Source organism: Mangifera indica, chromosome 16, assembly GCF_011075055.1.
Source record: "Mangifera indica cultivar Alphonso chromosome 16, CATAS_Mindica_2.1, whole genome shotgun sequence".
NCBI classification, from domain to species: Eukaryota; Viridiplantae; Streptophyta; class Magnoliopsida; order Sapindales; family Anacardiaceae; genus Mangifera; species Mangifera indica.
Window position 1 is genome coordinate 358573 of NC_058152.1, and position 56003 is coordinate 414575.

At 33.6% G+C, this 56003-nt stretch overlaps 8 protein-coding genes, 1 non-coding gene and 2 pseudogenes across 10 annotated transcripts; 7 read left to right on the forward strand and 4 right to left on the reverse strand.

Moving 5' to 3' along the window:
- Nucleotides 1-2870: 2870 nt before the first annotated feature.
- On the forward strand, nt 2871-4966 carry LOC123198739 (annotated as a pseudogene).
- Nucleotides 4967-12769: 7803 nt separating this feature from the next.
- On the forward strand, nt 12770-16826 carry LOC123198742 (probable methyltransferase PMT27). Its single transcript, XM_044613499.1, has 8 exons — nt 12770-13848; nt 13926-14075; nt 14154-14424; nt 14504-14614; nt 14982-15156; nt 15251-15523; nt 15604-15798; nt 16422-16826. The coding sequence occupies exons 1-8, from the start codon at nt 12781-12783 to the stop codon at nt 16642-16644; spliced, it is 2466 nt and encodes an 821-aa protein (XP_044469434.1). The 5' UTR covers nt 12770-12780; the 3' UTR covers nt 16645-16826.
- On the reverse strand, nt 16170-19078 carry LOC123198741 (glutaredoxin-C3). Its single transcript, XM_044613497.1, has 4 exons — nt 18758-19078; nt 17785-17858; nt 17587-17685; nt 16170-17461 (listed from the first exon to the last, which is right to left on the reverse strand). The coding sequence occupies exons 1-4, from the start codon at nt 18931-18933 to the stop codon at nt 17406-17408; spliced, it is 405 nt and encodes a 134-aa protein (XP_044469432.1). The 5' UTR covers nt 18934-19078; the 3' UTR covers nt 16170-17405.
- A 2671-nt stretch (nt 19079-21749) lies between these two features.
- On the forward strand, nt 21750-24908 carry LOC123198740 (agamous-like MADS-box protein TM6). Its single transcript, XM_044613496.1, has 7 exons — nt 21750-22106; nt 22205-22271; nt 23221-23282; nt 23375-23474; nt 24037-24078; nt 24187-24231; nt 24491-24908. The coding sequence occupies exons 1-7, from the start codon at nt 21919-21921 to the stop codon at nt 24671-24673; spliced, it is 687 nt and encodes a 228-aa protein (XP_044469431.1). The 5' UTR covers nt 21750-21918; the 3' UTR covers nt 24674-24908.
- Nucleotides 24909-26233: 1325 nt separating this feature from the next.
- LOC123199091 lies at nt 26234-33090 on the forward strand. Of its 2 annotated transcripts, XM_044613927.1 has the most exons (8): nt 26234-26620; nt 27466-29229; nt 29312-29366; nt 29664-29812; nt 30377-30463; nt 30757-30885; nt 31020-31178; nt 32993-33090. In XM_044613927.1, exons 1-7 carry the CDS (start codon nt 26549-26551, stop codon nt 31143-31145), a joined length of 2382 nt encoding a protein of 793 aa, XP_044469862.1. In that variant the 5' UTR covers nt 26234-26548; the 3' UTR covers nt 31146-31178; nt 32993-33090. The 2 variants fall into 2 exon arrangements, with proteins under 2 accessions (XP_044469862.1, XP_044469861.1); XM_044613926.1 differs by lacking the exon at nt 32993-33090 and having other exon boundaries at nt 31020-31398.
- Nucleotides 33004-34880, forward strand: LOC123199093 (MDIS1-interacting receptor like kinase 1). Its single transcript, XM_044613928.1, has 2 exons — nt 33004-33101; nt 33492-34880. Exons 1-2 carry the CDS (start codon nt 33089-33091, stop codon nt 34712-34714), a joined length of 1236 nt encoding a protein of 411 aa, XP_044469863.1. The 5' UTR covers nt 33004-33088; the 3' UTR covers nt 34715-34880.
- Nucleotides 34881-35947: 1067 nt separating this feature from the next.
- LOC123199094 (probable leucine-rich repeat receptor-like protein kinase At1g68400) lies at nt 35948-37028 on the forward strand. Its single transcript, XM_044613929.1, has 2 exons — nt 35948-36247; nt 36320-37028. Exons 1-2 carry the CDS (start codon nt 36245-36247, stop codon nt 36794-36796), a joined length of 480 nt encoding a protein of 159 aa, XP_044469864.1. The 5' UTR covers nt 35948-36244; the 3' UTR covers nt 36797-37028.
- A 1595-nt stretch (nt 37029-38623) lies between these two features.
- On the reverse strand, nt 38624-40888 carry LOC123198876 (annotated as a pseudogene).
- A 694-nt stretch (nt 40889-41582) lies between these two features.
- Nucleotides 41583-41654, reverse strand: TRNAP-CGG. Its single transcript has one exon. It is a non-coding gene; the product is annotated as a tRNA-Pro (tRNA).
- A 7182-nt stretch (nt 41655-48836) lies between these two features.
- On the forward strand, nt 48837-50341 carry LOC123199520 (GATA transcription factor 5-like). Its single transcript, XM_044614558.1, has 3 exons — nt 48837-49002; nt 49094-49399; nt 49491-50341. Exons 1-3 carry the CDS (start codon nt 48856-48858, stop codon nt 50145-50147), a joined length of 1110 nt encoding a protein of 369 aa, XP_044470493.1. The 5' UTR covers nt 48837-48855; the 3' UTR covers nt 50148-50341.
- Nucleotides 50342-54730: 4389 nt separating this feature from the next.
- LOC123199519 (ctenidin-3-like) lies at nt 54731-55414 on the reverse strand. The gene is made up of 2 exons (XM_044614557.1): nt 55150-55414; nt 54731-55089 (listed from the first exon to the last, which is right to left on the reverse strand). Exons 1-2 carry the CDS (start codon nt 55412-55414, stop codon nt 54731-54733), a joined length of 624 nt encoding a protein of 207 aa, XP_044470492.1.
- Between the last annotated feature and the right edge of the window lie 589 nt (nt 55415-56003).

Sequence of the window (56003 nt, forward strand, 5' to 3'; positions counted from 1 at the left end):
CCATGACATATTAGACACAGTCCATATTACTAAATTCACTCTTCATTTTAGTTTTTTTAACCCTTTCCCTTAAATGTCGTCCACTTCCAGGTGAGAAGATTGGAGGTTCTACTTTAAACTTGATTTAGATAGTACTGCATGTATATATTAATTTGAAATTCATTATCTAACGTAACAATAAACCACATATGCACCTATTCGATTTAGGGTAGCTATCAGAGGATTGCTGACTTTGAATCTCGATTGATGAATCCTGCTTTATTGAGATTTATGACTGTAGTTTGTGTAAAGAGGAAGCACCTTGTTTAATAAGCTACTCTTTGTGACCCTCTACTCTCTACATTTTCCCCACTCGGGAAATGGATGTCTAGCATCGAGCCATTAATTTATTACAAAAATTTGAATGTTGCGAAGAAATGGACAAATCATGGGCACTTCACCCCTTCAACTTTAACTCTGATGATGTGAAAGAAATCAATCAGAACTGCACAGCTTGGTTCAGTTAATAAATCATTGAATATAGGGTTTCATGTAAATTGTTCAACATAATCAGGGTATCGATCAATGAGACTGATTAAAAGACTAGAAAGGTTCAAAAGTGATCTCTCTTCCTTCTCCTGATAGCAAAATCTTGGACAGAATCGAAGTGATCTCTCTTTCTTCTCCCGACGAGACTACCTAAAACACCCCTACCTTCGCCTTCTTGGCTATGCTTGCAGTCTCCTCCGTGCATATTAAATAGCTTCACTTCCCGACTGCTGCTGCCTATCAATTGTTTCCTCAGGGGGAAAATAGATTCTCGAAGCGACCTAAAAGCCTGTGCTGTGACAATTATTTTGAAGAGAATATATACAAATATATTGCTTTGGTATGATGATTATTGACGCCAGAACAAAAATTATCCGATCGTTTCGTTTGCCAAAAACGTCTAATCGTGGTGTTTATGATAGTTTCTTGTTACATTAATTTATGATACCTCGAGTAAAGAAGGCAAGATTCAAGCTTTTGGTTATTCGTGCGTTAAAAAAAAAAAAGATATAATAAAAAAAAGGAGTGATCAATCTTTTTTAAAGTGGCTCAGTTGGTTTATTATCTGATCACACAATCAAAATTTTAATATTTTATTAGTTTTTTTTTACTTTCTTTTTTTATCATCATTTTTTTACTGCATATAATTTATAGTAATTAAAGTTACATAAATAATTCCTTAGATTAATGTAATAGTTAATTATTTGATAGATGTTGTCATGGTCAATAGTATGTAGGAGAGTAGTTAAACGTTGATTGTGATTATCTAAATTGAAGATAATTTTCTGATTATAAGAAATAATTATTTAATATTTGATAAATTGTGATACAGTGATAGTTATAAAAAAATTGGCATATGGTCTTTATTTCGTGACTTCTAAAAAAAAAATGCTTTGTTTGAGATTTATCCTACAAACTTGTGAGTGAAACAATGTTTGTTCGTTAGTTTTTAATCATTGTTAGAAGTCACATTTTTAAGTTAGATTGAGAAAGAACTTCGAAGTATAATTTAAGCCAAAATCTATCTGTTTGACATGTCATTTTTATGTCAAATGAGATAATCAAAACGTTCTATATCATCAAATGTAACCAATATTATCTGCACAATTTTCATTGTAAATTTGGTCAAAAACAAAAGATTCATTATATATAGCAAATAATAGTACTGCTTGTTCATGACATAAAGAAGTGGGACCTCAAGTACCCTTTGGGAATATTGCCGCATCGCTGCCATCGAACCCACAAATTGGAGACAAGGCTTAGGGTCATTGTCCTCCACTCCCATTGAACCCTATTTACATTCTATAGTTATTGTGACCTCTGTATTTATTTTCTGATTCAAAACCTAGAAATATTGATTTTCTCTTTATACATTTGAAAATAATAAGAAACTGAAAGTTTAAAAGAGAGCTCCTTCAATTCGTTTTAAACATGGTGAGTTAAATTATGAAAATTATGGAAGGGTACTAAAGAACAAAAGGTACAAGGAGGTGGCGCCGTGTTCCTCCATACAGCCACAATATATACACGAGACATAATTATTTTTTTATGAATTCGATAAATAATAAGCCTCTTTTTCACTGCCCAAATCTCTCTAATTATTAATTAATTAACGAAATTGCAAGATGACAAAAGCCACACCATCGTCAATCAAATGCAGTCTAAAAAGAATCAACACATTTTGATTAGACACTTTCGTCATTGTCAATGCGTATTCCTATCAAAATGTTCTAATATATCAAATAATCAGAGATGTAATTCTATAAAGTAAAAAAGGAAAGGATAACATTTTTGAAGTGGTTAAGTTAGTAATATTTCTAGAGAGAACTTGGTAGAATATCGATGTGAGATGTCATTTCTTTATTTTTGCATAATCACGTATTTATAGGATAATAAAAAGGGTAATTATGTAATTATTTAATGAAATATGTGATTACAAAGATAATTGCTATCCAGAAAGGAGAGGAGAGAAATGAGATTGGATAGAATAAATCTTGGAATTGCTAAGATTCATCATTTAATCATTTCTGTAGATGACATATTCAATTACTACATGTTGCTTATATGGTATGTCATTTCTTTTGATATAACTTAAAATACTTTTTTTCTAAAAAGAAATCCGACCGCACAACACTTATCTAATAGAATTTCAATAGATCTTACATATCACATGGCAATATATAGCTCTAAATTGGGTTTATATGTAGGTGGGAGTGATAGAATATGCTTTACAGCTAGAAGTTGGAGTAGTAAATAAGTCATGTTTGATGAATTATAGAAATAATATAATCCAAAGGTGAGGAAATATAATTAGTAAATAAAGGGAAAGGTCACAAAATAAAAGTAGCGGTTTTTCCGGTGCAAAGGGACATAATAGGAAAAAAGCATATGGTGAAGACGTGGCAAGACATTGACCGTTTGATGAGGATGATGATGGCATGGTATTTGAGATGAGAGGTGACATAGTCACATACTGAGATGGAGGAGAGACAGTTAACTAGTTGAACGAAAGAGTTTACAGGTTGAAGGAAAAAAATAAAAGAGAAAAGAAAAAATCAGAACCTGCAATAAGCCAGAGAGAGAGAGATGGAGATGGGGTGATTGAAGAAAGAGAGAAAGAGCATGGCGGCTGTTGCAGATATTGAGCTGTAATCCTAAGCCATGAGTAGGTACAAACGCCAATACATACATACGCATACACCAAAACCAGCACTTTGATGAGAAAGAAGATCCAAGCTGAAGAAAAGGAGGTGAAGACTGTCTAAATTTTCAACTATGGAGGTTTTGATTGAACTAGTGAGAGGTTCTGAGATAGATTGAATGTTAGAATTGGGGTGTGTTTCAGTCATAAAGCAAAAACAATGGCCGGGTTTTTCTCATTAGGAGGTGGCGGTGGAGGAGGCGGAGGTGGAGGAAGAGTAGGCAGCAACATTTATCAAGACATTCACCAAAATATGAACCCACCAAACGCAATTCCAATTGATGCTTGGTACTGGTACAGAAACAACGATAATCCTTACCAGGGTTTAGAGCTATTTCAACATCAAGCTCAACAACAGCAAGATCTTTACTCAAGAGCAGCTGGTTTAGGCGTGGTTAACGGTTCACCGTCAAGATCGACGACGATGAGAGGCGGTAGAGTAGAGAGCTCTAGCTGTCAAGACTGTGGCAACCAAGCGAAGAAAGATTGTCCTCACATGCGATGCAGAACTTGCTGTAAAGCCCGAGGTTTCGATTGTTTGACCCATGTTAAAAGCACTTGGGTTCCTGCTACAAAACGCAGGGAGAGGCAGCAACAAGTTGCTGAAATGCAAAAACAAAGGCTAGAAGAACGGCTGCAGCAAGAAGACCAAGCTTGTGGAGGCAATTCAAAGAGACAGAGAGAGAATCCGAGCTCTTCTTCTTTTGCCTCAGGTATTGTTTTGTTTGGTTTCTGTAATATATATATTTTTTGTTTTGTTGAAACACTCACAGTTTTAAAGATTGACTCTTTCTAGGAATTTAGAGACGCATCTACAGAAAAAATTAAAAAGATGGGCCATTTGTAGCTATTCTCAATGGAAAGAAATGGACTCCCATAATGAACACCATCAGCTTTTCTTTCTCTTTTCCGTAGGAATACTGTTTTTTAGTAGTTCTTACGAGTGAATTGACAGGGAAGGAACTATTTTTGCTTTGTGTCTAGCTCGATCCGTTGTTCATATATGTGTGTAGAAAGGCCTTTATTTTTTTTCTACATAGAAAGACCTTTAAGTTTATCTTGAAGCTTAAATTTTTTATTAGCATATTCCTCTGGTTTTGGGTTTTTAGGGTTAGAAGATGGAGATTTTCCTGAAGAAGTAAGCCTTCAAGTGGTATTCAGGTGCGTCCGAGTGACAAGCCTTGACGATGACGACGACCAATATGCTTATAAAACGTCAGTGAACATAGGAGGTCATCTCTTCAAGGGTATTCTCTACGATCAAGGCCCTGATAATAACTACACCACTGGTGAGAGCTCTACTGGTTGTGGTGGTGGTGTTGGATTTCTGGCCCCCGGGCACTGAATTTCATTCCTGCTGACCCCATCTCCACCACTTCAGCCACCGTCTCCGCCACTGTAACTGGTGGTCCTGTTACAGTTCCTTCTTCTTCCGCATTTCTTGACCCTTCTACTTTATACCCGACTCCACTCAACTCTTTCATGGCTGGTACGCAATTCTTCCCCAGCCCAAAGTCCCCTTAAAGCTCCCTAGTCATCTTTTGGTTACTATATGTCTCCCACGCTTGTATGTCACCTTTAGATTAATATATATGTGCTTATTTCTATGTTAAGTTTTAAGTATATATGGTATGATAAAATTTTATCAAGTATATTAAGTCTCAATTAAGGGCACAAACTTGGGAAGGATGTGAGAAAATCACTGATAATGTTCAGTTCTGAAGTCCAAATTTCAAAGTCCTAGTTCCCCCCCACCCCATATATCTTGTTATATATATATTGAAATCTATTGTGCCATTGTGTGGAATTGGCAGGCATCAACATGCAGTCTACAAATATGTCTTTGTGGGTTGGCCTTTTCTTTTTTTTAAAGGAGGAATCCTTCTCTAACAGAATCGTTTATTTGAAGTTGAACTAATTGCACCAAGTTTTGAATCCAAACCTTTCATTTTAAAGATTCCACTTGCTTAAATTGGGCTTATACTGGGTTGAATTTTGCTTCTCATTCTTGTTAGTTTTGAGATTGGATGGTTGCCTTTTTCCGGTTAACCCATATCTTTGCCGGATCCATCTAGCCATGGAAGAGCTAATAGCGTTTTTCAACTTAGAAATCTGAAAAAAAAAATATAATATTAATAATAATTCTCTTTTCTCTAGATTATAAATTCTGGTGTGATCATTATTCTGAGTTTGATAAAGAGAATAGACTTGCATTGCTTAGATGTGACTTTGATGATAAAATGGGAAACATTACCTATCATCTGCAGCTCTTAGTTTCATGCACTGCACTGCACTGCCTGCAAAAATTTGAAAAACTGTTGTACGTCTAATTACATAAAGATGGCTGCATACGTTACAGAATCACCATTACAACAAGACTGGCGTTTACTATTAAGAGAAATTTTAGAATGTGCTAACTAAACACAAACATTCACAACATTCCCTTAATCTGCTAACTTCTGCCTCTGCGCCATTTTTTTCTGTTCTCTTTGCCACAGTAGAGAAATTAATCTGTTTCTATCCTCACGTAGATAAAAGGGTTTGTTTGTCACAGAATAATAAAATGAAATGATCTGATTCTTTATTGTTTTTCATTTATACTTTTTTGCATGTTTATTAATACTTTCATATGATCACTAATCATTATTTAGTATGAGATTGACTTGCTTATTAGTAGCGCTTTATTTCTCTAACGACATTGTTTATCACATCAACAAATCTCTACTAATAATGAGCACTAAGTTGAATTAACATAAATTAGATATTATGATATAAATTCGACCTCAAACGTAGTTCGGCTCAAATCAAATCTAACTTATAGGTTCGTGCCTTTTTCTATTTATTATTACAACTAAAATTGAAAATAAACAAGCTTGTTCTCTTTTGGGACAGGGTGAGGTTTTGAGTCTGCGCAGGTTGTATAAAAGGTTCAACATTATCCCAGATGATTTTCAAAGGGTTCTCTAAAGTTTTATTTTTCAGTATTTCCTTGTTAAATTTGTGAATTTTACAAATACTTCCTGAATAGATTAGACAGCGAAGTAGTACTGATCCAATTTATTCACACTTTATTTGACTTTGACTTCACTAAATCTAATAGAAACAACTTGGGAAATGATTTTTGGGACTTACAGAGGCTATTTTTGAGCAAGCCAGAATCAAGAAGAATTCATATATACTTTATACACTCAAGCTAGTAGTAGAGCTTTTATCCATTTTGTACATCTTTCCATAAAATGACTAAATAATTTTAAATATATCTGATATAAGTATGCATAGATGAATGCCTATGCTTTGTCTTTTTTCTTTTTAAAACATACCCATAAAAAGAATAGTATTTCATACACGAACAAAATGAATACTAACATGTCATCATTTAATGAGATAATTTAAATTAAAAAATAAAGTAAACAATTAACTTATCTAATCATAAGATGACACATCAGTGTTAATACATGTTAATACCTATTTTCTTATTATGGTTCAAACTATTATATATACTTAATTACATAATCAATCACAAGTATTGTACACTGAACACAAGAAAAAAAGAAAATAGTGTTGTAATGGCTCAAAAATAACTTTAATTGCAATAATAATTAGTGTGGTGTGGCTGGAAAAACAATACTGCTTGTGATTTCGGTGACCCTTAATATTAGGAGCCTAAAGTGTGCTTGGTTTTCCCCCTCTCACAGTTTTTGAAAAAGCTATTCAAACATCTATATAACCAATTCTTCTGGAAACAATTCTGAAATTTTTTTTGGTAGATGACAAAACATCAAATGGCAATTATAATTTAAATTTCTATTTACTATTAAAGGACAATCCATCACGATTATTATAATCTTTATAACCGAGGAAGAATGGGCAATTGAAGTGAATAGAGCATATAAAAGACCAATGAAGAGTTAGTTCTGGACTGTATATGTGTGTGCTTTCTTTTGGGGGAAGGGATGCATGTGGGTGGAGGTTTCCCAAGAGAGCATATTGTCCAAAACCAGAATTCAGAGACAACAATGGTTTACATAATCCATCACTATAAGCAATTAAGTTTAATGGCTATGTCTTAAGTGTCTTGAGAATTAATTTGTGTCCTAAGATATAAGAGTGGATTTGATTTGAGTCGAAGATTGGTTAGAGCTGGTTCAAATTGGTATACAATATTACTAAACAGTTATTAACCAGATGAATAATATCATCAAATAGGTGAACAATATTAACAAATAAATAAACAAGTCAATCTTGAAATAAGTTGTTGAGACGCTAAATTAAAGCTCTACTTCAACATTGATTCATTTGAATCAAATTATAAATTAGAGTTCAGCTAACTTAGATTGGATCCATTTCTACCTAAATGGACAGAGACACTAATATCATATATTTATCAATAAATATGAATTTTATTTATTGAGCAATATCTCTCTCTCTTTCTCTCTCTCTCTCTATATATATATATATAGGGTAATTAATGAGAAAAATAATAATCCTAAAAATTGACAAACATAAGGTTTTTGGTTTCAGAATCACCTATCCGTTCGAAAAAAAAGACTTTATCTTAGTGGTTCTAGAAAAAAATATAAGTAAAAGTAGATTTAAATAAAATTGAATCAGAATAAGAAAACTCCAGCTTACTTGAGTTCACAATAAGGGCATTAGAGAAACTGTCAAAAAACATGGAAAAAGAAGAAGAAGGGTTGTTAAAGAACTAGAAGAATAATCATCAGAGAAAGTTGCCGAAAAAGATAAAATCGCCAAAAAAGATTAATTGGCTGATCCAACAACTTGCTAGTTTAGTTCACTTAAGCCGAACACTAAACTAATTAATTAGCTCGAATCTAACCCTAAATATGAGGTGGTTAATTATGCCATTGATTTTCTTAGCAAAGAAGGCATACAGCTCCTAATTAATCTAGCATGTTCATATTAGGACTGCAATATTATTGGTTTCACTGTTTCTGTAATGCCTCAACCTTTTAGGCAACTCATGAAACTCTACCATTCCATAATTAAAACATGGATATTGCAGTACATACGATCAATCAATCCCTTAAAATCTAACTTATTGGAACACTACTGACAGAAAGTTTAACATCACTCCACGCACTTTAAACATTTAACTCACCAATTCATATAAAGGTAAAGATCATTTCCAAATAAGCAAGGCTTACACTTAATCTATGTCTGTCTATCTTTCTAAATGGAAGGCCTCTAATTCTTTAAGGTTCTGAATGCATGGAACACGATTAAGGTTTTTCAGTAATTCAAATTAACACAAGTTAATTAGCAATATATATAATCTGATGTAATGTTTGCCAGAAAAGGATGCTCGAATGAAATTAGAATTATGGGGGGCCATATAATTTTCCCAAATGGAAAAAAGTATTGACATGACTTCACTACAGATGATTTTGAGATCATGGATCGTCCCCATATTTCCTTGTCCAAAAACTTTCACTTTTTACGGAACCTCATGTATCAACACAAGAAGGAAAAATTTCCTTAAAACAAAAGAACAAGAAGCACACTTTGGTTTCAGATTCCACTCACTCTTTTATTTATTTTTTGTCTCTTTTCTTCTTAGACCTTTACACTCCATTATATCATGGTAATTACATCTAGCCAGATTCATCATGCAGGTAGTTCTAATTAGGGTTGGATGCAATTCAATCAAACTTGGATTGAATAAACCGAATTCAAATTAAGGATTAAGTTCATTTATAAAAACAGGTCGAGTTCGAATATTAATTCGATAGAATCCAACCCTAGTTCTAACTAGCTAAACTTTATATCCAGTGTAAGTAGTGTTAAAAAAAGAAAAGAAAAGGTTAAAAAAACAAAGTTAAAGATTCAATAGAAGAAAATGTTTATTCTTCTTTCAAAAGAACTAATAGGATAGAAGAAAGTTACCCACATCGATCAACATTTATTCAGCTCAAGTGTATGCATCCTCAATCAATATTATGCTTCCAAGTTCCAACAAGACTTTAGCCATGTCCCTTATCCTCAGAAGTAAAAAGACGCCACAAACAAATATTGGATAGTGATATATGGTAGCCCTGGCAGTTACTACTTGGAACTATGCATCTTTTAAAGAACTAAATGAATATAATGGTGAATTAAATTCAATAATACACACCTATAGAGAGAGACAGAAGAGAAAATTTTAATAGATTTATTGCAATGATTAAGCATCAACATCAACTAAAATTCCTTGCTTGCCATGAAAAGGCCAAAGACAAATTCAAAACAATGGGTAGGGTTTGTAATTGTAATGGAATTAGGGCAGTATTATAGGGTGAGTAGTAGTAATGCTGTGGTCCCATTAAGCCTTTAGATTAATTAGTCTCGGCTCTGCTCCCAAAGGATTCATTGTTCAACTTATGTGAAGATGGAGCTCTATAGACTTTGCTTGCCAATAGCTGGAGACAGCCCGTGTAAAATTGTACTCCATAGCTTAGAAAAACTAGAGAAGGAAAATATAGGAAGAAAGACTGTATGAGAATGAAGAAAGAAGGCTCCATGTATTGTTTACGCAGGTGCTGAAGCAAAAAGCTTGCTATATATCTTGACCCTTCTGTGCAATATATATAGTTGTTTTTGTTGAGAGTAGTACTATATATATATATATATATAACTTTTGTGTATAACTTTATGCACAAACAACGATATTTCATCATATGATTAGATAATTAAAAATTAAAAATAAAATAATATTTAATTACATAGTGATACATGATTTATGCATAAAAATTGTACATATAGTTTTATTGTTTTATTGAAGGGAACTCTTCTGTTTGACCTAAATTATGTACAAACATGATACATGATTGATGAAAAATTCCTCAAGGAAAAATCCAAGTCTAGCAGTGACAAGCTACTTGACTGACAGTGGGGATAAAATCTTTTATAAATCAATACTTGTTTCAGAAAACATGGAAGATATCATCTGTTACTTTCTGCTTACAGGGAATTGTGCTATGTCTTTACTGAAATTAAGTTGCTCCGTTTTTAGCTCTACCTACCACTTATCATTTTGTTACACAATGGTGTGGAGGGAGACATGAGAGCTCTAATACCAATCGATACGAAATTTTTGAAATAATTACACTTCAAAGTTAAATTTAAAAAATGGTGAATCTAAAACTATACAAACCTCACATCAAATGTTTGTTTTTGTGGAATTCAAGTTTCATAACTTGCACATGAATAGTGAAAATCAATAACATTATTAGCACATTTATCATATGTTTGAATAAATTTTAAAATTAATACTACTTGACTATATGAAACACAAATTTTTGGTGTTAGAAAAATTATTGTTACTTTCCTTAATTCGGTGTTTAAGAATGATTTAGAGCAGAGTTGCACCCGATTAAGGGTTTGTTTAAGCTTGACTTGAATTTAAAACAGTTAATGAGTTCGAGCTTCTTAAATTAATAAATAATAATTGGAGGAGAAAAAGAGAATCTAGAAAAGATAAACAATCATCATTGATAAGATGAGTTCTGATACAACAACATTAATAAGGCATCAATTTCAAGCCGAAGTCAATCTCAACTAGTTGATCTTTCTTCAGCCTGAGTTTCGCAGCTCTAGCTCAAATCCATCCTTATTTGTGTCAACAGGCTGTACCCCAACTAAAATTCCATGCATTATTGTCTTTCTTTACAATTTAAACTGACATTTATTGGAGAAACCATTTGAAATTTGCCCTTTCAAATCGCCAACTTGGCATCGATTAATTCAATTATATGAACAGCTTGTTTTGCATAGCGACAGACACATCAATAGAAATTGAATCCAAGAAAAAGAAAGAAAAAGGGATTTGTACATAAGAAATGTCCCATCGATGTCAATGGCTATCACATTTACATGCCATCATATAAATTTGGAGCCATGGATCTTCCTAGAGCTGCATAAATTTTTATAATCTAAATACAGAAATACTTTATGTGTTTTGAGTCCATGTACATCAAAAATATGTCGGATAGGTTCTGCGCATGCTAACGTATCATGTTCCTCTTTTATTTTCTTGTCGAAATCATTGTCTTTGAAATTACACGAGTCTTACCATGTCACGCCTTTACCCTTTTTCATCTCTTTAATCTTTATGCTATAAAGGAATTAAAGTAATATCATCATTTGTCATAATAACAAGAAAAAAAATATTAAATTTTGGTAATATCAATTCTTAATCATCAAGTTAAGCTTGAGACCAAATCAAAAACTTGAATTGAATCCATAATGTTTATCTCAAACTATAGTTTATTTTGAACTAGTGTATGATATTACTAAAATGCTACAATCAGGGTAAATAATATCATCGGATAAGTAAAATTAAATGAAACTTTGATTGAATTTATAATTTTTAACTCAAATTGTAGTTCTTTCAAGTTAATGTACAGTATCACTAAAAAAAAATTATCAAGGTGAATAATATTATCAAATAAGTGAACAATATTATTGATAAGGTGAACATTGTGATGAAATAAATTAAACTAATTTAGTATATATAAAATATCATATTTTACCAATATGTCTCTTGATTTTATTATTATTCTACCTTTACCTCCTTTACATTTAGTTTTCATTCTAATCTTTCCCTACATTTCTTTCCTAGCTAGTTAAGCTTATGGAGAATGGTAATAAAAATAGGAGTTAGACATATTATTACTGTATGTGAAATCCTTTTTCTTTTAGGTTGTTATGTGTGGGGTAAGGATGAATTCGAAACTGGTTAAGTACCAAAAAATGATAGTTCAAACTCAACTAAAATCTAGAATAGTCAATTTGAGTTAGTGACTAGTAACTTTAGAGAGGGTAAAGAGTCACTAAAGAAAAAAAAAAGAGTTGTTAATAAGTTAAACTCTAAGATCGATGTCAAACTCGAGTCAAGTTTGATGAGTTCAATTTGTTTGAGCAAAAAACCAAACCGAGTTCAAGTTGGCTTGACTTAACCCTTAGGCATGGGATGAATTAGGCCCAACTTGAGATCAACTAAAATTCAAAAGAGCCAACTCAAGATAGACTCGAGAATAATATGTTAAGACTTGACTAAAATTTTTTAATTTTGAATTTGTTTAAACTTAAATGCTCGAACTCAATTCAAACTCGGTTCATCTATAAAAATAAGTCCAACAATTAACTTTGACTCAATTTATTTTGAATTCAAACTCAAATAACTCAGATTAATTTTAACGTCAGGGGATGAATTAGGACTTACGACAGCCTATTTCAATCTTGACGACTGGGCTAACCTGAGGCCTATTAGGATTAAATAGGACATGTAAAGGCTTATGTATATGGCCCAATTCCAAACGAGTTTGTCGCAAATTCCCGTCTCCGAGTCTCTTGGATCCTTTCGCATTCAAACTTGTTTCCATCTTTTCCCACAAACAAAGCTTACACCATTCCTTCTCCTTCCTTCCTTCTACTCTCTGAACGTGGTAAATCTTCCTTAGAATTTCCTCCACAAAAAACAAAACTCAAAAATACTCTTTTCCTTCTCATCTTATCTCCTCTTCTTCTCTCTCTCTTTTTCAAATGCAAAAATGGTTCTGGGCAATAAGCGTGGTCCTAGGCGTTCATCTTCTTCAACAGCTTCAACTGTATCAACCATTGTGTTCATAGTATTATGTGTTTTAGGCGTATGGCTGCTGTCCTCCAAATCCTTTGCACCGCCGCAAAAAACCACCAGCACTGCCACTGACGACACCAATGCCAAAACTTTCTCAAACGATGATAGAAAAGACCAAACTGTTTTCGAGGATAATCCTGGTCTTCTACCCAACGACGCCATTCAGTCAGATGATCAAAATGGTCGTGAAAGAGATGAAGAAGCCAAGCCTGATGAAGACCAGAGGAAGAAGATTATTAAAAATATTGCAAAAGGCGAGGAAGATAAGCAGGAACAAGGGCAGACTCAGATATCTGAAGAGAGTGCTTTGACACTGAACCAACAACAAGAACAATCAATGGCAAACCATGGTGACGAGAAAGAAACACAGTCAACTGAAGAAATGATGAAGCAACAGCAGCAAGAAGATGCTGGAAATGGAAACCAGACTGTAAATTCACAGGATTTGCATAATCAGTTATCGGATGAAGATAATAAGAGGAGAATGAAAAAGCATCAAGATCAACATGAACAGAAGAAACAAGAAACTCCTAAAAATTTCACCACCTTCAACGATACAACAAACCCAGTAAAAGAAAAACCAAATGATAACTTACAGACGCGTCAACAAACAACGGAGGAGTCTCAAAGAACGAAGGAACAGAAGCCGACTAACTCCAACTCGGGCGATGCCCACCACGGGATTCCCCAAGAATCATCCGAGTCAAAGAAGTCATGGTCAACTCAGGCGGTTCAGTCTGAAACTCAAAAAGAAAGACGTACAGACGAGCACAACAGTAATCACACATGGCTACTTTGTAACGAAACTGCGGGTCCTGATTTTATACCTTGTTTGGATAATGAAAAGGCCATCAAACAGTTACGTTCGACTATACATTACGAGCATCGTGAGAGGCATTGCCCTGAGAAAGGGCCGACTTGTTTGGTCCCAATTCCACAGGGATATAAAAGATCAATCGATTGGCCAGCAAGCAGAGATAAGGTGAGATTGAATAAGAGTTTACGGTCTGCTTAACATAATTTGAGAAGGGTTTTAAAATTTTTACTGCGGTGTTGTAGATATGGTATCAAAATGTACCCTACACAAAGCTGGTAGAGGTGAAGGGACACCAAAATTGGGTTAAGGTAACGGGTGAATTTTTGACATTTCCAGGAGGAGGCACACAGTTCATACATGGCGCTCTTCACTATATTGATCTTATTCAAAAGGTAATTTATACGGTTTCACCTCTTTGGTCCACTGTTAACTCGATACATAACTTTTCAATTGGGTTCTTGGTGTTACAGGCGGTACCAGAAATAGCCTGGGGGAAGCACAGTCGAGTGATATTGGATGTTGGCTGTGGAGTGGCCAGCTTCGGAGGGTACCTATTCGACAGAGACGCTCTAACCATGTCTTTTGCTCCAAAAGACGAGCATGAAGCTCAAGTTCAGTTTGCACTTGAAAGAGGGATTCCTGCAATATCTGCTGTCATGGGTTCTCAAAGGCTTCCATTTCCAAGCAATGTCTTTGATGTTGTTCATTGTGCACGTTGTCGGGTGCCTTGGCACGTAGATGGTCCGAACCTTGTTGATCTCCATTTATTTTCATTTCCTCGCCACCACGAGTTGCTATTAATTTCTAGATTTTTGTCCAGGCGGTAAGCTTCTTTTAGAATTGAACCGAGTTTTGAGATCCGGTGGTTACTTCGTCTGGTCAGCAACGCCCGTGTACCGGAAGGATGAAGAAAATGTGAAAATCTGGAAGGGTAAAAAAATTTAACAAAAGACTGTAAAACCTAGTTCAAGGATTAGACTTTTCTTTATACTTGAATATTAACAACATAATGGGATATGAAAGAACCCAACCACCTCGTCACAAATCAAACCATAGATTCAACGTTCTTCACAACCAATCATTTGAGAGAGTAACAGATTATTGGTTAAACCTTTCTATCACACGGACTTTTGGATAAAGTTGTTGTCTAATACCACTAATCTCTTTCATCCCAAAAACTAGCTTTGATAAGACTTTTATCACAGGCTAACCTTTTTCCCAACCGATATCAAACAGCCCGACCTATAGATTAGTCTTAATTTTATCAAGAAGCTGATATTCTATATATTTTTTGGCAGCAATGTCATCATTGACTCTATCGATGTGCTGGGATCTTGTAACCATCAGGATGGACAAATTAAACTCTGCTGGCTTTGCCATCTACCGAAAACCCACCACCAACGAATGCTACGATAAAAGAAGACATAACAATCCTCCAATGTGTAAAAATGAGGACGACCCAAATGCTGCCTGGTAGGTGTTTAATTTTTTAACATGGACAAACAAACTTTACCACTTTCCGGAAATTCAGAGCTGGTAATTATACATAATCGTGTTCCATTTTCAGGTATGTGCCTCTGCAGGCATGCTTGCACCGGCTGAATCCTGATAAAGCAGTGAGAGGATCCCAGTGGCCGGCGGTCTGGCCAAACCGACTGTACACAGCCCCTTACTGGTTAAACAGCTCCCAGATGGGGATTTATGGAGCACCATCTCCTCAGGATTTCATAAAAGATCAAGAACATTGGAAAAATGTGGTGAGCTCGTCATATTTGAACGGGCTGGGTTTCAGTTGGGCCAATGTGAGAAATGTCATGGACATGAAAGCTGTTTATGGGGGGTAAGTAAGATAGATATGCGTTAATGCTATTGATGGAAACACTTCCAAATTAAGTTTACTGATGGAATGCATCTGTCCAGGTTTGCAACAGCTTTGAAGGATCTTCCAGTGTGGGTTATGAATGTTGTGAACACAAATGCTCCTGATACACTTCCCATAATCTATGAGCGTGGTCTTTTTGGAATTTACCATGACTGGTGTGAATCATTCAGCACATATCCACGTTCCTATGATCTCCTACATGCTGATCATCTATTCTCAATGCTCAAACAGAGGTACAAATTATCGATCACATATTGTTTCCCTTTTATATTTCCACGAGAATAGGTGGATTCGATTTCAGTTAGACATGATTTGGAACTCAAATTCAATTTAAATTTGTTTAATTTGTCTTTTTAATGATATTATTTACCCATGAATATCATTCACTCCACCAACAATATTATTCATTCAGTTGATGATCCTTTAATAATATTGTATATCAATTCGAATGAACTCGAACTAGATATAATAAATTTAAACTAATCTCAAGTTGGCCCTTCGACTTCGCTCAATTCAACTCAAACAAACCTCCATTATCAAACCTTTTTAGTTTATTACTTCTATAAATCTTGAAAGCTTGATAGTATATCTCCTTAAGAATGAGTGGATTCAATCTAAATCGATTTAATTCAACTTTATTATTCAACTCAAACAAATCAAACTGAGTAGGAGCTTTAGCTCTATAGTTCAACTTATTTGTGTTTTCAATAATACTGTTCACTCCCTTGGTAGCACTGCTCATACTCATTTTCAGCTTTGCTCAGATCGTACCCGCCTCTTATCTTCTAGTCTTTTGAGTTTGATTTCTTTCTCCTTCCTAAGAAACTTGATGACTGTTTTTGTTGGTTTTTAACAGGTGCAGTATTCTTCCCGTGATGGCAGAGGTGGATAGAATAGTCAGACCTGGAGGTAAATTGATCGTCCGTGATACAACAAAGGTAATTGCTGAAGTTGAGAACTTGCTGAAATCCCTTCATTGGGAAATTACTTTCACCAACCACAAAGACCAGGATGGGGTACTCAGTGCTCAGAAAGGCCAATGGCGGCCTCAGACATACATGCAGGCTGCTTCTTCGTAATGTGAGGAAAAAAAAAAAAACTGTCAATGCATATTAATTCTCCCACTAGAATGCACATGTAGAACCAAATAATTGCAGCTATCAGTCATTTCATACCTTAAGGTCAAATGTATCAGAGCTTAAAACACAATGGGTGATCTGATTTTACGAACTAAAGTGCAGAGAACATGTACTCTTGAATAGTTCTAATAGCAGAATCCAGGTAAAACAAACAATGAAAGAGATCTTCTAACACCAGTTTGAGGTCAGATATCCCTTGAAATAAAGTGAAACATTCTATTTTACCTCGGACTAAAAATGATAAGTGCTCCAAATCCCTTTTAACTGAGATTGCACAACAAGGACATACTAAGACCTCTGTACATGATAAAAAGTATCATTGCAATATTGAATCAGAAGTCAGAATAGTAATTCTACTTGGGCAATTCAAATGAAATAATGAACTTTTTAAGAGTCCCACTATACAGTTTCACTCTGCCCACACAGCTGAAACTAGCATACTTGAGAAGCATCAAAATTTTCTTATTGTTTCAGCAAATGATTTCCACATCCAAACTTACCAGATAACAAATCCATGTTTTGTCAAACATCATGTATTCAATGTGCGAAGGGTGCTACATTAACTCTTTTGGCTAACAAAATTAACCTATAAAAAGATCCCGCCATATGTTTTATGTATCTCAGACTCCAGGAATTATTTGTTAATCCCGATATCAAATATAGCTTTAGATCAGATGTTTTTTGTTTCGCATCATATCTCATTAACTGGAACCAAGTAGTTTCTGCAAGTGACCACTCTCGGCAGCAGCTTTAAGCTCTGAATCACAGAAGTAATAGTAAAATAGAACAATGAGAATCCACAAGATGGTAACTTATAAAAGCGACTTGCATTCAAAGGTTAAGGAAGACAGGAAACTTTAAATGAGAGAGCTGAGAGTAAACCATCAGAGCCACCAACGTGCTTTCCATTCACAAATACTTGTGGAACAGTGCGTCGACCAACCAGATCTAGAAGTACATACTGAATTTGAGCTCCGTCATCTACAAATGTTCACAAGCACATAGCACCTTTATAATTAAACCTTTTCAGAATTTACAAAAAGGTAATAGCCAGCAAAAATTACAACAGCTGATAGGCACCTCGAAGATCAAGCTCCACGACAAAAGGTTGCTCATGCAAATCAGCAAATATGCGCTTGGCACGCAAGCAGTATCTAATAAAATGAACAAAAGAAAGCACATTTTATGAAATTCATTATTCATATATGATATGAGACAGAGAAACACAGAGCAATGATCACACCATATGCATTTTTGGTTCCAACGGATGGTTTGATAATTTAACACTAGCCGATAAATTAAAAAGAAAAACCTTGTTTTTCATCCCCAACAATTTTGATGTAATTAAAACATGAACACCACGATCTCATTTCATACTGAAAAAACATCACACAAAAAAACTAATATTAAAATAGATATCTCTCTAAGTTCACTCTTCTGAGTTTTAAACGAAAAAGGCATAATTCTTGCAGTAGCAGTCACCAATTTGTGATGTAGAAAGAAATAATTTACCCATCCTGCCAAACACACAGTTTTTGTATGTTATAAAAACTCAATAAAAAGCACTACTCATAAACAGTTGATCAGTTCAATTAATTCCCAGACTAAAACATAAAGAGTAATACTATATGTAGATGGGAGCTAATGGGTACAAGCAATCATACTTATCTTCATGTTATTGAGTGATCTAATAGCTTATTTTATCTTTATTTCAAAATCATCTACAACACACTAAAGTTTGTTTATACCAGTTTGTATCCACAGTTTATATTAGGCCAGCTAAAAACCGATAAACCAAACCAAAACTGATAAAACTGAACCCAGAAAACCGGTTAACCGGTCCATCACTATCACAGAAATCTTCGTGTACATGAAGTATTATTGAAGATTTTAATGATATCACTATCACAGTTAGGCTTCATTAGGCTATGCAATTCAACATCGGATTCGTACATAACAAAGCGTCCAATTTACTATCAGAATTTATATGCTTAAGTTGCTCAATTAGCAGATGAAAATCAAAAGCATAAATATACAGAGAATTAAAACGTACGGGCAGTAGGATTTGGAGAAAATCACAATCTTGTTGGAGTAGATAGAGTTTTGAACAAAAGCGGCAGCTGAATTTTCGGCTTCTGTTCTCTTCGGTACATCCCCTACCAGCAGCAACAAGAGCAATACAGCAACCACGTTAAGAAGAAATTGCAAAAGCAACCCGGGCTTCTTCATCTTGCCACAGTGAAAACGAATAACAATTTCTCCCTATGATGTGTTTCCCTCTTCTTTTGCTGACCTGTAGTCGTGAACCACACGATCACAAATATGTTGAATTAATTGGATTCGATCCGTGGAACGACCTAAATCGGTTGCCCGCAGATAGAGCACGGCTCCTTGTTTTAGAATTCGTATTCCTCTGACGGCCTGCTATGGGGTGGGCTACGAAAATGAAAATGGGCCTTACCCAATCTGTCCGACCTACATGTTTAAACATGAAAGGTACGGTAATTATTCTATTAAGCTAACTAAGGAGAAATTAAAGGGTAGATTTAATTTAAGCTGACACAAATCCACATTTAGCTCAAATTTGATGAATTTAAGCTAAATTCAAGTTTAAGGGTTTGCTAGCAAATTTTCAGAGGAGTTCTTTTTTTTCTGACTGTTCTTCTCCTTTGATTTCTTGTTTGATAATTTTTCTTTGTTGAAGGATTTTTTTTTAATCTTTCTTTAGCAATTTATTATTTATATCAATATTACTGTTTATTATTTGAATTGAATTTTGTTTGAACTCAACTCACCTTATAATAGTAAATTTGATTAGAGTTGATATCTAATCGGATTATTTAATCTCAAATTTATGTTTAAATCGAATAAATTAAGTTAGAGTTAATGAGGGAACTTATTTTTATAAAACAAATTAAATTCAAATTAATCCAAACATTTAAATTTGAACTGATTTAGATTGAATTTAAAATAAAATTATTTTAAATTAAATTTAAGTCATAACTTGTTAATTTCTAGTTAATCTCAATTAACTCCTTTATATTTTAAAAAAAAATCTTAAATAAATCTAGTTCATAATTGTACCTGATTAAATCCAACGCTTCATTCCATCGTCGTTGGATGGGTTTGCCCATAAGGCAAAGGTAAACTTGCAGAAATGAAGTGGGGGGGACATTGGTTTACAACAATTATGTTTTCAACATATCTAAATTCTGATCCCTTCTCATTATTCAATCAATTAAGAATAAAATTCCTCAAATGGGAAATCAACCCATCATCAACAAATTGCAGCAAGACATTACAGATATATCGGCCAATCTAATCAACAAAAACAAATACAAAAGGCAGGCTTAATTGGATTTGGTGTTTGTGGTGGAATCAGTTTTATAAAGCATATCATAAGCCTCGAGCTCCTCGTAATACACATCCCACACACATCTCACGCATCCGCTTCCACAACAATCCCCAGGCTCTGGCTTTTCAGGCGGCGGGGGCGGCGGTGGTGGCGGCAATTCCTTTGATTGCTCCTCTTTCTCTTTGTTGATAGATTCTTGATCTGAGTTGGTTGCCATATGTTTTAAGCAAAAGACTCGTGAATTTTGAATTCTCTTAGAGACGCGTTTTAATGTCAGATCTGATCGTAATCTCATGAAAAAGGGCGCATGGGTTTGGATTGGCTTTGGGATATTGGCTGTGGTGTTTGGAGGATGAATTTCAGAGTCTAACAGCAGCGCTGACGCATTCTGGCAAAAATGGACGACCGCCGTTCCCATACACCACACAACACAACGGGCAACGCAAACTAATCTTTTATAACTGGTCACCAGAGCGCGTGGATGTTACGAAGAATGACGATTTGTTGACTTTTATACACTCCCGTGTAAAAGTAGGAATCGCCAAAATAGATTTGGGTTGTACTCGTGGCAATATCTTATTTGTTAAGGTTGGAAACCTGTTCATGCATTGGTGGCCTTAGAAAAACTCATACACCGAATTGAATTGGTATGTCCATCCTAATTAGCAAGTATACATATTATTCGGGTCTTGGATTATTTCAATATTAAATATGTTTAAAAAAAATTTTAAATCTAAAATATATTAAATATGTATTTTATGCCTTTTTATATTAAACACAAATTATATATTGTATTTTATGTTTATTATATTTTTAATTTTTTAGTTAAATTTAAAGTACAAAATTATCTTCTCTATTTTCAATTATTTATAAAAATATTATAGTTATTTAAAAAAAATTCAACAACATCTCTTTCTTAATTTTCAACCCATATTTCATGTTTTTCTCACTTGTGACCTGTGTAAAGATTCACTTTAATTTGAAATCTGAAATCTAAATTGATTAATTTGTTTATTTTTTTAACTGACTGGTACGTTATTTATTGTACAAAAAATTTTAATTATGTATTATGTTATATTATAGTTAATAGTTAATTAAATTATTTATATTTGAATTGTTATATTGATTTTTAATAAGAAATTTATGTAAAGTATTAAAATTATTATAATATTGTCATATATCATTTAAACTCGTATATATATGTTTTATATTTTTCTTGTATGCAAATTTTAAAAGTATTTTTTTACAAATGGACCTTTCATTATTCGTTGTATTATATCCATATAATTCATATGCTATTTTTTTCGTTTTTGTATTTACTAACTAAGATGTGAATTAACAATCCAACTGAAACAAAGGATAATAAAAAATTTGGTTCGGGTATTAACTAGTGTTTCAAAATTGTATTGAATGAATAGACAAGATGTTAATGCAATTGCACCCACTTAGAGTACTAAAGCCTTTCCAATTTAATACATAATTTGATCCTCTTCTTCTCTAGATTCCACATAATTGTTTACAATGCCAGTAAAGAGGATGGGTGAAAAGGGCTCATCGAATTGATGCTGATCGTGTAGTCACAATTGAAGCACTTCCCCACATCACATGCTTTGAGTATATGCATGACACTTGCCTACCAATAATAAAGTTCCTTCATCAATTTACCTCGTATTCCTGGTTAAACAGCCTTCCAACTTTCTATCGCCATTTCCAGATATGGAAACCCCCACTTCCCTCTCCTTCTTTTCCCCTTCTCTTTCCCTTCATCAGCCTATCCAAGTCCACACCCCCTTAGCTCTTTCATTCTGTTTGGCAATCCTTCTGAAATAACCACGGGTATCAGTTGTGTTTTCATACAAATGGGTCGTGGGAAGATTGAGATTAAGAGGATTGAAAACCCTACCAACAGACAGGTTACTTACTCTAAACGAAGAAATGGGATTTTTAAGAAAGCACAAGAAATCACAGTTCTCTGTGATGCTAAGGTTTCTCTCATCATGTTCTCTAATACTGGAAAATTTCATGAGTTCGTAAGCCCCACCACAACGTATGCTATCAGATCCATCACTTTCTCTCTCTTTCTCTGCATGTCGAAACCCTAACAAGCTGCTAACGAAAATCTTTATTTTTCTTCTTGTTGATTAGGACCAAGGATATCATTGATCAATACCAGAGGACTCTTGGAATTGACCTGTGGAGCACGCACTACGAGGTTAGTACTACAGTCTTACATAATTTTGCATTTAATTTATATGCACATAGGTGAGTTATTATTATTATTATTATTATTATTTGAAGTGACATCCACTTCATTTACAAAACATTACACATACTGTTATCTCATAATACATAAGAGTTTTAACCCATAAAAATGGAAGAAAGACTTTACCTATAAAATGTGATATACACATGTCACTACTAAGAAAGTTAAGGAGGGACGAGATAATACCTTTGAACCCTTGAACAGTTTGAGTTAATTCTTGAAGAAAATTTTCTCTTAGGAATAAGAATCTTAATCCTTGAATAGTTTGAGTTAACTTAGGAAAAAAAATTTCTTTTAAGAATAAGAATTTTAATTGATAAGCTACAGTCTTACATAATTTTGTGTTTAATTTATATGCATATCAGTGAGGTTTCTTTTTTTGGAATTAACATCCACTTCGTTTATAAAACATTACACTTATTGTTATCTCGAGATGCATAAAGGTTTTAACCCATAAAAATGGATTTCTCATAGAAATAAAAATATTCATAAAGAAGGACTTCTTCTACAGAATGTGACAGGTGTTTCTACTAAGAAAGTTGAGGAGAGATGAGATAATACCTTTGAACCTTTGAACAGTTTGGGTTAATTTATAAAGAAAAATTTCTCTTAAAAATAAGAATCTATAGAAAGTGATGCGCACGGGTCTCCTTGTCTGATGAATGGGCAGGGAACGAGGTAGCATCCTAATAAACGGTTTGGACTTAACTCACAAAAAAAAAATTAATTTAGTAGTAGTCTTAGTAGAAAATTCTAGTATATCATATTGTTCTCTTGTTTGGGTAAATTAGGATAAATTTTTTATGCTTATATTAGTTTGAGTGTGATTGTTTGATTTATTAATTTTAGACACAAAGTTTTATGTGTGTGTGTGTGTTGTGTTTTTTCTTTTTTAAAGAGAATGCAAGAGAACTACAAGAAACTGAAAGAAGTGAATGATAAGCTACGGCGAGAGATCAGGTGACTCCTAAATTATCTTGATTTTGTCTTGTGTCATGGAATTTGACTATGATTTTTGAGTTGATAGGGTATATATATGTATGTATTTAAAGGCAAAGAATTGGTGAAGATTTGGACGATCTAAGCATGGATGAACTGCGCAGTCTTGAGCAAAAGATGACCGTTGCTGCTGATGCTGTCCGTGAAAGAAAGGTTGGATCTTTTTATATCTTAATGCACCTTACGATTTTAGTTTAAGTCATTCATATCCTTTTTTAAGAAGACAAAGTTCAATTTAAGAAGACACAGTTGCTATTATCCCAAATCAAAATCAGTTACATAAAACAAGATAGGTTTATGTGATTTAACTAATAATGTCTATGTTCATGGTTGTATTAAGTTTCTTATTAATTTTTGGGTTACAAAATGTAAGAGATATAACATCATATTTATATGAGAATTTAAGGCAATGTAATTACAAATAATTCCATTGTTAAATTTAGGTCCGAAGTTCTTCAACCCTCAAACCCTTGCAAGGGGCGTTGCACCCTTGAGATCACCCTAGCCTGCTGATCGGGTTATAAAACCTCACAAGGGGTCTTTGCCCCCTTGAACCTTGAGTGCAAGACTATATCCTGCAATAACTTTTTACTAATTTTGTAAATATATTCTTTAAACATGATCAAACTCCTGAGTGCGAGATTGTTTCTTTTTTCTTTTAATTAATTACTTAGAGAGTTTCACAGATAACAATTAATTTGATTGTTGTTTACAGTACCACGTTATCAAAACTCAGACGGACACCTGCAAGAAGAAGGTCTGAACTAAACAGATTATTTTTCTTTCTGTAAATTACCCACATTCGGTTATTTGATAATTTATTTTCTTGTACCTATTAATTGTTTTCTTCTGATCAATTCGGCAGCTAAAAAGCTTGGAGGAAATACACGGAAACATCCTGCTCGACTTTGTAAGATTCTTCAATTTCCCCTTTATTTCTTTGCTGAGTATGGCTGCTCTAAAAAACTGAGAAACCCAACTAAAACCGATGAAACCAAACTGTGAAAAACCGGTTAACCAGTCCATCAGTTCTGGTTTCGTTTAACAATTTTCATTTTTTACAGTCTTTGGTTCGGTTCCTCTGTCATGAATGATCATTCCTTTTTTTTTATGAATAGAAAATGGTGATTGACACTGGTTTGTTATCAATTACATTTTGGAAATAACAGGAAGCAAAGTATGAGGATCCAAATTTAAATTTTGGATTGATTGACACTGGAGATTATCAGTCAGCAATGGCACTAGCAAATGGAGCATCTAACCTGTACGCTTTTCGCCTGCACAACAACGCCAGCTTCCCTCAAGACGGAGAAGGAGGAAGCTTTGGCCCCAACAATCTCAGCCTTGGTTGATTTATGATTAGCCGTTCAGGCGACAATAATAATCTCCATGTGTGTTTGAAGCAGACTGGCTTCTGAAATAATCAAGAACTGGATTTCCAATCTCACTTCTATTTATATATAGGCAGGCTAATAAGCATGAAACAACTCCGAGGCTGGCTTGCTTGCTTGCTCTCACTGCCTCATTCCTTCTATCATGCATGTTTACCATTTATGAATCACTGCTAGTATTTTGATTGTGTGTTCATTTTTGTCTCTAATTATTTTTTACTAACAAAAAATATGTTGATACGTAAGTGTTAAAAAAATAATGTCAACAATTGAAATTAGTGGAATAATTCCGTGTCCACTATATAAATGAATAAAACTGTTTGAAACATGGAGAATTTCAACAGAGTATCGTTATTAGAAGAATTCCTAAAAGAAATTTAAGTCTCTTAGGGGTATGAAAATTCGAATAAGATATCTGTAACATTGCTTTTGGTGTATTTTCTGGTTCTGGCCTTTGGGGCAAACAGAGAAAGCCTGTAAAACTATATGCATATCAAACTGTATTGTATTTTATCTGTGTTGTGATTGACTTAAGCTCGAAGAGATGATCTGACTCAAAGTATAGGTTCCTCGAAGCAATTAGACTCAAGTATGGATTTCTTCTCATACTTAATTGAACAGAGTTGGGGTTTTCTCCGATCTCTTCATCAGTCCAAATGCGGTATGTTTAATTTCTTTTTGACCTAACAATATTCTAAATTATAGGTGCAGCAGTAGCACATGAAAAGTTGCAGAAAACTTTTACAAAAACTCTGAAGGAATAACATGAAATCCTGAGAGCTCTGATGGTGTCAATCAACAGTAAGAAAAGTCAGGTCATTTTTTCAAGGCATTCAAATTTCAGCAGAATGGTTCCGACTCCATCTCAAATGACAAAGAAGAACGATTCCTTTCCACTTTTGTTGTCAAGAAAAGATACCATTGGAAGAGTAAATTATTATCAAATTGCCCTTGCCCTAGACAGATAACCATTAGAAATGTGTGATTGAATCGTTCGAATTGCAATAAATGATTTGTCAATTACAAGATAAAATTAATTGATTGAACTGTCTGTGCTAGTAAAAAACAGTGTTTAAAAATTAAATTATTTTATTTTTTATAATTAAAACATTATCCTAAATTGGTTTCCTCTCTCTTCGATCATTTCAACGATTTAAATTGACCAATGAAACCCATTTGAATTCATTGAACCAGATTGTTCCAAACCCAATAATATCAAATTATATGTCAAACTAATTTAATTGTTGTACTACTTACTGACATCACCTTACTAAATCCTATCTAAAAATTTTAATTAAATATATCATACTGACTTAACACCCACACTGACTAATTGCCAGTCCGACGAGTCGGTGACGCTCAACAACCTCTCGGACTAAGTCAATGCCTGTGGAGTGCATAAACATTACTGAATTTATGGTCTAAAAACATTACTGAATTTATGTAAAATAAAATAATTAATGGTATTTATTATACATGTTAAGTACTACTGTATACGGTATGACAAATACGATGCCAAATCCGTGAATTGAATAGAGAATTCCCTCTAAGTCTGTGATTGACCGGCAGCATAAATTCTGTAAAGTTTCATCATCATCTCCAAAAAATATATTTATTATTATTTTTTGCTTCACATTCACGAGGTCCACTCAAAATTATTACCCGCGTTTTTAAAGCCTCTGTAAAATCACTGCCTCTCCTCTTCTTCCTCCTCTCCTCTCCTCTCCTCTCATAATTCACTTTCTTCTTTCACTTCCATGGAAACCCCCAATTCCACTCCAAATTATTGAGTCATCTTGACCCACAGCAGTTTTTGCTCTAAAATCTTTCTGACATATGGCAGCTTATGCCGCTTCACTCTCTTCATGGATCCCGGAAGATGACATCCTGTTAAAGAACGCTGTTGAGGTACTTAAATTTTTGTTTAACTTGTAAATTGCTCTGCATTTTTTTGTAGAAACAAAGCCCTAGGTTGTTTTTTAACTCTGCATGACTCTAAGCAAACCCAGATATTATTTTTAATTTTCCGTGTAATTTCTGTTGATATTTACCGTTGTAATTGAAATTCATTGTGGCCATAATGTTTATACTGTGTGAATTCTTTTCACTTTCTTTAGAGGGATTATGGGTCGAAGACTGCCTTTGCCAGCATGGATTTCGTTGTAACTGAAATGCGTTAGGATGAAATTGGAAGTGATGTTCTTCAGAAAAAATAAAACTACATGAACTATTAAATTTTATCAACTTATTCATACAAACTGAAACAGCAGCGTGTGATAAAGTGACGTAATTGTTTCCTTTTTTCTATTATATTCAAAATCAATTGATCACATATTGTTACATCAATTTGTATAGATAAGTTAGTTAAAATTATCATTATGTAATATTACAACTTCATATAACTTTGCTGGCATCTTAATTTCATCCCGTTTCAGAATTTTGCTGCTGTTTAAGTTACCGGAACAGGTTTCTTGTGAAAAAGAAAGTGACACTTGTTTTGTTTACTAGTCATATTTTGTTTTAAATTTGAATATCGTTGGAACTGTGGTGCATATATTGCAAAATAGATGTTCCATTATTGTAGCAAGAGTTGCAATTAGTTATCAGAGCTAGTGTAGGGTAAGCACAAATGAAAAATCTTTTGAGTACCTTTGTACATCTGGGCAAATTTTTTGTTGCTATTTCTGCATAGAGCATATTCTGAATGTTAGGATAAATTTTAATTAAGTGATGCATTTCTTTTGCTACTTCAGGCGGGTGCTTCTCTGGAAGCACTTGCTAAAGGTGCAGTGAGGTTTTCCCGCAAGTTTTCAATAGCAGAATTGCAACATCGGTGGCATTCTCTCCTCTATGACCCTGTTATTGCTGCAGAGGCTGCTGCTCACATGGCAGAGTTTGAACTTTCTGCTGCTAATAATGAAGCAAAGTCAATTAGGTCTGCTGCTTGTGGGGACCATTCAGAGGCTCCTCAAAAAAGAAAAGCCGAGAGTGTTCGAAGACTGTATTATGCCTTGCGTAAAAGAACTTGTACCCAATCTTTAAACTCTTGCAATCTTTGTTTTTTGGCTTCACCAAACATGAGTGACGGTGTTGGAGATGGTGCTGCTTTTCAAGAGCATGGAAGCATTCACTATGAAACTCCAGTTGAAAGTTCCATGCTTGGAGATTGTGTGCAGAACTGTTTTGAGTTACAGGAAATGGATATAGATTACTTGCATCATGGGCCACAAGATAATAATTTCATTAAAGAGTCATTAGCGCATCACAGTTATGAGCAGGAAAATGTGCATGAAGATTCAGCACATGTTCTGGGAGAGACATCGGTTGGCTTTGAGAATTGCCCTGTTGTTAAGGGAGTGGAACCCTCAGATGCATTGCTAGAAAAGGATGCACCTTTTCACGTATTGGGATATTCATCTTCACAATCTAGGACACCTCTCTGGAAAACAATGGAGTTCAATCCAACACCTGAAATGCCTATCAATATGAGCCACGGAGATGAAAGTCAGAGTTCAATAGAGAAATATATACTTGCAGATGACATGAATGAGAAGAGAATGGTTTTACCTACCAACCCAGAATTTGATTTAGGTTATCTTTCAGACACCCTTCTAAACTTTGGGAATGAGGAGGAGCTTCATTTCATTGATGCAGACAATAAAAAATCTATTGATAAGTCTTTCCATGATAATATTAATCCAACAGTATTGAGTTCTACTAATGACATCCATGAAGACAACATACCTGATGTTAAAGAACCTCATACATGCCCTGTGATGCTTGATGGTTCAAATCATGCTGAATTGGAGGTTATTGGTGAAAAATCAAGCATTAGTCATGACAATCAACATAATATTTTTTGCTCAGAAGTCAATGTACCATCGTCTACGTTAATACCCAATCCTCCATCTCATGACCTACTGGATGGGGAGATGTTCTGCACATTGAACACTGAGGACAAAGAAATTCCTGGCAATGATGATTTTATTCCAAGTAAAGTAGTTGCTTCTTTGGCTCCACAAACAAGTTATAAAGGGGCAAGTGCACTGGCTTCCTCATTTGATGCTCAAAAGGATAGTGAACAAAAGCTAGGAAGTACGAAGAAAGATAACTGTTCTACACAATATTTTACTGCTTCACACACAAGAGTGTCAGACATGTTTCCAGGATCCAATCACAACCCTCGACTTTGTGGTACCCGAGACAAATCCAAGTCCATTGATGTTAACAGTCGTAATAGTATCTCCAGACAGGTTAACACTGCACATGGAGATGTTAGCCAATACAGATCAGACTTTCCAGCCCAAACGTCTCTTACCCATGCAAAACTGAAGGAAAAATCGCTACAAACAAGTTCTGCTACAGATGTGCTATTACACACAAAATCTAGTTCCACTAGGAACAATATTCCTGAACCAGAAGTGAATCCCTCAACCTTAGATCCAGAAGCCATACTGCATGAGGAAGAATATGAGAGTGATGATCATATTCCAGACTTTTCTGATATTGAATCAATGGTAAATCTTAAAATTATTCGGGAGATTAATCTTTTTCCTTTTTCAGTTTTGACATTTTGTAACTTTATATGTTTCCTTTCAGATACTGGATTTGGATTTGTGTCCAGAAGAACTTGATACATGTTTTAATACAAAAGGTTACTATCTAGAGTTCAGTTCAATTATCATGCATTATTCTTCTTCTGTCAGACATTTTTCAATATGCAGTAATATATTGTTGTGAACTCCAAAGTTTTACTATTCATACACTTGATTATAATCTATTCCGTTGTTTATTTATTTGTTTGTTTTCTTCAACATAATATATGGCCTTCTTTTGATTTTATTTCCAAATGTTCATATTCTGCTATGCAGACAATGACAATGTAATGCATGTGACATTGTGGCTGCAAAATAGTAATTTTGAGTTGATTTTCTTTCCTTCAAATTTCCAGTGTCAAGGTATCAACATGACGATACTAAGAAGACAATCATTAGATTGGAGCAATGTGCTCAATCTTGTATTCAAAGAGCTATTGGATACCAAGGGGCACTTGCCCTCTTGTATGGACGCCATACAAAGCATTATATCAAGGAAAGTGAGGTAAATTCTTCTAGATTTTCACCTTTTCTTGCCCAATTGTATATTTCAAGGATGCTTTAACTTAGGAATGAAACATTTCTTTTAGTTATCGTTATTGCTTTGATTTGATAATGATATCTTTCTGAATATGCATCAACAGTTCCATCAGTGACTGTAGAACCACAAATCGGTAGGAAAACTTCAATACTAGTCTAGCAAGAGTGAGAGACAAGCAGTCTAGGTTATATTTACTGAATGATGTGCTTATATAATTTCATGTTTTTACTTCCTACCGACTTAAGTTTAAGCCTGTTTACTCTTTTCTATCTTGTTATTTTGCTTTTAAAAATTGAATTCTGCTTAGTTTGCCTACCGATTAATATATGTGCTAATATAGAAGTCTTAAAATTCAAGTTGTAAATTAAAACAGTTGACTACTCAAAATTTAACAATGTGCCATTGACAACATTGGCATGTTATCTGTTACATGCATTTCTGTATTTTTCAATTAATGTGTTAATTTAATAGCCATATTAAGGAAAAAAAATTTCTTCTTATTAGTGCAACCTCTTTTCTACTGTGTAGGTGATACTAGGCAGAGCAACGGATGATGTTGATGTTGATATTGACTTGGGAAGAGAAGGACGGGCCAACAAAATATCTAGACGACAGGTTGTAGTTCTTTTAATTTGAATTTGTGCTAAATTTCAGTTTTTGTAGGTTTTAAAGAGTTGAGTGACATTGCTGATTGGTACCTAGATAGGCGGCAGTTTTTAAACATTTGAATGGACATCATGCACATGGATATGGCTCTATTTGCAAGAGACCACTATATTATCTGCTTATCTGCTCAACATATTTCAGTATATTTTGGGGACAAAATGCTGCTTGCTTTTGTGGTTATTTAATATCTGTCTTAACTTCTTGGGTATCCTACGTTACTTTTGGTGATCTGTTTCTGCTAGGCACTGATAAAGTTGGAAGAAGGTGGCTCCTTCATTTTGAGAAATCTTGGTAGGAGTTCTATATTTTTGAATGGCAAAGAAATTACTACAGGCCAGGGCTTCAGTCTAAGTCCAAATACTCTGATTCAGGTATGTTGACTCCATCTTCACAAAGAAAATCTGTCATTATGCTGCCCATTTATTCCAGCTTATGATTACCATGTGTGTATATCTTATAATGTCTCGATAATGCAATATATAAATGGCAAATGTTGCATTTGCAGATCAGGGATTTGTCATTCATGTTTGAAATACACCAAGTGAATGTGAGGCGATATCTGGCTAATGTCACGAGAACAAACTTAGAAAAAAAGGCCAAATTTGAATGGTCTAATGATGGGGTTCCATGATTTGTGAAAGCCAGAATTATTTGTTTGCATCAGGTACTATTTTCTCTAAAATACTAATCGAACTCTTGTTAGAATTAACAAATATGATAGGGATATCTGTGTGTAGCTCAAGTGATGTATAGCATTGTAGAAAGCACTTGATGCTATGTAGTATTAAGGAATGAATGTAAATATATTATATCTAGCGTGACGGTTTATGATTCCCCTTTAAAAAATATATAAAAGAATAGTGAGGAAGAGGTTTAATTTGAAACTATTTCATGCTAGGAAAATCATTTGTTATCGCTTGAGCATAAACAAATCCCTGTCAGATGTGACAAAATTAGAAACTTTACTGTGTCAGAATTTTTTTTTTGCTAAAGTACTGTATCAGACTTTGGTATTGCTATGTATGTTCTATGTATTTTATCATTTGATTTGATGTGGTGTGGACAAAGTCTGTCCGCTAGGGCTGGATTCGATTCGGAACAAGGTCAAACAAGCCCTATTTTGAGATTGATTCGAATCCACAAAAGTCAATTTGAGATTGGATCCGAATTGGGTCAAATTTGAACGTTTGGATCAGCTCAATTTATGAAAATGAATTAAATCTTTGGTTATACCTTAACTTGTTTGATCTGAGTTGGAGCAGTTCGGATCGAATCCACTTGTATTATTTATTTGCATCATTTTCACTTCTGGTCTTGACTTCATGCTTGTGATGACCAATTGTATTATTTTCTTTTATATCCACAAAATCTAGAACTTCTTCAAGTGAAAATGCTTAACTCTAATTCACCCAAAGCTCTCTTCTAGTTCCTGTAAATATTTTTTTTTCTATTCTAGGCTTTTTTCAGTTGCATTTGTTTGTTATTAGAAAGAAGAATAATTTATTGTTGATGCATATAGAATAAGAATATTCCTGTTAAAATTTCTTACTGTTTTTGGAATCAATAACTCTGAAGTGGTAGCAAACCACCAAGGGAGCCAAAACAAAAAGGGAGATAATGTAACCATGAAGGATTGATTCCCAGAAATCAACAACTCCATTGATTTTTGTTGGGTGTACCTAATTATGAGAATCTACATGCTGGAACTGATGAGACATCTGAAAACCTTGTTAAAATTCAAAGTCTGCTACCAATTAGCAAACGACCAACTTCTACATATATAACAACTAGATGCCTTTATTCATTATTGTAACAACTGCATATTGAGGTGATTCGATCTAAGCTTCTTGAACTCGAATTGTTGTTCAACTCAACTCAAACCTTCTTATCTCGTTAACATTGTTACATCGGAGCTTATATTATTGGTTTTTTTTTTCTACTTTTTTTATCATTTTTCTTTTTCAACGAATCTTTTAGATTTTTCGACAATTCTTCTCATTCTCTAACATTTTTCTTCGTCTTTGGTTATTCTTCTTGGTTTTTAGTGATTCTTCTCCCTCTTTTTTAACAACTCTTCTTCTCATACGACATTATGTAGTGGTTTTTTTTTCATTTTTCTTTTTCAACAAATCTTTTAGATTTTTCGACAATTTTTCTCCTTCTCTAATTTTTTTCTTCATCTTTGGTTATTCTTCTTGGTTTTTAGTGATTCTTCTCCTTTTTTAACAACTCTTCTTCTCATACAACATTGTGTAGCAATCGGGTGAGCTAAGGGCATCACGAACTAATTATTCTAAATTCTAATAGCAACCTCCATTTCCCTTTGTCTACGTCAGTCTAACATAATAATTATAATTGAAGCCTTTCTCAATTCTTATACCAAAAGTACAGGCCTATGTTGGCATAGATTCCAACTTCAAATTAATATCAAGTGTCCAATAATTAGCTCAAAATTACTTCCATTTCATTCTGTTCCAGGGCTCTAAATTGGATGATAAACAGTGACGACAGCTCAACAGAAAGCAATTGAACTTAAGCCAACACAACACAGGCGTGCTGACTTCATAAATCAAGATGTCTGTCCCTGGTACTCTACAACATATGAAACTTTATCTGTGTCTTTTTTCTTTTCAATCATACACACATACATACACACATACATACATACATACATACATACATGCTTTCAAATTTAGACCAGGAAGCATTATATTAGCCTCTGACACTTGCCCGTGAAGCCACTCACGAAAAGATCTCTGAGTCTCTGACCCAACCTAAGTTAAAGTGCCAACACAACCCATCTCTCTTCCTTCCCACTTGTACTACCTCTTCTCTCATGCCCATAAACGGATGGTCCTGATCCTCTCTCCCTCTGCAACCATTCTCCTTATCTAAAACGCTCACATTGACTGAAAAATTCCAATGGCTTCTCTAACTTTCTCTCTGTCTTCTCTACTTGTATTAATAACTGCATTAGCATGGTTGTTGCTCTTTGCTGAGTCAAAGACCTACTGGGGAGACGTTGAGGTTCTGAAAGAGGTGAAGAAATCGGTCGACCCCAAATCAGTGAGCCCTGGTTCGTGCTTGAGCTCCTGGGATTTCTCTGTTGATCCATGTGACAATCTTTTCAGTGAGCAATTCACTTGTGGGTTCAGGTGTGAGTTAGTGGTTGCCAAGTTAAGCCGGGTCACTGAACTCAGTCTTGACCAGGCGGGTTATTCTGGTTCATTGTCATCGGTATCTTGGAACAACCTTCCATATTTAGAAACCCTTGACCTCTCAAACAACTATTTCTCAGGGTTTATTCCTGACTCTTTGTCCAATCTAACTCGGTTGATTCGACTAGCCATGTCGAGAAATGTGTTTTCTGGAGCAATACCCGCCTCGATTGGCTCACTCTCTAGCTTGGAAGAGCTTTACCTTGATAACAACAACCTTGAAGGCACAATTCCTGCGAGTTTCAATGGCTTGTCTAGCTTGAAAAGGCTCGAAATTCAATCAAACAAGCTTACTGGTGAGTTTCCCGAGTTGGGTTCGCTCAAAAACCTTTACTTTTTAGATGCAAGTGACAATGCGATATCAGGACAAGTACCGGCAACATTACCAAGCTCTCTGGTTCAAATCTCCATGAGAAACAACAAGCTAGAAGGTACAATACCAGAAAGCTTCAGATTTTTTCCTTCTTTGCAGGTGATGGATCTGAGTAACAACAAACTCAGTGACTCAGTTCCCTTTTTTCTTTTCAACCATCCTTCTCTTCAACAACTCACTCTGTCATTCAACCATTTCACCTCCATACAATCGCCCGCCGTCTTAACCACCGTCCAGAGCCAGCTCATAGCCGTCGACTTAAGCAACAACGAGATTCAAGGATTTCTTCCTTTATTCATGGCTTTAATGCCAACCCTTTCAGCAGTTTCTCTAGAAAACAACAAGTTCACCGGAATGATACCAACCCTGTACGCGATCAAGGTAGTTATGCCCGGATCCGGAATGGCTCCATTCCAGAGGCTGTTGCTCGGAGGAAACTACTTGTCTGGACCCATACCCGGTCTGTTCATGGGGCTCCAACCGGGCTCTGCCAACATCAGGTTGGCTGATAATTGCTTGTACCGGTGCTCATTTTCTTTCTTCTTTTGTCAAGGTGCTGATCAGAAATCCTTATTGGAATGTAAGCGATTTAGCCCTGGAATTCCTTGAAAGCAAAATAATTTGATTAGGGCATGTAATGTAATTAACTATGTTGTATTATTTGTCTTGTGTTATGTTGTGGTTTGGTAGCTATGTTGTGTTATTATTTTTGGGTTGTAACTTGGACCGTCAATTTGATTGAAATTCGGTGGCCAGTCTTAGGTTTGGATATGAATTGAATTGAGTATAATCATGAGTTTGGTTTGAGTTATGCTCAAATGCATAATAAGATGGTTTGGGCTTCACTCGAGTTTGTCAAGATGGGATATAAGAAAATTTGAGCCCACCTTGGGGTGAAAGTTCGAAGTTATTGTCGAAATGGGATATGGGGAAATTTGAGCTCATTTGGGGTGGAAGTTCGAAGTTCAAAGTTCAACTTGTATTTATCGCTCCTTATGGTTTGAGTTTGTGGCTCTAGTGTCACATGAATTTGTGGTTCATTTTAATAATGGTTTGAGTTTGTGGCTCTAGTGTCACATGAATTTGTGGTTCATTTTTATAATAGTTAAAATGATATTGTTTTAACTGTCAAAATAATGTTATTTTGTTAATCGTTTGATTTGACTTAATTTGAGTTATGATTGAGTTTGAATTGAGTTAAAAGTAACAATTAGTTAACGAGTTGGGCCGACCCAAACTTTTTTTAACTTGAATTTCATTTGTTTGTTATTCTTGGCTTGCACTAGACTTGAACTTGACTAATGCGAACCCAATAATTATAAAGTTGAGTAGTATTATATGTATAAACAATTTGTATAACTTTATACACAAACAATGATATATCACTATGTGATTAGTTAGTTTTATATTAGAGATAAAATAACATTCATTTACATAGTGACATATCATTATTTATACATAAAATTATATACATAGAATTATTTTACAAGAATATGTACTATATCATAATATGTTTGGTTATACATTCTACTAGATTTTAATTAGTAGAACATTATATTTTGATTGTGTATTATATTAACAATGTTATGTCTTGGTCTTATTGAAAATACACCCCAATCGACCTTTTGATTATGTCAAGTTTTGGTTTGAGTTTCAATAACATTGCCATCAATTGTCTTCAAAGAAATATTTGAGGGGTAATGGAGAGGGTTCCATACATAAGATAGTATGAGTTCAAATTTTCTTTTTTAGTATTTTAAAATTAAATTATTGACTTACTTATCGTAATGATTGTGAGATCAGTTATTGTATTTAGAGTTTAACTTGTTCAATGTAATTGGTTTTGTCCCTAAGAAATGGTCTAATTCAAGCAAAGTTCCTCATTTTAAAAAAAAAAATTACAAAAGAAAAACAATGCCATTGTCAAGCATATGCCTACACATGCATATTTCAATCAAATACAAATCTTTTTCATTATTATTATTATTACTTGTGTTGCTGCTGTAGCTTTTGAATTTGGACTTGAGGACGGAAGGTTCCCCATCTTAAGTCTGTCGTTTTAGGCTCATTTTGCTTCCTCTTTTCAGTTTGATTCCTGGGAAAATCCAACCAAAAATTTAAAACAATCCAAACTAAATAATGGTAATGGCTTCTATTTTCTTCTTTCCAATAAAATTTTGGCGTTTCATACTAAAATATTCATTCAACTAACAGTCTTCAGAACCATTCAAATATCCAATTGAGGACAATATTGGTGGGATCCCTACAATGACCAGCATCAAATCATTGATTTTATCTCACAATCCAGTGGGAGGACCGATTCCAAAGTCATTCGGAAAACTGAATGAATTGCAAGTGTTGGAGCTAGAGGGCAATGATCTTTCCGGGAACAAACCAGTTGAGCTTGTTGATGCCAAGGAATTGACAACAATTTTGCTTTCAAAGAACAAGCTAAGTGGAAATTTCCCGAAGACGGTGATGAATCTGAAAAGGCTTCAGAATTTTAATGTGTCTAGGAACAGTATGAGCGGCAGGGTTCCCCATCATAATGCTGGTATTCCTGCATCTGCATTCAAAGATAATCCTGGTCTCTGTGGATCACCGCTTCCCCCTTGCAAATGCTCAATAAAGCACGAATTGACTTGCTGCAGGATTGAGGTGTTCAATACCATCCATCAAATTGATATTTGATTCGAAAACTAAACCAACAAAATAGTTTATTTGAAAAATCAGCTCAGATCTCAGTTCAGCAATGTAATAAAACTGGTTTTTTGGTATAGCTCCAAGTTTGTCTATTTTTGAGAATTGATTATCTTCTAAACTGGTTTTAGAAAAATTCTTGAGCCCCTTAGATCCTTTAGCCTGTTACAATTAAGAATTACCTTGCTAATATATTTTTTATTATTAATATTATTTTATTTGATTTAACAGTAATATTTTATTATTAATGATAATGTAATAAATAATATATGAGATAATTTTATTACTATTTTTATCTTAAGTATTAAAAAATTAATAAAGTAATTTTAATTTTGTTATAATTATATTCATACTTGCAAAATTTTTAAGATAAAAATATCCTTATTTTTAATTAATATTATAAATAACATAAAAAATATTTTAAAAGAATTATACTTAAAGATATTTAAATAAATCAATATCTTAATATTCTTTTATTATCTCTTATCAAATATAATAATTATTTATAACTACTAATTTTATTAAATATAGTAATAATTTATACTCAATAATCTTTTAAATATTTTATTTTCACGATAATATTTTATTTTTAATAATAAAACATTACTTAAACCACATATATCTTTAATGTTGCAAAAGTTTAAGGGTCCATTATAAGTGTCACATATATAATAAGTGTGGATTTGGGTGGCTTTTGGGTACAACTCATGGAAATTTTTAATAAGGTCATTTTACCTTATCTTGTGAGAGAGTGGGTGTCATAAAAAAAGTTCCAAAAATTGTCAAGCGTTCCCTACCCTTGGAGCTCTGTGCTATTGCCCACAAAATTGACTTAATCTAAGGGTTTTTATAAAAGTATGAAATTTGATAAGTTTTAAACACATATTTCGAAGATTTTTAATAAGATGATTTACCTTGACTCTTAAGAGAGTAGATGGTTCAAAAAAGCCCAAAAAGATATTAGGTCTCTCCACAATTGAGGCTCATATACAACTCATAAAAAATTATTAAAGTAGAAAGTTTTTAGAAAAACATGAATTTCGATATGATTTACATAGTTTTTCAAAGATTCTCAATAGAGTTATTTACCTTAATTCTTGAAATGATAGATGGTACAAAAAACAACCCAAAATTCATTAAGTATTCCCCTATCTTTTGGGTCTATGTGTTATACCTTATAAAATTGGTCAGAATTGAGAGGTTTTCAGAAAAATATGAATTTTAACAAGTTTGAAAATTTTTAGTGAAGTCATGTACCTTGACTTGTGAAAGAGTCAATAATGTTAAAAAAAAACCTTAAAAATCGTGTATTATAACTCACAAAAATTGTCAAAATTTGAGATTTCTGAAAAAATGTAAATTTTGACACACTTTTTACCCAAATTTTGACATTCTTATTGAAATTATCTATCTTAACTTGTGAAATGATGAATTATGCAAAAAATATCTTCAAAACTGTCGGACATTCGTTTGATCTTAAAACTTATGTTATTATAGCCCACCAAAATAATCAAAACTAAGGGGTTTTAGAAAAAAAAAAAAGGATTTTGATATATTTTGACATAAGTTTAAGGGATTTTCAATGAGCTCATCTATCTTAACTCATAAGATGGTTGATTGTTTAAAAAATGGTCAAAAGATACCCTTCACGTTGTTGAGCTTTGGGAAAAAAAAAAAAAAAAGGGTTGAAACTAGAGGTCTTTCAAAAACGTGAATTTGGATGGGTTTTGGACAGAGTCTCCAGGAACACATTTTTGTTGATGAAAGTAAAGAAAAAAAGGAACAACTAAAACATTAAAATATCGAATAAAAGAACAATCAGGTAAAAGATGCCTTGAATAAATCCTGATCAATTCAGAGTATAAATCTCAAAGGTTACTTCAACTTTTAAGATCGAAACCCATAAAGGAGAACAAACAATTAAAAGACTATTTGCAAGAAGGAAGAGGCGATCCACAGAGACCAGGATTATCTTTGAATGCAGATGCAGGAATATCAGCTTTGTGAGGAGGAATCCCGCCACTAAGTCTATGGCTAGACACACTAAAATTCTGAAGCTTTTTCAGATTAATCACATTCTCTTGAATATTTCCACTCAGCTTGTTCTTTGAAAGCAAAATTGTGGTCAATTCCATGGCATCACCAAGCTCAACTGGTATGTTCCCGGAAAGATCATTGCCCTCTAGCTCCAACGCTGGCAATTCATTCAGTTTTCCGAATGACTCTGGAATCGATCCTCCCAGTGGATTGTGAGATAAAACCAATGATTTGATGTTAGTCATTATAGGGATCTCACCAATATTATCCTCAATTGGACCAATGAGCACATTGTTGGAAAGATCAATGGAATTAAAATGGCCAAGGGGGTCTTGGGTTTCTTTTGAGAAAATTGTCTTCATGTCACCAGAAAACTTGTTCGAATGAAGATCGAGGTCCGTGAGAAATGAAAGGTTCTTGGATTCAATGGGGATCGATGAGTGAAAACCATTGTTTGAAATATTCAAAAATGAAAGCTCAGTCATGTTCCCAATCCAATGAGGCAATTCACCTATCAAACCATTGCTTGATAAGTCCAGTATGGCTATGGATGATAAAGATAACCAACCCGGAAGCGGCCCCTTAATCCCAGTTTATGCCAACTTTAGCTGAAATAATTTCAAGTTATGCAAACCACTTTGGTATGCTGACCAGTTCTAGAGGATTGAACGACAAATCCAAGTACCGTAACATTTGCAGTTTAGCCAACTGAGGAGGAATTGGCCCAGAGTTGGTTTCTTGATAAATCCAATATTTGAAGGTTCTGTAAATTGCCAAAACTTGAAGGAATCTTGCCTGAGAATTGGTTATTTGAGGAGTACATATCAGCGAGTCCAGCTAGGCGGCCAATGGTTGCTGGTAACTTTCCACTGAGCTTATTGTTCTCAAGATTTACTCTTTCGATATTCGAGAGCAAGCCAATTGATGCCGGTAAATATCCTGTTAGCTTGTTTTCTGATAACCGGCAGAATTGAAGTGAAAGAGTCCAGAGATTTCTGAAGGAATGCTTCCTGAAATCTGGTTTTGATTCAAATATAAAAGTTGTAACATACCAATGGACTGTGGAATGCTTCCTGTAAAATTATTTGCAGATAAATCAAGATATTCCAGGTTCTTGAGCTCACCAATTGCGTCAGGAATGCTTCCAGAGAATTTGTTCTGATGAGCATCAAGTCTAGTCAACATTGGCAACTTGCCAATAGAATTTGGAATGGATTCAGATAACTGATTGCTAGATACACCCAACTCAGATAATGAAGCTAAAGATCCAAAAACAGAATCAGGCACACCGCCGAATAAAGAATTATCATCAAGATAGAGCTTCTGCAGCCGAACAAGGTACTTGAAGGTCACCGTTATTGAACCTTCAAGCTTGTTGGAATCAAGAAAGAGATGCGTTAGGTTCAATAACTTGCCAAATTCTGGTGGAATTGGACCCTGCAACTCCGTGAGACTGCTCAAGTCAAGCAATTGAAGATTGGATAAATTTCCCAGATAAGGAGATAGACTTCCAGTCATGTAAGTATCCACAGGGAAGCCGTTCCGCCAAAAAGTGCCTGGACTCCACACATTAACGATTCTTCTTGAGGAATCACATGAAACACCTTCCCAATCAGCGCAACAATCGGAGGAAACATTCCAGGACTGTAACAGATGAGATGGGTCTGCAGTGATTTGTTGTTTGAAATGGTGTAGAGCTTCTTTGTCAACTGGATTACAGGCTTCAGATGAAACTGACAAGAACAAGGACGAGAAGAAAAGGATAACAGTGAAGGAAATGTTTTCTGATGAATCCATTGATGTCTGAAGGCTATAAAAATGTAGGATTTTTAATGCAAGTAACCGTTATGATCAAGAGGTCAAATATTGATGTCAGCAATATAGTGGGCAATTCCAGCCTGGTGCCGCCTCAAAGGCAAGGCAGCTAAGGCAATTTTGCCAACACCATATGTGAAGATGTTATCAGATCCTTATCTCCATAAATAAGCACAGAGTTTTAGGCGGCGATTATTTCGCAAAAATAAGATGGATCTAACTGGGTTTCTAGAAAAATGACTTATATTAGACTAGAATTATTAAATAAGTTCAAAGAACTTAAAAGACTTCTCAATGGAGGAAGATATTTTGTCAATCTGACATTTAATAGGGATGAATTATGTTGCGCTTGAATCATTGTACTGATCTCTTGCCGTTAGTAAGAGAAATAGTATTATTAATTAAATAAATAATATTATAAATAAGATAAATAAATTTATTATCAAAATAAATGATTTATTAGTAAAATAAATAATATTATCAATAAAAGATGTAAATTTAATTTAAATAGATCTATTAAATTGACATCCTAAGCCAAATTAACCTTTTAAACAATCATAGAGTTTTAAATTATGTTGATCTTACGAAAATAATATGATAGTTCTGATCAAAATGGCAATAAAATTATTAAATGAACAAGTTAAAAGAACACAGTAAAAAAAGTTATACTATCATGTCATACCGAATTTAAGTATTTCATATGCATCATTAAAATATTTAAAATTTTTAGTCAAAAAAAATACTGTTGTTGGTAGAATAAATAATATTGTTGTTGAAATAGGTAGTGTCACCAAGCCACCAATCTGAATCCGCAGTGTGAATCAACTCGTTTAAGACTAAAAGGGCTTGATTGGAATGTATTGAAGATAAATTTGGTTTATTTGATATTTCACAGTCAAAGGAGAGCCAAAAACTGCAGAAAATAGGGGTGTTGCGAGAATCGAACTCGCGACCTCTCGCACCCGAAGCGAGAATCATACCACTAGACCAAACACCCACGCTTGAGTTAGTTTTCACTTTCACTTATTTAGAATTAGTTCAATAATTTGTTCCTTATTAGGCTTCATTCTTCGGGGTGAAAGGACAAAAGAGAAGACCGGGCAAATTTACAGTGAATAGCTTCAAATTTAGTCAGTTGAGTGCTAAATCTGACAAAGACGTTCTGTAAATAACGTTACTACGTTTTTTCGGAGAATGTTCTCACTTGTTTGGGGCAATGATCAGGTCTCTTCTTATCCATTGTTTATACTTCATGATAGATAATATTGCAGCGAGATTATTTATTTATACAGTTGAAGTTTAAATTCATAAAGATCATGGTCATGGAGAGCAGGGAAGATTACAAAGCTTTAACCTATTCACAATTCATAACAACCGGAATATCGTCTAATCAGGAATCAAAGTTTGAAGAAGATGTTCGGATTCTTCTGCATATTTTCTGATTCCAATTTTTTTTATTTTTACTACGAAACATATGCTGGCTTAATAAATATTCAGTGGATGAGAAATTTAAGTAGACTTGTATAAGCAATAAAAAGAATACGACCCCCCAAAGTTGCCATTCCATAAAAGGCAAACAGATTGGTTTATAGCACCTGCAGAGCAGTAGAGGAAGTTGATTTAAAATAGAGCTTAGAAAATCCGACATCGATTTGCCCATTAGCCAAGTTTGAGATATTTGTTCGCCTACATATAGGTTGGAGAGACGTAGAAGATAATTATATTGTACAATAGATGAACTTTGAGCCTAAAAAGGAAAAAATTAGGGTGTCTCTCAGGTAGCTAAAACAGCCGGTTTAGGTTAATGTGTCTCTCAGGTAAAAGATGTATATATATATAGTCTCAAAATAACAAAATTGTTGGGCACTAGCAATTGTGAGCAGTACAATGGAGACTGATAGCGAAGTTGCATGTGGGCACACCGAAACTGACGATGCTTATTTCCAAGCAATCACGTGCAAAAGCAAAGGCATGGTTTGTGCAATGCCATCACTAACAGCAAATGCAACTCGTTTTCTTTACAATTCAAAATGTCAATCACTGTCACACCTTCGTTTTCAAATTCAATTTCATCCTTCTCATTGAAGTGTCATAGACTCATAGTACGAAGGGCGTTCCACAAGTTAAAGACTTACTTTATACGTAAAATACTCATCAACTTTCATCAATTCTGTTGAAAGCCCTCGCTATAAACAGTGAACCAGTAAAGAATACATTGTGTTAAATGTCTTACACGCCAATAGACTGTACCCAGCGTGAGAAAGAGAAGGTAAAAACAAAGACCATTTTGAGGAAAAACAGTTATAAAATAGCTAGCTTCGGACTCCGAGGATTTATGTTATTATTTTATCATAACATGCAAGCATGCAGGAAATCGACAAATGAAATCATTTCATTGCCCTTTAAAAAAAATACTTTTGAACCTGTGAAATATCCCATGCATGTTCGTCTGTGGTTATAATTCAGTTATCTTTGTTCCCATGCTCTTGATATTGGACAAGTTTACTTCATTATCTACCGTATTTTGCATCATTTATAAGAAAACATTACTCCTACAAGAGATATTAGCAGATTTTATCTGGAATATAAAAAGAAGGAGCTGTAGTCTGCGGACAAATATAATTAAATATTGATTTGATTGGTCTCAAGACGTGTCTCGTAGCTAGTCTTCTCATAGAATAAATGAAATTGGAAGGTAGGACCTTATATATATATACAAGGTCAGCAATTCAATGGTAGATAACCAGACTGGGTTAGATCAGTGTCCTCTACATAGCCCTAGATTTGAAACAAACCAAACTTTAATTACCTTGAGTCTACTGGAACTCGTCTCAACATTAGTATAGTTAAAGCTGATCAAACTCAAAGAGTTTTCAAAGAGAGAAACTCAAACTCAAAAGTATAAGTGAAGCACAAATTCAATTTGATATCTAATTATTTAGATCACGATGTCGTTTCTTCTCTAAGTAATACAAAATATGATTTTGTTTTATTATATTTATAATTTAATGTAACTATATCTCAAAACAACACAATTTTGAGCTCTCTACCACATGACACTCACTTTTGTTATGGATTTTATATGCAAACCCTAACACTATGCAGGTATATAGTTCTAGTACGTGTTTGAATTGGGTTTATGTAACTTTTCTGACAATGAAAATTTAAGACTTAAATTTCCAAAGCATTTCAAAGATGAGGAAGTATTTGTTCATGGATCGACCTAATAATTTGGACGTTTTAGTATCACCCATAAGATAAAAAATGTTAAATGTTATTTATTTTCATCTACTATTTGAATTTTGATATAACCTGATGATGGTTATTTACCCACTTTTAATTTGGATTCTACTGACATGCATGTATGCATAGTCCCTTTCAATGAAGAAGAAAAAGGTTTCCACGTTTCTTCTGCTCATAAACAATTTAATATACGAATGATTTCTGCGCCGTTAAAATTTCTTCAATATTTTCTAGTGAAAAGGGCATTTGAAAATTGTAAAAGACACACTATCAGTACATCAATTTTCTCGTAAGAGTTTCTGCCCTGCCATTCCACGCACCACCATTTCTGATAAATTTTACTTTAACATTTGCCTTTTATTCAAGTATAACAATAACATTTCACATCAACTAGGGGCATTGGACCTCGTGCAATTCTTTCCATCATTTTGATGCACGGAAGTAATGCTTTAAAGTATTTCGTAGTTCCATTATTCTTTACTGTCTGCTTTGGACCAAGTATCTATACTCGTACCCTACTTGTAATTATACGTTCTCTTCCAGTTTTAACAAATTCGTCTCATAACTTTCACTCTGATGATTAATTTTCACGTACTGAAATGGATTTAAATTTGTTTTTTGCTTTTCCGATCAATGAAGTATTCTTACTTAAGACAGATTATTCTTTCAACATTAAACTGATTACACTAAGTAATTAAAATTTTAGGTCTAATAATCAGTCATACAATCTTTACTTTAGATAAATCAAAAGTTTAATCTTAATGGGTTTTGAACTTATTCTCTATTATTTTGACGCCATCCACCTTTGCAGTCAACTACCCCTTGAAAGCATTCAACTATTTTTCTTACTCGCCTCTGCCCCCCTACCCAAAGTAGGATATTGATTTTAATTTATTCGAATTAAATCTAAACAAGGGGTAACTCTAATTCAATTCAAATTCATAATGATTAACTTGAAATCGAATTTGATATATTTGATTGGTGACAGCATCATCAATAAAGAAAAAGAAGTGTCACAAGAGAAAAAAAATCATTCTAATCTGAAAAAAAAAAAAAAACACTGGAGAAGAAAAAACAATGTCGGCAAGAGAAGCTCTAGTGCCATGATGCATCAATCTCAAGTTGAGCTAGGAGCAAAATTTTCTTCAACTTATTCAAGTCATATCGCTGCCCAAGTTTGATGATTTCATATTTTATTTATTCAATTACATATTTAACTCTAATCTCTATTTGTATAAATTTAAGACTCTGAAAAGACAAAAAAAAAAGCCTTTTTATCGTTCTTTAAAGTACTCATCCAATAACACCTTTGTAGACACATATAAACTCTTGTTTTGTAGCCAACCCCCCCGTTAAAAATTTTAGTGTGTTTTTATCTTCTTGAAAAATATACCTTTTTGTTGAAATTAATCTTATCAATGACAACGTTAGAATATGAGATAACTCTCGGAAGCTTACTCGTGAAGGGAAATGTAGTGTTGAATGATGGATGTTAAATGGGTTGTTGATTCTGCAATAAAAATGGCTTCGTAACTTTTATAAAAAGGAAACTTCCTTAATCGATTTCTGTCAAATTTGTCTCTTGTAATTAATGGTGATGAAATACGTACAGACGAGAGACGATGCTCTTGATTTTAATAAAACCCGTGGGGTGGGAAATTTCGGAAAATTCCGTAATTTCCCGTTTTTTTCTCACAATTTTTTCTTTCAAAAATACCCCCACCTAAATTGAAGTTTTTATTAAGAGCCAAATAAATCACATGGAATAAATAATATTTCAAGTTTATTAATCAATTTTATAATTATTATACTAAATATATCAGTGAAAAAAATTCAAATTCATAGCTTCCTTTACATAAAACCTCTTTATTATCATTTAGGTTATTTTTGAATTGTTTCCATTTATATTATTTAATTGTCAAATATAAAATTTGAATTATATTTATATAAAAATCAATTGAGATTGAGTGTATATAAATATAATGTTAATTGATGAGATGTTAGATTCACGTTTTAGTAAATGCAAAAATTTTTAGTTTTACAAAACAAATACAAATTGAACGTTAGGTATGGTTTGGTAGTACTGCCCACACCATAAAATGGCTTGGACTCATATGGAGTTCCAATCAAAATAGGGGTTTGACTAAAATAAATTATCGATTGAATTATAATTCAATGAATTTATGTTTGTTCAAGTATATTCATTTTGGTTCAAAGCCCTCAGTTTAGTTTAAAAGCCGATTAGATTCAGACTTGAGTCTCGATTGACATAAGAGTTTGATTAAAATGAACTGCTAATTGAATTGTGAATTGATGAGTTTAGGTCAATCCAACAACGGTTCATTCTGGTTGAAAACCCCCGACCAAGACTGATTTTCAATCACACTGACCGGCTTAGTCCAGTTTTTATGACAGTAGTTAGCTGTTTGAAATGAGAGAGAGCCAAAGCCACTAGAGTATTTTAAATTTTGGAAATTAAAAAAAAAATAAAAAGAACTCGAAAAATAAGCAGATATGTCACATGTGGACTAACTTGACCTGGCAGAGTAGTATCCAATTGTAACTTAACACGTATACAAACGAGGCTGGGCGGCTGAAAATGCTGATGGCCTGAGCCGGCCCCTCTACTAGTCTAAGTTTGAATTTCATACTGACACAACAGTAAGTGAAGGAAGCCATAAAAAATAATAATAATAAAACGCATATTGAAGTTGAAATATTTATTGATTGGCTGTTAGTTCATAGACATTTGGAATCATTTCAGTTGTGCTACTTGCAGACAAAACCCGGCCTCATGTCTCTGGTTTGCGTTCAACTTTTTTTACTTGCTTCGCTTCAAAGGCATGTTGTGACTTTGAAATAGAATCAATTTGACTTAGATTTATCTTTTCGTAATATCAAGTAAGTTAGAATTGATTTAAATATTTATATACTTTTTAATCAATTTTAAACTTTAATTTATTAATTTTAAGATATCATAATATAATTAAATTATTATTCAATCTAATAATGTATAGTTGTTGATAATAATGTCTATAATATATAATGATAATTACATGAAATAAACACTAATTATACATCTCACCCTCAAAAATATTTTATATGATATAAAGATCTAATTGTTCTATAAACATTTTGTTTGTTAAATGGTCAAGATACATGTCTTACTAAAAGTCAATTTCAGCATGTGTTTGTATGGTTAACAGATTTATATAAATTTATTTATTGCCAACATAATGAATTGTATGTAGGCACACATATTAGGGGTAGATATTGATTTTAAAGGCCTTATCTTATACCTGAAGGACCCAAATGTAATAACCCATAAAATGGATGGATAGAAATGGAATTATAAGGTGTTGAGTTTATCAAATTTGGAAAATGATGTGTTTAAAAATTGGATAAGAAACATGACATATAAATAATAGTGCATAATATATATACAATCATTCATTATTTTGGTTTGAGATTATCTAATGATTTTCAATATTTATAGTTTATCTATGATTATTCATTATTTTAGGTTGAGTATATCTGAAAATCTAGATTATTATTTATCGTGTTTTATATAAAAAAATCAATTTTCGACATTTAAAAAACTTTTCTTTTATATATTCAAATAACACCTCTATCTTGTTTTGTTCAGGATAGAATCTTAGCATATTCTTGAGTCTCTTCTTTGTTTCTCTTCGCTCGAGTGTTTCATATTGATGTCAATGTTTCATCTTTTATTTGGATTGAGAGTGATTTATACGTCCACCTACTCTAAAGAAGAGGGAGTGATCTCATTAAGTAAGGTTTAATCTTTTGTTTCTCTTCACTCGAGTGTTTCATATTGATACTGATATTCCATTATTTGCTAATTGAGAGTAATTTATATGTCCACCTACCCTAAAGAAGAATGAGTGATCTCATTGAGTAAGATTTCTGTAAAACCTTCTATAATTCGTTATTGTAATGAACATGTTCCTAAAATAGACCCTTTTAGATGGACCCTATAATAGTTTATGGCTGAATCAAAATTTTATGTGTAGTATTAAAATTTTTTGTTATTGTTTTTGCTGCCTATTAAACAATTTTGACGCCATAAATACTTAGAATTTCATGTGCGAATCAATATTACATAAAAATTAAGAGTTATGAAGCATGTGACATGTCTAATATTTGAGGCTAAATAAATTAGAAAGCAATGAGCCGTAAATGGAAAGAATGCTACATCATTAACTAAAAGATGCACAAAATAAACAACACCAGGCAACAAGAATGGTGGCGCCCTGCACATTAGTCAAAAGAAAATGCCCATATTCTGCAAAGGAAGTCAAGATAGATTCAAACTGAGTTAATTTAATTTGAATGAGTCAAACTTGTATTAAAACTTTAATATAATTTGATTCAAGTTTAACTTGTTTGCTTTTTTAACAATTTTGTTTATGTTGTTAATGATATTATATACTTCAATGATAATATTATTTATCTCATTAATAATCTTTTAACAATACAACTAAAACCTAAATTGAATAATATGGGTTCAAGTTGAGCCTAAGCTCGATTCGAATTCACTCGTCTAATCAAACATAAATGAAAGCAGACAAATTTGAAAAATATCAAAAAACATATATTTTATTCAAATTGGATAATATAGATTCAAATTGAGTTCAAACTGACCCTAAATTTGACATAATCCAACCGTCCAACGAAGAATGAGTGGAAGATGACAAATTTGAAAAAAAATACTATAAAATATATATTGTAACATAATTAAAGAAACATCTGGTTTCGAGAAAATATTCCAACATTCTTTTAGTATATTCTTTTTTAACTAACAAAAATGGCACAATATTTATTGATATCGGTCTATCGAAATGTATTATCAATTTATTATTTTATTAATATTTATAAATAATTTAGTATAACTCATCATTTTTTGTAATAAAAGATTATATGGAAATCTGTTTATGGAATCCATGGACCCCGTCACACCTTATTCAATGCCTTACCAAACCCAGAGTCCTCATATCCTCCCACTCCATGTCTCTGCTTCCATTTATCTGCCTGCAGCCAACACCATGCCTCTGTTATCTTCTTCTTCTTCTTCTGTTGAGGTAGTTGACTTGATTTCTCATGTGGGGAACGTAAAGCCTTTGTTTTTATTAAGTTTTTCATGCGTTAAACTACTGGTTTTGTGTGTCTCAGGATATGGAATGTGTTGAAGCCGTTTTGAAGACCAGCTTAAGGAAGAAAATGGCCCCAAAATCTAACCCTCAACCCGTTTCGGCTCGTTTCTCAGCAATCAATACCCAATATGTTGAAGAAGACTTTGTGAATGGCTTCTTTGACTTCTCGAACGACGACGGTTTTGATGAAGAAGCAGAGTCCAAAGATATAAACGCCAACAACTCTGTGGCACCGAAGCAAGATGAACAAATGGGTGAGAACGAATTGGAACCAATTATCAATTTTGAAGATTTGGGTCCCGTACCAGGCGAACTCGTCCTCCCGGTGCTCTATTTTTCTGAGTTTTGGTTGAAATTTTGTATTTCAATGGCTTTTCTTCGGCTGTTTTGTTTACAGAAAGGTGGCATTTTTACAGGCTCATGATGTTGAAAACCTTGAATGGTTGTCGCATTTCGTGGAGGATTCTTTCAACGAGAACTCTTCAACGTTCACCGCCGTGACTTCACCGGTGAAAGAGAAAGGAAAAGTTGCTGAATCAAAACCACCGGCTTTGAATGCTCATTTCATTGCTCCGGTTCTAGCCAAGGCAAGAAGAAGCAAACGCTCAAGGGCTGGCGTACGAGTTTGGTCAGTTGGGTCACCTGCTTCATCGGACAGTTTTTCAAGTTCGTCTTCTGGCTCTTCGACCCCTTCAAGCCCTTGGCTTTTTCGCTCCAACGCAGGTTCATCAAATCAGGAACCCAAAAGGCAGAGGAAAAAATCTGAAACGGGTTCCAATGGAGCTGGGTCCGGGCCCGGGCCCTTTTTCGTAAGAAGGTGCTGCCATTGCGGTGTCCTAAAGACTCCACAGTGGAGGACGGGGCCGCTGGGAGCCAAGAGTCTTTGCAACGCATGCGGGGTCCGGTACAAGTCGGGGCGTCTCTTACCCGAATACCGACCGGCTAGTAGCCCGACCTTTTCCAGTGACAAGCACTCGAACCACCACCGGAAAGTGCTGGAGATGCGACGGAAAAAGGGATTAGCGGATCAGCTAGAACCCGGCTATGACAGCATTCCGGTCCGTATGTATTGAAAAAATAGTACACCCGGTTTAGCTAATGTAGTCCTAGTTGAGGTCTCTTTGGAATTATTGTACATTTAGGTTCCTGGCTGGGCTGTTACTTATTGGGAAGACTTTGGGTATGTACTAATTAGTCTATTTAATCGAGTTCATGTTTAAGCGTTTCTCGTTGTTTCAGATTTTATACTAAATGCCCTCTTTGGACTTCTGCTTTTGTTGATTATGTTTAGATGAAACCGTTCAACCTTTTCAGGGTGGCCTTGAAATGCCAAAACATTGTGAAGGCAGGATAAGGCGGCAGCAAGGCGAGACATCTTGTACCCGCGAAGGAAATCATTCTCCATCTTCCCTCTTTTTCTTCTTTCCATCAAAAAAAAAAAAAATTATTCCCCTTTTCGCTCTCATTATTATAAAAACTAATATAATATATATTATATATAAAAATATATTTATAATAATTCAAATTTAAAGATAATTTAATATTTATAGATTTATAAGATTTATGAAAAATGGATCAAATGAAGAGGGAATAGGTTAAAAATATTTCTATTTTCATCTCTATTATGTTCTCAATTGTAAGAATTTTAGTTGTTTTTGTCATCATTCTCATGTTATTATTATCGAGGAATTTCTTTCTTATTCAAGAATGAGAAAGTATAAGATATGATTTAAAAAGTCGAATTATCATCTTTAGATATACAAATACAAGTATTGTAAAATGTTTTATGTTAAAATGCGAAACCTGATTATGTTTCATGGGGTCTCTTAATCTTTCTTAACTTTGAAACATTTTAAAGTTAGTGTACATAAAGTAAAATATTAATAACCTCTAAAATTTTAAATGGATTATTTTATATATTATTTCTTTATTAATCAATTTATATTTTACTTATATTTAACTTTGATCCTTCTAAGTTTTTTTTTTTTTTTTGAGTCCATGCTAATCATATGTGGAAGACATCTTTGCAAAGTTGGTTAAGTCATTACAAATCATAGTCTCACAGCCAGAGGTTAATAAAGCAAGACCCCGTGCTCTTTTGCATAGTTAGAGGGCATAATATAAGAAGTAATTGTAAAATCACATAAATTTGTCTTATTTTAAGTGATTGATTTTGGTTTTCCATTTCTTTTCTTTTGATTCATTTACAAGCATCCCACCCTCAAATCATTAGAGTTAATCTAGTTTCTTGTTGGATGAAGTGATGTTGGGAAGCAATCGGGGCTTTAATGTTTGATATCTTCGTATCAAGTGGAATTAAGATATTTAATCATACATTGTGTTTAAAACTTATAAGATCATCATTATCTCATTTGATAGAAAATATTAAAGGAAAAATCAATCAATCACCATGATAAACAGTGACGACATGATCATTCATGAACGATTTACAATAACAGTCAGTTCAACTTATCCTATATAATTTGATGACTAGAGTTTTACATTACACGTAACTCGTTTTGATTCGAAGAGACATTCATAACATTACACTTTTCCACCTTCAATCTCACAAAATATTCAACAATGTTTATTAGACCAATAACTTTGCAATTATTGGGGTGCATAATGCACATTTCATGATTTTGGCTAAACCTTTGGCCTTGCAAGCTTTCGTCTTGCTCTTATACTGTGCACTCCAAATTTAGATGTGACCACATATTTCTTCTTGAGACTATAAAGAAGAATAGTAAATCAATTGTATCTAGTGTTTTATATAGAAGAATTCAAACTAAACCAAATAAGGGTTGACTCAAATTTATAATATATAGTTTGAGTTTAAGTTTATTTGACCTAATACACAATAAAATTATAAAATTATTAATAAAATAAATAATATTATCAATAAAATAAAAAATATCATCAAATGAATAAATAATATTATCAATAGAGTAAGTAATCTTATTAAAAAGATAAACGAATCAAATACGGATTAAAATTTTAATTTAAATTCAATTTATCCAAATTGAATAATAGATTTTAAGTCAAACCATCGATACTTCTATGTTTTTTGAAATAGCCTTTTCAACTACTTCATAGAATTTTTACATGAACTGGGTTTTGTCCCCTTAGGTATGCATATTTCATCTTCATTGTATAGGTAACTCAAACAAAAATTAGCGAGACTATCGTAATGTATGTCCCAAGAGTAAGACAAAATTTTAGGTCAAACTTCTGATACTTGGGAAAGTTGAGTTAATCGTAATATTTAATAACTCTTGCCTTTGAATCGTGGTTTACTATTTGTGGAGTGCCTGCCTGCCATTGCCATATGTCAAAAGTCTTCTGTTTAGACTTATTTACAAGCTTCATGAGTCAAATACTTGTCACTTTTCATCACTTCGATATCTTTGCAAACATAAAAAGTAAATAAGCACGAGTATTCTAATATTAGTGCTTAGTTTTGGACCTTTTGGTTTTAATTTGAAGTAATATAATATCTCAATTGACCCACCATGTTTCACACAATGTTTTTTGTTCTCAACAATAGGGTTATAATTGGGTTAAAAACTGACTTATCGTTTGATTAGTCTCATTAATCGAATAGAAAAGTGATTTTAATATAATATAATTTGAATTTTGAAATTTTTTTTAACTAAGATGATACTAATATGATATCATCATAACAACTGAATTACATGAATTATAATTCAACTTTAGTTCAGTTTGATCTAATAGTTAAAACAAATTTTAATTATTATTATCAAATTTGATTTTGAGTCTTCATCAAATCAATCATTCTAATCTAAGTTAAAATCACTGGTTTCAATAACTCATAAACCTCGGTAATAAAGGTAATTTGATAAATCATGAGAAAAATTTGGAGAATTACATACTTGCAATTAAAACGTTTTCTTATAAGACTCTTTTATCATTAGAAAAAATAAACTCAACACATTTTTGTAAATAGGAATTTGAAATAGAGAACATGATCAAATTCTCTCTCTTTCTTAATATATATTTGTGACTTTAATAATATATACAAAATCAACATTAAAAAAATGATTAATCATATAATCAACAACCGAATATATAACTTATAAATTGATTGATCTCAAATATAAGTGGAAATCTTCTATCTTAAAAATATTAAAAAGAATGACAATTTTAGATATTATTACCATCTCCTAATGACAATTTTATATTAAAAATTATAAATTGGAAGTTGGAAGTTGGAAGTTGGAAGAGAATCACGAATATTTCAACAGACCAAATTAGATGACATCGAAGGTATTGAGAATGATCTTTGTTGAAAAGGAACAAATTAGTTATAAGTTAAGATTTTCTGCCTAAACAATTAAGGTCAAAATTAAATTTAAAGCCGGCCCTTCACTAATGAAAATGATTCAATTTCAATGCAATCCACCAGGAAAATCCAAAGGCAAGATGCCCTTCACCTTTCTCCGTCACCATTATTGTTCATAATTGTGAGTACCGATACGTCAACTAATAATATTTGTTAATGCGTATTTGTTCAAACATATATAAATAAAATTATGTATATCTATTTTAAATATATAAATAAATATATGTTTGATATATATCATCATATGATATAATAATTTTGAATTAAAAATAAAATAACACATAATCACATAATAATATATATAAATATGTGTCTATTTATATATAAATACATATAATATTTTTTATATATGAAATACAATACAGATGTTTTGTACCATGCTATGCGGGAGATCCCACTTTATTTTATTGTTTACAAGAATTAATATTACAAAAATTTTCGATAATATTAATTTTTTAATATTCATTTTTAGTAATTCATTATCCAAAACAAAACCTTGCAGAGGGCCCAGGCCTTATTTAGCTCCTATACAAACAGTTTGTATGAGAGTTGAAGACAATTTTGTAGACCCCACGAAGCCCAAAGATTTTTTTTTTAAAACAATAAATATGGGCCAGTAATGGGATGTTGTACTCGAGTTATTATTATTATTTTATAATAAATAAGGGCCAGTTATGGGATATTGAACTCGAGTGTAACTCCAAAATTGGTTTTGGTCTACACTATTTGAATTTAAATCGAAAAAGTTGAGCTCAGGCGAAAATTAAATTCATTTTATAAATAAGTTAAATTTGATTTAATTTAAATCAAAATTAAAGTTAAATTATTTTTAAATTAAATTTAAAATTTAATTTATTAATCTCAAATCATTTTAGGGTTAATTTTGTTTAGCTTTGAAATAGATCAAATCTAATTTCATACATCGCTATTTAGTGGAATATCATATAGATAAACATTGATATTTACACTTAATATAAAGAATCAAAAGTGATATCGATGCATTTTTAGTACAAAAATAAAATTATTTATGCAAATGAAATGATATGATGACATATAGGAAAAGCAATGTAAGACGAGGGTTCAAAAGTGGAATCTTTTTTTAGTTTTGAAGAAAATTAAATATATAAATAAATTTTATTAATTTATTTATACAAATTGATATGATAATATGTGATCAAGTGATATAATTATTTATTCTTTTAATTTTAAAATCAATTAATCACATATTAATACATTAATTTGTATAGATAAAATAGTAAAATTTGTTTATATACATAATATTATTCATTAATATTAGTTGTGAGGAGTACCAACTTTCCCCTTGACTGATTTTTTGTGTACACCACCACGACGGCCACCACATCCCCAAATCCAACAATCACCACCTTTTCCGTTGTCTCCACCGTTATCTCCTCCCCATCCCCAACCACCACCACCCCCACCTCCACCTCGACCTCCACCTCCACCTCCACCTCCGCCACCTCCTCCCTCCTCCTCCACCCCCACCACCACTTCCTTTGCCCCATCCATGTCCACTACCATTTCCTCCACCCCCACCCCACCCCCACCTCCTCCTCCACCACAACCACCACCACTGCCGCTGCCACCCCCTCTTCCTCCACCGTGTCCTCTTCCCTCCTTTCTTTTGTGCCCTTTACTATTTCCATTTCCACCACCACCTCCTCCTCCTCCTCCTCCACCTCCACCTCCACCTCCACCTCCACCTCCACCGCCTCCTCCACTAGCACCGCCTTTGTGCATGTTACTACCGCTCTCAGTTAAAACTCCTCTAGATGATTTACTGTTTCTTTGTCTTACATCTTCAACCACAGTAACGTTGCTTTCCCATGAAGCCTCCAAATTAAAACTAGCATTGACCTCAGCAGCATTACCACTTTCTTCAACCCCATGAACCAAACTTGAGCTCAACACCGCTGCAAGTATCAGAAGCACTCCAAATCCTCTTGAAATCTCCATTGCTTGCGCTTGAGAATGCATGAGAGACTACTGCTATTATATACCGTGGTCATTGTCCACCAAATGATCTAGCTAATACGAACAGGGACAGCTCCAAACAGTCCCCACAATGCATATATTTAAATTGAAGCAAGCAAAGCTAGCTAACATTGAAAGGCTGCAAAAGCAATGATAAGAGATAGTTTAAGATGGCTTGCGGCGCAATTTGTCCCCACCTCACCACCATATCCATTTGCACTCATCATCGCCTCCTGCGTTCACTACCTTTAACTCTCACCTAAACTCTGTTTTGATTAACACAATATAAACACCTCTGAGATATAATTGAATCTAAGCCATATAATTTATATGATACATAATTAATTATACGAGCTTATTCAAAGTGTTTAAATCCAATGGTTTTTATCTTCAGTAAAGCAAGTGGTGCAAATTCTAACGAACTATAGGGTATATGAAATTAATGAAACAAATATACTTAAACCAATATAAATAATAAAGAAAAATAACGCGTAATTTATCCTAAATTACCAAAAAAGAGGGTTATGTTTAACCGAGTTAATATTATTCTAGTATCTAATCGTCTCTTTTG

Bases quoted from the DNA above. Each gene is read 5' to 3' on its own strand.
- LOC123199519 (XM_044614557.1), bottom strand. From the start codon at position 55,414: ATGGAGATTTCAAGAGGATTTGGAGTGCTTCTGATACTTGCAGCGGTG. The intron at 55,090-55,149 runs GTGGAGGTGGAG...GAAATAGTAAAG, and splicing joins CGGTGGAGGTGGAGGTGGAG to GGCACAAAAGAAAGGAGGGA.
- LOC123199520 (XM_044614558.1), top strand. From the start codon at position 48,856: ATGGAATCCATGGACCCCGTCACACCTTATTCAATGCCTTACCAAACC. The intron at 49,003-49,093 runs GTAGTTGACTTG...TGTGTGTCTCAG, and splicing joins CTTCTTCTTCTTCTGTTGAG to GATATGGAATGTGTTGAAGC. The intron at 49,400-49,490 runs GTGCTCTATTTT...GCATTTTTACAG, and splicing joins CAGGCGAACTCGTCCTCCCG to GCTCATGATGTTGAAAACCT.
- LOC123198740 (XM_044613496.1), top strand. From the start codon at position 21,919: ATGGGTCGTGGGAAGATTGAGATTAAGAGGATTGAAAACCCTACCAAC. The intron at 22,272-23,220 runs GTTAGTACTACA...TCTTTTTTAAAG, and splicing joins TGTGGAGCACGCACTACGAG to AGAATGCAAGAGAACTACAA. The intron at 23,283-23,374 runs GTGACTCCTAAA...ATGTATTTAAAG, and splicing joins AAGCTACGGCGAGAGATCAG to GCAAAGAATTGGTGAAGATT.
- LOC123199091 (XM_044613927.1), top strand. From the start codon at position 26,549: ATGGCAGCTTATGCCGCTTCACTCTCTTCATGGATCCCGGAAGATGAC. The intron at 29,367-29,663 runs GTTACTATCTAG...TCAAATTTCCAG, and splicing joins TACATGTTTTAATACAAAAG to TGTCAAGGTATCAACATGAC. The intron at 30,464-30,756 runs GTTGTAGTTCTT...TGTTTCTGCTAG, and splicing joins ACAAAATATCTAGACGACAG to GCACTGATAAAGTTGGAAGA.
- LOC123198742 (XM_044613499.1), top strand. From the start codon at position 12,781: ATGGTTCTGGGCAATAAGCGTGGTCCTAGGCGTTCATCTTCTTCAACA. The intron at 13,849-13,925 runs GTGAGATTGAAT...GCGGTGTTGTAG, and splicing joins GGCCAGCAAGCAGAGATAAG to ATATGGTATCAAAATGTACC. The intron at 15,799-16,421 runs GTACAAATTATC...GGTTTTTAACAG, and splicing joins TTCTCAATGCTCAAACAGAG to GTGCAGTATTCTTCCCGTGA.
- LOC123198741 (XM_044613497.1), bottom strand. From the start codon at position 18,933: ATGAAGAAGCCCGGGTTGCTTTTGCAATTTCTTCTTAACGTGGTTGCT. The intron at 17,686-17,784 runs GTGCCTATCAGC...GAACATTTGTAG, and splicing joins CGTGGAGCTTGATCTTCGAG to ATGACGGAGCTCAAATTCAG. The intron at 17,462-17,586 runs GTTTACTCTCAG...TCTGTGATTCAG, and splicing joins GCACGTTGGTGGCTCTGATG to AGCTTAAAGCTGCTGCCGAG.